The 72,089-nt window shown below is 42.4% G+C and overlaps 1 protein-coding gene and 2 pseudogenes across 3 annotated transcripts; 2 read left to right on the forward strand and 1 right to left on the reverse strand.

Moving 5' to 3' along the window:
• The first annotated feature begins 1,280 nt into the window (after positions 1-1,280).
• On the forward strand, positions 1,281-19,040 carry LOC143581484 (alpha/beta hydrolase domain-containing protein WAV2-like; annotated as a pseudogene). Its single transcript, XR_013143829.1, has 8 exons — positions 1,281-1,502; positions 16,813-16,848; positions 17,012-17,090; positions 17,176-17,230; positions 17,306-17,422; positions 17,487-17,651; positions 18,533-18,760; positions 18,876-19,040. The product of XR_013143829.1 is annotated as an alpha/beta hydrolase domain-containing protein WAV2-like (transcript).
• Positions 19,041-22,599: 3,559 nt separating this feature from the next.
• Positions 22,600-29,081, forward strand: LOC143581478 (protein PLASTID MOVEMENT IMPAIRED 1-RELATED 1-like; annotated as a pseudogene). The gene is made up of 4 exons (XR_013143828.1): positions 22,600-22,608; positions 23,246-23,353; positions 25,817-27,379; positions 27,911-29,081. The product of XR_013143828.1 is annotated as a protein PLASTID MOVEMENT IMPAIRED 1-RELATED 1-like (transcript).
• A 653-nt stretch (positions 29,082-29,734) lies between these two features.
• LOC143581485 (PHD finger protein ALFIN-LIKE 5-like) lies at positions 29,735-44,027 on the reverse strand. Its single transcript, XM_077064260.1, has 4 exons — positions 44,010-44,027; positions 42,897-43,125; positions 30,455-30,590; positions 29,735-30,084 (listed from the first exon to the last, which is right to left on the reverse strand). Exons 2-4 carry the CDS (start codon positions 43,001-43,003, stop codon positions 29,860-29,862), a joined length of 468 nt encoding a protein of 155 aa, XP_076920375.1. The 5' UTR covers positions 43,004-43,125; positions 44,010-44,027; the 3' UTR covers positions 29,735-29,859.
• Positions 44,028-72,089: the final 28,062 nt, after the last annotated feature.

Below are 72,089 nucleotides of genomic sequence, written 5' to 3' on the forward strand. Positions count from 1 at the left end.
GGGCTTGAGCCCATGGTCTTTCCTTTAATAACCCAAGTCCGTCATCCATATTACTTAACCCAACACAAGCCCATCTCATAACATCAAGTATTATCATATATGTCTTACCAAACTCTAATAGCCCTCAAATGGGTTATAAGATCTCATTTATTGATAAACACTTCCATTATCAAACTCTAATTTAATTTATCTTCTTTACATGTTCTTTGTTGTTGGTCTATCATCTCCATCGTCGGCTAACTTCCGATACTACCCACCATCGTCAACTACATCAACGCCTCTTTTTTCATTAGACAAGTGTTTGTGTTCATGTTTGTACATTTAAAAAAAATCAAGATGCTTGTGTTCGTTTATATTTGTTCGTTAAAAATCTAAAAAACCTAAACATCTCAACTGATAAAACCCAAACGTTAAAAAATATAATAAGAAACTAATATATATGTATTAAATTAAAACAAAACTACGTTAAAAAATAAAATAAATTATCATAAAATAGCAAAACGATCAAAATCAAAATTTTAAATAAACTCCCCCGTAACACGGGAGGATCAAACTAGTTATATATAAAATTGAATCTATAATATATATAAACGAAGACATAAAAATACTACGTGTCACGATAAGACATAAAAATATCTTATTTATTTTAAAAAAGATATATATATTATTTAAATTAAAAAACCAATTTTATAGTAAAAAAAATAAACGGGTCTTAGTCTCATCAAACCATAAATATATTATTAACTTTCATAAATATTATTTATAATTAAAAAAACCAATTTTATAGTAAAAAAAAATAAACGAGTCTTGGGTCTCATCAAACCATAAGTATATTATTAACTTTCATACATATTATTTATAATTAAAAAAACCAATTTTATAGTGAAAAAAATAAACGGGTCTTGGGTATTATCAAAACCATATAGCTTTTAAATTGGGTTATAATATCTCATTTATTTGTGAAACAATTTATGATCAAACCATAAGTATATGATTAACTTTTATACAATAAAAATATATAAATTCAAAAAAGTAAATAAATATTAAAACAAATAATATAAAACAACCCCCGTAATACGGGAGATAAAAACTAGTTAACATGTAAAACTAAATTAACCAATATTAAACGAGCCGATCCGGAGCCAAACTCAACTTCACAAATAAAGATGGAGTCGCGTAATTGAATAATAATAAGAAGAAATGAAGTGACAGCGAGTGGTCCAAACTCTCAACCATTAAAACGAATCCATCCACTCCACTGGTGTGTGTGAGAAGAAATAGAAAGAATAAGAATGGTGTACTCGAACATGAGCTTGGTGATCTACGGCGTAGGCGGCATAGTGGTTGCCGGAATGGCCTTGCTGGTGGCCTTCCAGGAGAAGCTCGTCTACGTCCCTGTCTTACCCGATCACTCCGGCTCATCTTCGAAGACGTCTGGCTGACGTCATCCGACGGCGTTCGCCTTCACTCGTGGCTTATCAAGTTCTCCCCTCAATGCACCGGTATCTCTGATTGTTTCACCGATTTAGTTTTTGAAGAAACGTGGATCTACTCACTGGTAGCAGATCTACTTTCCTCGGGTATGATTAAACTGTTTCACCGATGGTTCCTTTGAATCCGTGTTCTTCCACCTACAAAATGAACAGCGCCGTTACTTACCCCTCAGAAAGGGACAGAGGGGTCCTCTTTGGGGTAACCCTCCGGCGTGAGAATCAGTATCTTTGTGGAGAAGATAATAAAGTGTGAGTCAGTGAAATCTCAAGAGTATTGCTGAATCGCTGAATACTCTTGATTGTGTGACTGTGTGTTTTTCTGTAACTGACTGTGAGTGAATATAATTCAATATGATTGAATGTGATATCACTGCTTGTAACTGTCAATGATTGAGTGTGAATGAATGTGTCATCAAAGTGGAGTTGATGCTGTATTTATAGTGCTAGGGTTTCCACTGGCTGGGCTCAGCCTCGTTGGCCTCCTCCAATCGCACTGCGCCACGTGTCCTCTGGGACACCTGGCGCTTTCTCGTTGGTTGAAATCATGTGGTAGCACATGTGTCATGCTGAGTTGTCGACCTTTCATTTGGCAGCTGTCAACATCAGCATATTCTTACTCCTTAAAAAGATGCCTTCTAGAAGAGTGTCTGACGTGCACAATCAAGGTTGCCCTGATCCTGATTTGGATAAGGACGAGGTTGATTATGTGCACGTGTGATATGCGCCCATCCTGAGGATGCGCGAAGTCTTCTTTTTATTCTCACGCGCAGATATTTCATGCGCAGGTGTGATATGCACGAGCGTGTGATATGCGCCGCGCGCTGGTGCGCCACGCGCATATGTGACACGCGAGCATATGTGATGTGCAAGAGCATGCGATATGCGCCGCGCGCATATGTGATGCGCGAGCATATGATGCCTGAGCATGTTTTGTATGCGCGATGCGCCTGGGTTTTGGCTTTGTGCCTTCATAATGTCTTTATCTTGTGGGTTGACCCGCCTTGCTTGGTGTTGAGGCGGGTACATACCTCTTCAAGCCCCCCCAGTCTAATGTGTGTCTTATCTTGCGCGAGCGTGGTAAGATAGATATTAGACTCACTGAATTGTCCTTTTATAGGGGGTTTTGTCGTTTTCTTTGTTGTTTCCATCGTCGCGCGAAGTTCTATCCATTTGGTTGAAAACGAAAGGTCCAAACACGTGGTTGGTTGGTGATGACGTGCGCCGTAAACGTGTCAGACGTTTCGTGTGCTCGAGGTGCTACAGTTGCCTTTCACGTCCCCTCACACAGCTGTCTTGAACACGTGTCGCACTCGCATTGGTTAGTACCTGTGAGTGGGGGCGCGTCTCTGTTCCGTGGCAGGTCGGTTACATCTTTTTGTCCCCTCACACAGCTGTTAGGGACACGTGTCGCGCCGTCGTTGGGTTGCCCCTGCGAGTGGGGGCGCGTGAAACCCGATCAGCTGCCACATTTCTCTCTCCTGGGCCTATAAAAGCAGGCCCTTAGGAAATTTTTATCTTCATCTTCATTGTTGCTAAAATTCAAATTTCTGCTTTCACATTCTGATTTGAGTGTTTACATCGATTCGAATCCTCGATTATCGGCTATTACAGTTGTATGTCTGATAGTTCATACTCGTCTAGCCCTTCAATCACCTCCGTTGCCTCTCGAAGACGCCGTGTGAAATCTGTGGTGATGTCGACATTGAAGCAAAAGGGGAAGGGGAAGAAGGTTGTTGAGACCACATCGGAGGAAGTAGGGAGGACCAAGGCCACCAAAAGGTGGAATGAAATCCCCTGCAAATTGAAGCAGGCAGATCTCGACAACCTGATCACCTCTCAGGGCTTTCCCACCCTGTTTGGCTGCATGTTGCCTAGGTCCGGGCAAACGGCGGCGGACCCGCCTGCCGGCTATATATCCCTATATAGCCACTTTTTCTCCCACTGCAACCTTCGTCTCCCGATGACAAGGTTTGTGGGTGCACTGTTGAAGTTCTATGGGATTCACATATCCCAAGTCCATCCGTTTGGACTCGTGCGCGTGACTCACTTTGAGTTCATGTGCAAATCCCAGCGCGAGGAACCCACTCCTCGGCGCTTTCAATATTTTTATAAGGCCAAGATCCAAGACAATTGGATCTCTTTTATTCCTCGCAGTCAGAAAGTGAAGTGCTCCACTGTTTCATTCAAGAGCCTTCATGACTGGTCTGAGAGGTTTTTTTACATTAAGGCCGGTGTGATCCCCATCCGTATGACCATGCGCTCTATTACTTCTGCGCCTGCGGATGAGGGTGTCCTCAAGAACCCAACTGGCGCATGGGTTAAGAAACTGACCGCCGAACCATCCCCCGCGAAGAAAATTTGCGAGGAGGCGCTGGTTGGGGTCGGCATGAGCAGGCTCTGGGCCGACAGCGCGCTTGAGCCCGTTATCCAAGTCGACGGGTTGTGTAAGTTTTTTTTTTTTTTTTTTTTTTTTTTGTTTTTATATTTCCGCGAGCATCGTTCTTTTGCTGATATCATTTAACTTGGCTTTGCGCAGTCACCAAGGATTACATCCTTGCCGCTTATGATGAACATGTGGAGGGCGGCTCCGTCGAACTTGGCGCTGGGGAGGTTGGTTTCCCGGATCGCTTCGATGACCTGTTCATCCCAGTAGATCTGGATTTTGACTTTGACGGTGACGCGCCTGGTAAGTCTTCGCACTGCTGCTCATTCCTTTAGAATACCCAAGTTTATTAACATTTCTGTCGCTTGTTTTTGTAGATGCGCTTGAAAACTACGAGCTAGAGCTCGCGGAAGAGGAGGAGGAGGAAGAGGAGGCGCCTCTACTAAAGCGCAAAGCTAAGGGGAAATCTGGCGCAGGGGCCAGTAAGAAACAGAAGAAAGAGGACACCCCTGTCGCTCATCCCCATGCTCAAACGAAGGGACCTAAGGAAACCCAGGTGTTTACCACAAAGGTTTCTTTAGCTTCTCTGCCTGTGAGAGTGGGCAGACCTCCTGTCCACTTGAGGTATGGTGGCGTCGCCTCCTCCTTTCGCGCGGCTGAAGAGAGAAGCAGTGCCGCGCCTGCAACAGGTATACTTTATTTATCTTCATCTGGCTGATTTGTTATTAAACCTTTGCTCCTTTAAATGTTTGCAGAGGCAGCGACGGTAACAGATCAGCCGCAGGCGCCACAAGGTGCCACGGCTGCGCCGGGGACTCCATCGAAGTCCCCTGTTCTACCCTCTGAAAAGGGTAGAATGGATTTTATGGCGATGTTCGATGCGCGAACAGAATTGCGCCAAGGTAAGTTTTGCACATATGTCTTCTAAATTTTTCCCTTTGGAGTCAGTCATAAACAATTTTTCCTTGTTTATTTGTTCATAGGAGTTGTAGCTGGCGCAACAGTTGCTGGTGATACTCCCGGCGGCACTTCCGGCGCCGCTGGTTCTGGTCCTGCTCCTGCTAGTGCTGAATCTCCCCTTATTGGGATTACCAAGGAGCAGGAAACCGTATTGCGCGCCGAACTGGCGGCGTCGAGACCTCCCTCGCCTCCTCCTGCACGCAGCCCTCCCCGCGAGGCTGGTTTGGAGCCTTCCAGGTCGCAGGAGAAGAGGCCTGTTGAAGAAGACGAGGAGGACGAGGGGGTTCAAGTTGAAGACTCCTTGGGAGACCGCGCCAGCCCTGCGATGCCGCAAGTGTTCGCAGCGCAGACCTCTGGTGGGGCTGGCGCTGACTTTCCTGCTTCATCCCCGCAGGTATGTATTGATTTGTTGGTCCGCTGCGCGTATCTCCATATAAGTATGTTTTATGACTTAGAACTTTTCCTGTGTTTTGCAGGAAGGTGTCCCCGTTTACCGCCCGAGATGGAATATTAATGAAGAGAGTTCCTTTCAATCCATGGGCGTATGCGAGGACTTCTGGGCTCATGCCGTGCCTCCTACTGAAAGGAGGTATCAGGAGGAGCGCACCCGCGCGGACTTGCTGAACGACCATGTTTTCGCTGGGTCGGCTTTCTTCGCTGCTTCCCAAGAGCTTCGTCGTGATTATGTTAAAGTACGCGACGCTCTTGTGGAAGCCCAGCGAGAGGCTAAGGTGGCCGCCTGGAACCTGTCTGATGCTCGCGCGCGAGCTGAGAAACTCCAGGCGGAGCTCAGTGAAAACAGAGCAAGTGCCAACACCGCATACATCAAGCGCGGGCATGAGCTCCAAGCTGCGCGGGAGAAGCAGCAGTTGGCGGAGGCCGAAGTTGCCAAGTACGCGCGCAGAGTGCGTGTCTTGGAACAGCAGGCCGAGGCGCGTGACCAAGCTATCGTCCAGAGTATCACTGAGAAATCATCACTGGAGAGCGAGGTTGCGCGCCTGAAAAGGGATTTGGCGGCCGCGCAGGCCGATAGAGATGAGGCCTTAGCGACGGCGGCGTCTAGCCAGGAAGCACTTGGTGCTGCGCAGGCGGAGAAAGAAAAAATTTTGGCGGCAGCAGCGTCTGATAAGGAGGAACTAAAAAAGACTAAGGAAACTGTTGAGTTATTAAACTCTCAGGTTCCTGCCCTCGAGACGTCTGTTGCTGGCCTCGCGCAGGATCGCCAATGGCTGGTGTCACAGGGCATGGCTCGGTGCGCTTTGGCGATGAAATATTCCGCCGAGTTTCAAGCCCTTGTGATGGACTGCAATGCCGCCGCGCGTTTGGTGGGCCGAGCTGAAGGGTTTACGGATGGGTATGAATATGGCATGTTGAGGAAGAACCCATCCGAGTACCCTTACAAGAGCGATGCGGCCTGCGCGGACATGGCCGCGGTGGGGGAAAAGTATATGAATACTCCCATCCCCATCCTTATGCAGGTACCTTGATCATAATGAGTTTTTCTTGACTAACTTTTCTAAGTGTTTTGTACTCATTACTTTTCTAATGATTTACAGATAGCTGCGCTTGCTGACCAGCCCGACCTCGGCGCGCTAAAGAAGTTGCTTGATGATTGCGAGAGGGCTGGTGGCGATGATGGTGGCGCGGGGGATGTTGCCCCTGCCAGCGGCTCTGGCGCGGCGAAAGAATCTGCTCGTGACACCGTTGTGATCGAAGACTCCAATGAGGAGGAAGAACTTGACTATGGTCAGTTCGGGGATGAGGAGCAGACCGCGCCAGATGCTGCGGGAGATGATGAGGGTGATGAAGCGGCTGACGTCGACGTGGAGACTTGAGAAGCCCTTCATCAAATTTTGTATATTTATTTTTTATACTTGTAATTTATAACTCATCATACTTGTAAATTTCGATCCAATGGAATGAAACTTGTTCTCTCGTTTTCATATCTTGCGCATTTCCATTCATCTCTTCATGTTTGGTTGTATAGATATAAGATATGCTTGCACGTTAAAATAAGAACAAGGTTGTATGGAAATTATTCACTTAACCTCTGTTCTATTTTGTTTGTGGTTCTCGCAGTATGTTGCTCATGCTGACCTGCGCGCTAACTTGTCGTTATTTTCTTTTTCGCGCGTCGTTGTCGCGCGGGCTGGAAGTATGAGTTTAGCCATTACATGTCAGCTTGTGTTACTCAGATATCCACTATGATTCCGCGCGCGGCCTCGACCTGAGACCTTAACATGATATGGCATGTACTTTGCCTTAGTTGTGTTTAAGGATTTTTATGATCAGGCTGCGCGGGATGTAAGATGGATGTTTGTGAGTGTTTTGAGCTAAGGCTCTTTGTTTTGGGCTAAGGCCCTGACGTTTTTAGAGTTAAGACTCATTAACGTGTTTGAGCTAAGGCTCGTAAGTTTGGGCTAAGGCCCTGACGTTTTAGAGTTAAGACTCGTTAACGCGTTTGAGCTAAGGCTCGCGCATGTATGTTTTACTTCGCTTTATTTTGTTTTGAAGTCAATATAGTGTTGTCATATTGTTCCAATTTAATAAAGGAAGTGTGAAACATGTATGCAAAGGTAATAGAACAAATATTGAAAGATAGCGCGAATCATCATTCATGATGGCTTAAAAGCCTTCATTACAAATTTGAACTTTTACATGAAGCATTTTCTAAGTTGTGCCGCGTTCCACGAGCGCGGTATCTTTTTTCCATTCAAATCTTTTAAAGCGTACGCGCCTTTCCCCAAATCTTCTGAAATTTGATAAGGTCCCTCCCAATTGGGGGACATTTTTCCTGGGGGTATTGCGCGACTAGCTTCATTGTTTCGAAGGACAAAATCATTTTTCTTGAAGTGGCATTCTTTAACGCGCTGATTATAATATTTTTCCAGCTTTTTCTTGTATCTGGCTTCATTAATGATAGCCGCTTCTCTGCGCCCTTCAAGCAAGTTAAGGTCCAATCTTCTTTCGCGCTCGTTATCAGTTTTGCTCATCATGAGTACCCTATGGGATGGGCATCCAATTTCTGCTGGGATCATAGCCTCTGTCCCATAGGTTAGGCTGAACGGGGATTCGCCATTGCTAGTTTTGCTTAATGTCCTGTGCGCCCACAGGACATTAGGTAACTCTTCGACCCAAGAATGGGATTCTCCCTCCAACCTTTTCTTCAGCCCATTTAGCAAACTTTGATTCGCGCGCTCCACTTGACCATTCCCCTGAGGGTGGTAGACGGATGTGAAGATTTGGTTGATGTGCAATTCTCTGAGCCAGCTTGATATCTTCCTGTCAGTGAATTGTTTGCCATTGTCGCTCACAATTTCCATTGGAAGGCCAAAACGGCAAATGATGTGGCTCCAGATAAATTGCTTCATCGCCTCAGCTGTGATTTTTGCTAGTGGCTTGGCCTCAACCCATTTTGTGAAATAGTCTATCGCCACTACCAAAAATTTCACTCGCCCTTGCGCTTGCGGCAGGGGCCCTACAATATCAATGGCCCATTTGTGGAAAGGCCATGCGGAGGTGACTGGAATCAAGTTGTTCTTTGGACGCATGGTGTTTGGCGCGTAGCTCTGACATGCCTTGCATTTTTGGATTTCTTTTAGCGCATCCAAGTACATGCCTGGCCAATAGTAGCCTGAGCTCATCGCCTTGGCAACCACCATGCGCGGGCCAGCGTGAATTCCACAGATTCCTTCATGAATCTCCCTAATCACATAGGTTGCTTCTTCAGCATCCAGGCACTTCATGAGCGGTCCAAGATAAGAGCGCCGATATAATGTACCATCAAGTAATTCATAGTTCTATGCCTTGTGTCTTATCTTTCTCGCCTGTGCGCGATCGTCCGGTAACTTCCCCTTCATCAGGAATTCTGTTATTGGAGTTATCCAGGATGAAGGGGTTGTATGAATTACAAGGACCGATTGCGTTTGCACTGACGGGCTGCTCATTACCTCCACCCTGACATCTTTGCCAAAGTGATCAAAATTAGTTGATGCCATTTTACTCAACGCGTCAGCGGACTTGTTTTCGCTGCGCGAGATGTGTATTATTCTGAAGAAGTCAAACTGCTCAACGAGCTTTTTTGCCTGCTCTAGATACAGAGGCATTGTGTTCTCCTTGGCGTCATATAGGCCGTTGACCTGAGCAGCTACCAAGTAAGAATCAACATGCGCCTCTAGTCTTTTAACCCCAAACTTGCGCGCGATGCGCAGACCAGCCAGCAGGGCTTCATACTCAGCCTCATTGTTGGTACTCTTGAAGTCCAACCTGATAGCATAAGTATATTCACGATTATCAGGGTCCATCAGTTTGAGGCCTGCGCCGGACCCTTCGCTGTTGGAGGCTCCATCAGTGAATAGCCTCCAAACATCTTCTTCATCATTTGCTCGCGGAGGATCTACCTCGCGCTGAGCTTCTTCAATCTTTCCGTCTGGGATTTCCGTGATGAAATCCGCCAAAACTTGACCCTTTATCGCTGGACGGGGCTTATAAGTGATCGTGTGTTCACCTAATTCCAGCGCCCACTTTGTCAGCCTTCCGGAGAGCGCGGGGCGTCGCAAAACTTGCTGGATGTTGTAACCAGTCAGAACTTCAATAGGATGACCATTGAAGTATCTATGGAGCTTGCGCGACGCGTGTGTTAGTGACAAAACTAACTTTTCCATTATGGAATAGCGCGTCTCAGGGTCTGTGAGCACCCGACTCACATAGTATATCGGCGTTTGTATCCCCTTGCGATCCACCAATAATACTGCGCCGATCGCGCGGTCTCCTGCTGACAGGTACAATGTAAGGGTCTCGCCAGGAAGTGGAGCTGTGAGCGCTGGCAATTTAATGAGACATTCTTTTATCTCAGTGAAAGCTTGCTCAGCCTCAGGCGTCCACTTGAATTGGCTCTTCTTCAAACAGTTCCTCAAGGTGTTAACGAATGGAGTAGATTTGCTGGCGTGGTTCGCTAGGAACCTGTTGATTGACACCAATCTACCATTCAGCTTCTGAACCTCTTTCATGGTGGATGGTGAAGGCATGTCAAGGATGGCTTCCACCTTTTCAGGGTTCACCTTGAAACCATCCTTAGTGACCATTACACCAAGAAATTTCCCCTCTTCTGCGCCGAAAGTACATTTGCTCGGGTTGAGCTTCATGTTAACCTCCGTTAGGCGCTGAAGGGTTTCCTCGATGTCTTTGAGCATTTGTCTCTCCTCCCTGCTCTTGATCACCAAATCATCGACGTAGACTTCTAGATTTCTTCCGATTTGTTCACTGAAAACCGAATCCATAAGTCTCTGATAGGTTGCGCCCGCATTTTTTAAACCAAAGGGCATTTTTGTGTAACAAAAAACACCCTTGTCGGTTCTGAAGGCCGTCTTGTCTTCATCCTGTGGTGCCATTTGAATCTGGTGATAGCCTTTATAGGCATCCAGGAAACATTTGAGCTTGAATGGCGCCACGGAGTCCACCTTTGCGTCGATGTTTGGGAGGGGGTAACAATCTTTCGGACATGCTTTGTTGAGGTCCTTGAAGTCAATACACATTCTCCATGACCCGTTGCTTTTCTTTACCATCACAGGATTGGCTACCCATGTCTGGTATCGAATTGGGCGGATGATGTTTGCGCGCAACAGGTCCTCCACTTGCTCATTCATGGCCTTCGCCTTTTCATCCCCCATGATTCTCTTTTTCTGTGCAATTGGCTCCACCGACTTAAACGTGTTAAGAGAATGTTGCGCCAAGTCTCGCGGGACCCCCGTCATATCGGAGTGTTGCCACGCGAAAACCGACGTGTATTTTGTAAGCAACTTTTTCATTCTCAATCTCGTTTCGTCTGAAATGGTTGCGCCAATTGTGACCGTTTGCTCTGGGAATTTTGGGTTTAAAATCCACTTCTCTGGCGCATTGTCGGCCATTGTAAGTTTCATTCTCCCTTCCCGCGGCGTGCTTGTCACTGCGCACAAATGATCGCGGTAAACAAATGCTACGCCTGTTGGTGTAGGGATCCCCAATGCGCCGTGCGCTGGCGACGGTACAGCATTAAATTGGGCAATCGTTCCCCTACCCAGGATCATATTGTGGCATGACGTGGTGGGCAAGACCAAGAAGTTGACAACTTCGGCTCGCTTGTGCTCATCATCCCCCATAGTTAGTTCAAACTGAATCTGGCCTAGGGGATGTATGATTTCATTTGAGACACCACAGATCGGTGCGTTCACAATTTCGAGCCGCGCTTGGTCTGCCGGGTCTAACTTTCTGAAACACTGCTCATACATAATGTCAGATTCGCTTCCAGTGTCCACCAGGACCTTTGACACTTCGTAATGAGCAATGTGTGTGGTAATGACTAGAGGACTGCTTATTGAAGGGCCTCCCCTGATTCTTGGGAAGATGACTTGCTGCTCGCGCCAATCTCCGTGAATTTGCGCGCTTCTCTTTCTTGACGTCTGCCCTTGTCGTCCCCCCTCAGCCACACAGATTCTTTTGTACTTCTTGCTGGCAGAGGCTCCCTCCGGTTGCTCATCTTCTATTCTTTGGTTTTTTACCAAGTGAGCCAGCCTGCCCGACTTTACATCCTTCTCGATCGCATCCTTTAAATGATGGCATGCGTCGGTGTTGTGGCCCGGGGACCTGTGAAATTCACAATATTTGCCACTGTTTTGCGGTCCCTTGTAGTGTAGTTGTTTGGGAGGCTTGAATTGGACATTCTCAGTACTTAACACCTGTGAAGGTGTTTTAGTGAGGGGAGTCCATATTCTTGGCAGAGGTCTGCTGGGATCTCTGCCGCCCTCCCTCTTGTCACCCTCCCCGTGTTTACGAGCATCCTTTTGGGGCTGGGGTGAGCTTGGTTGCGCTTGTTTTTCCGCGGAAGAAAAACTTGTTGGCTGCAACCTGGACCATACAGAGTTCTGTTTGGGCCTCTTCTCTTTGCTGCGCGGTGATTCAGCCTGATGCGCTCTTTCTCTTGCCCTATCTTGGCCAATCTGTTTCTCATTTCTCGCGAAAACTCGCGATGCCTCCATTAACTTGGCCCACGTGGTGGGCATACCATCTTTGCTTACGAGAGCTCGTCGTAACTGATCACTGCGCGCGCCTTGTATAAAGGCCACGCGCAGGAGCTGCTCAGTTATGCCCCCGATTGCCAGGGACTCCTGATTGAAACGAGTGATGTAATCTTCAATCGTTTCATCATTCCTGCGTATGCAGTGCATGATGTCATCAGGATCGCGCGTGTGCCTGCGCTGCTGTACGAAGTGGGCTTGGAACTTTTCTAATAGTTCCTCGAACCCATCAATTTGCCCTGTCGGCAAGCTTTCGAACCATACCCGCGCAGCACCCGTGAGGCAGCGAGCAAACATATGACACCATGTTGGCATCGTCCAGCTCTCTAGGTTTCCCGTGTTATAGAAACCCTGCAAAAAGTCATCTGGATCTGTTGTGCCATCATATTTGCCCAGACCACTTGGCATCTTGGTCTTGTGCTGGATGGGAGCCTGCGCGATGCGCGCAGTAAACTTTGAGTGTTTTACCAGGATGGCTGGTCTGTAGGGTGTGGTTACGTCAACTTGCCCTCTGACCGGTGGGCTGTATGGCATGTGCAGATCCAGATCTGCTCTGGCCCCAGGCGCCATGTTCACAGGCGCGCGGAGCTGCGAGCCTCCTGCATGAGTATCCCTTGTCTTCCTCATGCTATGCACTTCTTCATCACTGAACTCAGTGTGTGCAGTGTGAACAGAATGCCCTTCTTCCGGCGCGCGCGGCCTTTTTGTAGGCTGCTTATCAATCGCTTGCCTTTGTGTTTGGTCGGCTAGCTTCTTCTGTTTGATCATTTCAGTGTACTTTTCCATCAGACGCCGCTGCTCATTTATGAGCCATTCATTCGGATCGTTTGCTTCATCTTCTGGACCCATTGGTCCTTTCAGCTTCGCGCCGGCCATATTTTGTAACGTGTGATCGTCTGGAGGAGTTTCAGTCTGGCCGTGAGGGGTTGTGACGAAGGGACGATTGCTGGTGGTACGCGTAGAATCACGCGGAACCCTCAGAACCTGCTGTCCGTCGTTAACACCCTCACGTTCAATATCCTCCAGAGCTTGATCAACGTTACGAACTCCAGAAACCATGGTGATTGATTTTTTTTCGTAGATCTGGATGAGATCTGATTGCCGTTTGTAACAGTGGATGGCGCCAATGAAGAAACGTGGATCTACTCACTGGTAGCAGATCTACTTTCCTCGGGTATGATTAAACTGTTTCACCGATGGTTCCTTTGAATCCGTGTTCTTCCACCTACAAAATGAACAGCGCCGTTACTTACCCCTCAGAAAGGGACAGAGGGGTCCTCTTTGGGGTAACCCTCCGGCGTTAGAATCAGTATCTTTGTGGAGAAGATAATAAAGTGTGAGTCAGTGAAATCTCAAGAGTATTGCTGAATCGCTGAATACTCTTGATTGTGTGACTGTGTGTTTTTCTGTAACTGACTGTGAGTGAATATAATTCAATATGATTGAATGTGATATCACTGCTTGTAACTGTCAATGATTGAGTGTGAATGAATGTGTCATCAAAGTGGAGTTGATGCTGTATTTATAGTGCTAGGGTTTCCACTGGCTGGGCTCAGCCTCGTTGGCCTCCTCCAATCGCACTGCGCCACGTGTCCTCTGGGACACCTGGCGCTTTCTCGTTGGTTGAAATCATGTGGTAGCACATGTGTCATGCTGAGTTGTCGACCTTTCATTTGGCAGCTGTCAACATCAGCATATTCTTACTCCTTAAAAAGATGCCTTCTAGAAGAGTGTCTGACGTGCACAATCAAGGTTGCCCTGATCCTGATTTGGATAAGGACGAGGTTGATTATGTGCACGTGTGATATGCGCCCATCCTGAGGATGCGCGAAGTCTTCTTTTTATTCTCACGCGCAGATATTTCATGCGCAGGTGTGATATGCACGAGCGTGTGATATGCGCCGCGCGCTGGTGCGCCACGCGCATATGTGACACGCGAGCATATGTGATGTGCAAGAGCATGCGATATGCGCCGCGCGCATATGTGATGCGCGAGCATATGATGCCTGAGCATGTTTTGTATGCGCGATGCGCCTGGGTTTTGGCTTTGTGCCTTCATAATGTCTTTATCTTGTGGGTTGACCCGCCTTGCTTGGTGTTGAGGCGGGTACATACCTCTTCAGTTTTGTTAGGGTTTGTATGTGTCTGATTTAGGTGTATTGCTGAATTAGGGTTCGGTTAATAACCAAAATTAAGTTTAGACAACTTGAGAATACATGAAATGGATGTATTCATACATGAAATGGATATATAAATACATGAAATGATGGTATAAATGCATGAAATGGTGGTATAAATGCGTGAAATACATGAAATCGAAGTATAAAAGCTAGAAATATGTGAAAATATGAATTGCTCGGTTCGGTTTATTTGGTTATTGGTTAATTTTGGTTCGTTTTCGCCAGTTTTTTGGTTCAGTTAACGGTTTGTGGGTTCAGTTATTGCTCGCCACTTGAATTAGGGCTTATTTGTGTTTGAACTGTGTGTAATTTAGGTATGTTGATGAATTAGGGCTTATTTGTGTTTGAACCGTCTGTGATTTAGGTATGTTGTTGAATTAGGGCTTATTTGTGTTTGAACTGTGTGTGATTTAGGTATGTTGTTGAACTAGGGTTTATATGTGTTTTGTTGATGATGAACTTGTACAGATGATACTGATTACAATTTGTTGACCTGATCAGTGGCCAGACCTCAGTAAACCTAGATAGTTTTTGATTTGAATCAGATCATATGAAGATGCTTATGATATAGGATCAAAATTAGTTCTCACCATGTGTAGCTGAGTACAAGATCAAGATGTAGGTTATGATAGAACTTTGTTTGCAAGGATAGAAGTTTTAGTTCTCGCATAGCAATTTTCATATTCAGTGTTTAATTGTGTCCCCAAGCCCAAGTTTGACTAGGCTCAAGCTCAGCTCGTTTGGACTTACAAGAGCTCAAACTCGGCTTGTTCCGAGCTCTGTTTCTAAATTTCGAGCTCGAATTATTAGATTGAATATGAACAGGCTTGGAATATGAGCAGACATGGGATATGAATAGGTTACAGGGTTTCATGATTATGTTACCTATATATATCCCTGTAACTTTTAAGATTAAGAAAATACAAAAAATTACAATTACTAAGTTTAACTTGGATCGTGAGTCATTTTTTCAAGTTTGGGCTCGGCTTGTTTATTCTTTGGTAATTAATTTATATATATTTTTTATGTTATATTGTTTGAGAAAAATTTTAATGAACCTAAGCTAGGCTCAAGCTCGTGTGCAGGATCTTAAACGAGCCAAAGCTTGGCTTGAGCTAGGCTGTCTAGTGTATATGCTTTATTTGTGTTAAAGCAAATAGGTAATATATATAGGTAATATAATGCTAGAAGTCCAAAAGTGTTAAAAACTTAAAAATATATTAAGCTCGACGAGCCTAAACGATCCTTCCATACAAGGCTCAAGCTCGGTAACTAAACCAGCAATATTTGAGACTCGAGCTTAATAATTATGCTTTATTTGGGTTTTTTATGATGATGACCTATTAGGGATGATACTGATTATAGTTGATTGACTTAAATTGAATCAGATCATATCAAGACGTCTATAATACAGGAAAGAAATTAGTTCAGTATGTGTAGCTGAGTACAAGATCAAGATTGGGTTTTTGACAGAACTTCGTTTGCATAGGGGTGACCAAATATTGGTTCGGTTTTATACATCACCGAAACCAATAACTGATAATCGATTTTTGGAATATCCATAATCGAAACCGATAACTGAAATCATTTCGGTTAGTATGCCAGTTTTCGGTTTGGTTAATAGATCGGTTAATAACCACATCAAACCTTGGCTAAAATTTTAAACTTAACATAATGAACCAACCAACTTTTTTGCTTAAAATACATGAGATGGAGGTGCAAAATCTTCGAATATGTGGATGTATAACATCTAGAAATATATGAAAATGAGGGCGTAAAAGATAGAAATATATGAAAATATGAGAGGTTCGGCTCGGTTTCGGTTAACCGAGGGTACACAAAAAGAAACCGTAACCGATTTTCGGTTAATTCGGTTTTTGGTTAATCCGTTTTCGGTTAATTCAGTTCCGGTCAATTTCGGTTCGGTTTCGTCAGTTAAACAGTTTGGTTATTCCTCACCCTTTTGCAATGCTTATAATTTAGTATTTAGCAGTTTATTTTGCCAGGAAGTATTGTTTGCTGATAATAATGTGTTTAACTGTTTGTTTATGTTTTTACTTTGGGTTTTCTAGTAACTGAAAGAGTGATTTAGTTGGCATACATCAAAGTCTATTTTAATATCATGTATTCACTATCTTTTTGTATAATTATCCCATTTGCTGACAATGCTTGTTTTCCTAAGTATTGATGTATGCAAGCATAGGGGTATTTGGATTAATCATAATATAATCCTTTTTTGTTGTTTTGTTATGTGGCAGCATACTTATAATTGTCTCATTTGCTAACAAGGCTAGTTTTCCTAAGTATTGAAGTATGTAGGCAACTAGGCATAGGGGTAGTTGGATTAATATAATCCTCTTTTCTTGTTTTGTTATTTGGTAGCATAACTGTGATTTAATCAACTTTATGAATTATTGGTTGTTTTAAATATATGCATGCTACTAATAAATGATACCAGCTAAAATGCTAAGTATGAACTTCAGTGTAACTCAGTAATTGATACTATAACAACTAACAAGTCATATCAAAATTTATTATCTTGTATGTTTATACGTTTTTAGAAGTTATAACTACACTTAGCTTAACAAGTTGTGTTTGGTATTAGTTTTTTTCTCATCTTTGTCTCTACTAATACAAAATCTTAAAATGCATTTGCCTTTCTTTACTAATGTATTAATGATTCTTTAGTTAAGCTTTTTCCATCTTCATTTTCGAGATTAAAAGTATCAGTGTTTGATTTGCAGGCCCAACTATTCTCTTTTTCCAAGAAAATGCCGGAAGTATCCTTATTGCTGTCAGTTGCAAATAATACGTGTTTCCGAGTTTTATTGCAAATGATATGTGTTTTTCCAAGGAAATGCTGGAATTTAATTTTCTTTTCTTGTTATAATAAGCCTGATTCTGATTAAATTGATTATTGGATCCCTGACTGATGATTTATAGATATTGCTCATCGTCTTGAAATGGTGCGCATCATGTTACAAAATTTGCACTGCAACATTTTCATGCTTTCTTACAGAGGGTAGATAACTTTTTCTTGTTTTATACAATATTATCAACATGTTTTCTGTTTCTCTAATCAATGTTTGTGTTTGGACAATGAATAGTTATGGCGCTAGTGATGGTTATCCTTCTCAACAAGGAATCATTAAGGACGCACAGGTTTTCTTTTATAACAATATTATTATATAATTTCTTCTTTTTTTTTTGGTTTATTTAAACTCTTTATCTACGTAGGCTGCACTAGACCATCTGACTCAGAGAACAGACATAGACACATCTCAAATAGTAGTATTTGGAAGGTCTCTCGGTGGTGCTGTCGGTACTGTTGTTGCTAAAAATAATCCAGATAAGGTAAACCTGTTAACATTTGTGTTGAGTTTAAACATTTTGTATCATATGTGTTTCAACATTGCAGGTGGCTGCATTGATATTGGAGAACTCTTTTACTTCAATTCTAGATATGGCTGGTGTTCTGTTACCATTTTTGAAGTATTTTATCAGTGGAAGCACATCTAAAGGCCTTAAAGTTCTTAATTTTGTGGTTCGTTCTCCTTGGAACACCATTGATGCAATTGCAGAGGTAAAGCTATCAGTAATTTTTGGTCACTCTGTGATTGCCTCTAATACTTAATTATGCTTATGTGCTTCTTGTTCGTGTTCGTTTGTTTAACTTTAACTAGACAAACGATCAAACATGAACTGCATGAAAAGGGTTTCTTGTTCGTGCTCACTCATTAAGAAAATGAGCGTGTTCGTGTTCGTCTATGTTTGTTAACAGTATAAACGAACAGTGCACGAACGAACGTAACAGAACATTGAGCGAACATAACTGAGCTAAAACCAATTAAAAGTAAATGTGAACAACAATGTGTTGGGCCTAATAAGTTATTAAAACTAGACTAAATTGCAATGGGCCTATAAACTTTAATTGAATATATTAACGAACCTAAACGCACAACTTGAACAAATGTGAAATAACGAACGTAAATGAATGCACACATACAAATCTAAATGAACAAATGTAAATGAACGTTGATGAACATAAATGAACAAACGAGACGTGTTCATGTGTTCGCTTAACTAAATGAACAAAAAAGTTGTTGATGTTCGTTTTTTATAAAATAAATCAACTTCCAACGAAGGTTCATGAACGGATTCTTGAACGTTTGGTTCCATGTATAGGCCTATTATTTAACTAGCCTTTTCATGGCCTAACAAATATAAGGGGTGTATGTTACTATTAAATTGAAAAATAGATTAAAAAAGTATTTATTATTCTTAAGAATATCTGTTGCTCTTTATGATGAGATTATCATAAAAGTTGAACGCCAATGATATGCCAATAGTTTTAGGCTCATTTTGAAGGTATTGAAGAAAACTTAATGATGTAATTTGTTTAATGAAATATCTGTTGTTTTTTTTTTGGTTATATTCTTAATATGGAAATTATTCGGTACACAGGTTAAACAGCCAATTCTTTTTCTTTCTGGATCAAGAGATGAAATGGTTCCACCATTTCACATGGAGATGTTGTATGCAAAAGCAGCTGCACATAACAAAAAATGCATTTTTGTTGATTTTCCAACCGGCATGCATATGGACACTTGGCTTGCTGGTGGTGATCATTATTGGAAAACCGTTAGGACGTTTATTCAGCGAATGTTTTGGAAAAAGGCGACAAAGGAAATGGTATGTCTTAACTTTGATTAATCTTCATATGATTTGCTAGTAATTAGTACAAAGCATGATGATTTTTGTGTTACTATCACTTAGAATTTGTTTTTTTTTTATTTTAACTCTTCAGATTCCGAATCCAGTGACTACGTGAGATAAAGAGGACTTGTATTTGTCTTGTTTGTTGACATTTGCAGAGATCAAAAGCTCGTTGTGATCGACCGGATGATGCACAAATCAGAATATACATCAGATTTTTGTGCTACTTTTTTTTACCTCACTGAATGAACATGATCTAATTTGTTAACATTTGAATAGTTTCATTTTGTTTGTAGAATTACAAGTATTGTGATCTATAAGTAGAAATCCAGTTGCATATTATTTTTGCATGTTTCTTGAACTGAAAGCTGCCTTTGAAAAAAAGCAGTGGTCTGGTATTGACATTTATTGAATATTTTGCAAAGTGAGGCACATATCCCTACAAATTTCATAATATTACATTTGTTACTTTTTTTTCTTTCTAAATGGTAATAATTGCCGATTTTAATTAAACCTTATTTTAGATCAAAGCCACAATTATTTCTTTGTTGAGAATATGTTTTGCAGTGATTATCAAATCGATTTTTTAGTTCCAAGTAGAGAACTAAGGGACGGCGGGGATGAGCAAATGATACGGGGTATTGATATTGTACCGGTACCAAATCATAAACTTTAGGTCCAATTTTTGAGGTATCAAGATCGTTAGTAATTTACCCGGTTTTTGCCAATATAATTTGTATATCATTTAAATCTACTTTTTAAAGTAAGTAGATAGTGCTATAAACAAGGTTTTATCGGATAAGCTGAATGTGTACAATTTTACCTATGGCTGGCAATTTAGACATGATACATGACGCGAACCTACACGACTTTAAAATGTATCAAGTATGGCGTTAATAGGTTTTGTGTACTAAACAGGTAGACACGAAACGACATGTTAATTTTTGTGTCTAAACATGTAAAGATATATAATATAATATGTTATATGTCCTAAATAGTTAACACTAAATTTTTATACCAGACAATTGAACACGGCGTAAATCATTCCAATCCAATATAAGCAGACGGTATACAAAATCTTCTTTGATTTTCCCTCTCCGGTAGTTCAGTGGTTTCCCTCCACATCTTTGGTAGTCATAGCCCTTCGATTCTTCGGTCTACTTCCCCACATCTTTGATTCTCTGGCAGTTCGGCCTCCTTGCAGTTATAGTGATGCCACCAGTATTAATAGGTTCATGTCTTATCATGTATACATGGTATTAATAGGTTCGTGCTCGGGTTTGGGATGCAAGTACACGATAAGTTTTTGTGTCGTGTACATGTATACATGTTTCGTGTTTGTGTTTTATCGTGTACGGGTATGTCCCAACCCTGATTTTACATACTATAATAAAATAACTTATAAATACCTCTTAAAAAATTAAATTTGACGTGGATAACTGAAATATTATTACGTAATTAAACGGTAAGACCACTTGCTACGGGGCGCCTAAGAGGGTGAAGGCGGGCGCCGTTGGGCGCTGAACACCACCAAGGGGCGCCCTTGGTGGTGGGGTGCGATGGTGCCGATCGTTGGAACGCCCGGCGCGGAAGAAGAAAACAAGTGTCCCCCCTCTCTCCAACAATTCTCTCCATCTTTCACACACACACATATACATACATATGCATATATATATATATACTATATTAAAAAGCATATAGCAAGGACACAATAGTAATTTTACATAAAACTCTTAAAATTAAGAGTTTTACAACTTTTATAGCAAGATGTACAACTCACAAAAGGCAGACTACCTACCACTTGAAACACCAGCTTTAAACCCTAATAACATCCCATTTCAAAATTCCTCTCTGATTCAAATGGCTTCTGAGACTCAGGCTCTCTGATTCATGAAACTCTTCCTTCGTTCTCTCTCTCAGTACCAAAATCAATCATCTTTGCATCTTGCTTCACGCTGATCTAGGGAATGTTTTGTTCGGTTCACGGGTTGATTTATGAGGTTTGAAGATGATGTGAGAAGCTTCATGATGCTCTGTCCACATACACCGTTGAAATTAAAGGTTAATCGTGTTTAATTATTTGAAATTCGTGTTTAATTTACGATTTAAAATCTGGATTTAGAAGGTATGAGAAGCTAGGATGAAGGCTGCATTATTTGGGGACTGGAATGTGTGGTTTTGGTGATAACTGTAAGTATAATCAATCCAATTTAACCTTTATTCACCGACTTTGTAATCAATCCAGCAGCCGCGTTTATGGCATCCGTTGGCTTCATCTTCAGCACACTCATCTAGAAGGATGCTTCTTGACCGTCTGATGTTGACAATTCAAATCTTACGGGTTTTATGTCCCAACCGTGAGCGTGGTCATAATAGCATACGCCCCGTCCCAACCGCTTGGAGAATCTTCCGAGGTGTATTCTGAATGATAATGTGTAGATATCGGGTGGGAGGTGGAACTTTACAGAACCGTCTACTTCAAACCACCATATTTGCTGCAAATAAGCTACAATGTTGAACCTGCAGCAGAATCAGTATGGTCCTCCTTACTGTTAAGACTCATGTGGATTTGGGTTAGATGTTCCCTCTAATTAATAGAAGGCTCCAAGTCAACTAAAAACAGAAACGGGTTAAGCAGGTCAAATGGGTTGATCGTCACCCAAAGTGTTATCTGTTATCAAACATTTTCAGCCTCTTAGATCTGTTTTATCTAAAGAAACTATATTTTTAGTTTTTTTTTGTAAGCATATTTAGCATATTAACTATTTATAAAACATTAAAAAAACATGACTAAAAAAGGTTAAAAGGGTGGACCGAGCGCATTTTGACCCACAGTTAAAAAAATCTATTTTAACCTGTTTCCTAACCCGCCTATTTGGCAATCTCAACTAAATTATGAGATAACAAACACTTTCTGCACCCTTCAGAAGTTAGAACTTAGTATATACCCTATTTATTTAACAAGTTTTAAGGTCTCAATCAAAACTGAAACAGTTTTATGGGAACACTTGTAAAATAACATATAGTCGAAACCTACAAAATCACAGCATAAGAGTAGCTCACAATAGTGTTTCTTTACTTTTTAAAAAACTTTTAGTATGTTTGAAATATTTGAATCACATATTTATAATGTTTGTGAATCAGTAAACAAAGCGTGCATATGCATGTATATATATCATGTTTAAAGCATACATGTGTTTACCATTAAACGTCGTATTTTATGCAAGCCTAGGGTAGCTAACAATCGTTGCTGTAGGGTGGACAATTGAACAATGGGCATGTATTTTGGCAGTTAGTTTTGCGACAACAACGTTTTAGCGGTTTTTCAATCTTATTCATTGAAGATCACCGAATACATCAGGTAGCTGAAAATGGTGTTTTGGGCTTATTGTTGGTCCATTCTTTTTCGTTGCCATCTTCTATATCCACCCCAAACAGAAACAATGAAGTCCTATACTGGGGATCTATCATAGGAGAAAACTAGCCCACTAATAATCCTTAATAACAAAGATACTGATTTTTTCCTCAACAGTCAACATAGTAGATCTAACTTATATAGTTCCATTTTGAACTATGTATGATATGTAGGTATGTAACAAACAATTGAACTTAAAGACAACTACCTTTGTAATGTTGCATAGCAACACAAACATGTCTTTTTTTATCATGTTTATTAGTTCCTTTTTATGTAGACACTAGACATTGGGTCTTAACACAACATGTCAGCTCCTAAATTTCCTGATATAACATTTATGTATTTTACCTTATCAAGATTATAAAGTCAATAGGGTAAACACACCTATAAGCTTTATAATATGAGTCCAGTAAGTTGTTATTTTATATAGTGTACCCTTCTTTGCATAAACCAACTGTTATTTTCCTTTAATAGGTCACCGAGGAGCAACTTGCTGCTTTGCTTACTGCTTTGGACATGTAAGTCAAAATCTTTATAGTCAATTAAGGGGTATTATATTATGACTTTTAATCATCTATTAAAGAGATTGAAACATGGTTAATATTAAGTGTATGGACTGTGCCAGTCTGCATCCATGCCTAGGATTTGCATTTGTTGAGTTTAGTGATGAGAGTTAGATATTGTGTCTTTAAATTACTGTATTACCGTTAGATGATTTATTTTATAAAGATTAAGTACTTTCCCCATTAGATGAATAATTTGCAGATTCTATAAGGTGCGATGTGATTTTCCCCAATTACGGTTTTGCCCTCGAAAAACGCTATCCTTCCTATGAAGTCATTGTTTGGTTTGGGATGGCTTGAAACTCTTTTATTAAAAACTAAATTGTATTCATTCACTGTTGGACATCATTGTCATCTGAAACCTAAGCCAAGTTTACTTGAGCACCGATCAAACTGAATCCAATAAATTTAAATCTTAAATCTTAAATTTAAATCATATTACAGTATAGATTAAGATGATTAAATTTGAGATATTTTTTTCAGCCATTGGATACCGCTGCATCAAGGATGCAAATGAGTGACTTTGGAAGTCATAAGGCATATGGAAGACCCTTTCGGAGGAAACACAGGGAGAAGCGTTTAATTGACTCGGTATATCAATTTTGCTTACAATAAATCCAGTAGTGTGGCTCTACTCTTCATAGAACATTTGCTTCGAGGCAAAGTCAATGATCATGTCTTTGTTTATACTTAGAAATAACATATTTATTCTCAACTTTACTTTATGAGAGGATTAGGCATGATTTGATAGACCTAAACCTTTCCGAGGACATGGTTGAGGATAGGAATTCGTGGAGAAGTAGAATTAAAGTTAAGGATTTTTAGAGAGAATTGAATACCTTAGGGCTTAGACTTAACTTATTTAGGTCACATACCATAATGGTATTTCCCTTACATATATTATTATTATTATAATTATTATTAGCTTTTATATAGCTGTTAAACTGTGATCTTATTATTAATATTATTATAATTAGTAGTAGTTTTTATATAACTGTTAAACTTTGATTTCCTTTATTTTGCTTCATACACATGTACTTAGAGCCGGGGGTCTCTCTGGAAGCCACCTCTTTATTCCTTTGGATAGAGGTACGGTGTGCCTACATCCCACCCTCCCCAGACCCTACTTATAGCTTTGCTGTCGGTGGGATTTTACTGGGCATGATTGATTGATTGATATTCTCAACTTTACTTTATGTACGTGTGTATTGTTAAAGAAGTAAAGTTATTATTACAGAATAAATTGTAGTGTTTAATTGGATGATGGGCTACTCAGAGTCATGTTCACGAATCAAGTAGTCGTTTACCCAGGTTTTGGTTGCTTTTGAGTTGTATTATGGACTTATTGTGTGTTTGGTTGATATGTGTTTATAAAATTTCCTTTTTATAATGAAACCAACCAAGCTAGCTTGGTTTAAAAATTATAATAAATCTTAGATTGAGCTCATATTTTCAGCTTGGTTTCGAAACCGAGTCAAGCTTGCCCTGGTGTGGCAGTTAACTCGTGACACTCATATATTAGGCAGGCAGTAAAAAAAAGCCCAATGTAAAGTGTTGCCGCCGCCGCATCGCGCGGGCACCTACTAGTATATATATATATATATATGGGCGCTCTTGGGGCATTAAACCATAGCGGGGTATTATTGGTTGGGGCTTCGATACCCCCGGTGCTTACGTGGCGATGATGTGACATTATGGAGTGGCTTCAAAACCTCCCATCATAGAAGATGGTCTAAGAAACATTTTGTAAACGTACAAGGGTAAATTTATAATACAAGAAACAACCAGGGGTCACCGAATAACAATGGCGTGCGTTTCAGACATGTTTCATATGTTTTTAAGACTCCAACTCCCATCTATCTTAATTAATCTCAGACAAAGATCTCTCCTCTCTTCTCTTCTCTTCTGTTCCATTCCATCTGTTAATAAAAGAAAAAAGAAAAGAAAAGAAAAGAAAAGAAAAGAAAAGAAAGCTTCTTCAACAATTTAATCTTAATCTAAGGTGGGTTTTCATGTTCTTCATATCCACATATTCATCAAGGCAAGTATTTTTTTTAACTTTGATCGTTAATACTTAATCCATTCCAATCAACAATTTCATATAATCTTGTTTTGTTAAATCAAGATTTTTAATCATGAGTATGAGTATGAGAGGCTTTACCTAATTTTTGTTAAGGCAACAAGTCAAACTAGGGGTGCAAACGACCCGAGCCGGGCTCGGTTTGTTTTGAGCTCCATTTTGACGGCTCTAGCTTGGCTCGTTTACTATTTATTAGCTATTAGTTACTTTATATATATATATATATATACATATATTATTTTTGTGTATATCTATTTAATTTATTTTTAATTTTATATATAACATAATATATATTATTTAGTTATTTTTTTAAATTTTTTATATTATAATAACTATTAAATAAATTATATGAAATGTACTAAATAAAAATGACATAAGCAATAAGCTTGTCTGGGATCGCAAGCTGGCTTGAGCTTGATAAGTGAAGCTCAAGCTTGGGCTAGTTTATTAAACAAGCTTATTTTTAGGCTTGACCTCATTTAAGCTCGGCTCGATTCGTGCTTTTTTGCGAGCCTGTCTCGAGCGGCTTGGCTTGTTTACACCCCTACGGAAAACAAACACACAATGCACACAGAAATTAAACACGCGGAAACGAGAAAATAAAGAAAACGACAATATAATGCTGGTTTGGTGAGGGTGACATACGTCCACGGCTCTCTGTTATTAGCGCAGACCAAGATTACAATTACAACGAGGGTATTTGTAGATTAATAACCCGGGCATATTACTTGGTAACCAAGAAACACGATTAGGCCACTTAAGTACTAATTAAAACCGGTGCATCCCTTTAATTTCCTCCAAGCCCATAAAGACTTCATAATCCTAACAATTTTACCATTGGTTAAATTGTTTAGATCGTGAAAACGATGTCAAGAAACGAGCTCACAAAGCAAAGCGGCGAGAGTTCAAGAAAGGACATATTATTAAACGATATTGAGTAAAGCTCTGTATGATGATAAAACAACTACTAGCAGATCAAAACTGCTTTCAAAACCTCAACTGCCCGAAACAAAGTCAACAGTAACAGTAAGGACAAGAAATCAATATGGGGCTGGAACACATTTAAATCTTTTAACTATATTCGCAACAAAAGATTCAACTGTTGTTTTACACTTCAAGTTCATTCGATCGAAGGACTTCCTACAAGTTTCGATAATGTTATTACGTTAGAGGAGCTCGAGGACGAAAAGAACTCGGGAAAATGGAGTACCGCTTATAGGTTATCGGGAAAGGCGAAAGGTGCGAGTTTGAATGTAAGTTTTGGGTATTCGGTGGTTGGGAATAGTGACGCTGGTCAAATCTCCTGTAAAGACATCTGGTCAAAGTCAAAGTCAAATCAGTCGAGGCGAAAGTCTTCATGTTAGTTCTCGGTCTTTGGAAGATATAAATGAGGTTTTGCCAGTGTCAAAGTCGGATCTTTCTGAATCGGTTAGTGTGTTGTATAAGAAACTCGAAGAAGAAGAAGAGGAAAAGTCAATCATTTCTGTTGACTATGAAACGCCCGAACCCTCCAATCAAGATTCAAACTTTCCCGACGGTACGTTTTCTGTCATCGAGCAGGGAATTGAATATCCCACAAAAGAAAATGTAAAACCGGATACAGAAACTTTAGAATCTTTGATGGTCAAAGAATCCGAAAGTCAAACCGAAAGCAATATTAAAGAACAAGAATTTGGCGATAAAGATTTACTCTTGCAAGAATTGGAGTTGGCCTTAAGTAATGCGGTTGACATGAAAGACGAATCTGATTCTCAAGAAGAAAATGAAAGTATTAAAGAAAGTGGAAATTTGCAGGTTAAGATCGGTTATAACGAGAAACGGAAATCACTCGATTTGGATTATGCTACCGAAAGTGTCACTGTGAGTTTTTAGACATTCTAGGGATAGAGCACGGTCCCTTCGGTTCGACTTCTGAAAGCGAGTCAAACTCGCCACGTGGGCAGTTGCTAAGACAATTCGAGAAAGATTCCATGGCTAACGGTTCTTCTTTATTCAACTTCAATCTTGACGATGACGATGATAATAATTATGATGATGATGATGATAATGTTGATATATTGAGGCGAACACCCTAAGAGCCACAAACCAAAACAAAAGCATCAATCTTGGAAGACATGGAGACGGAGGCTTTGATGCACGAGTGGGGTCTAAACAAGAACATCTTTCAGGGCTCACCGAGTGAGTCGGGTGGTCCGGTTGACCCGTGTCCAGATGAGCCACTTGACCTTCCTCCACTTGGAGAAGGGTTAGGCCCGTTTGTACAGACCGGTAATGGAGGGTTCTTGAGGTCAATGAGCCCCGAGATTTTCAAGAATGCTAAAAGTGGCGGGGAACTTAATTATGCAGGTTTCTAGCCCGGTTGTTGTACCTGCGGATATGGGTTCGGGTGTAATGAATGTATTACAAAGTTTGGCTTCAGTTGGTATCGAAAAGCTTTCAATGCAAGCAAATAAACTCATGCCTTTAGAAGATATATCTGGCAAAACCATGCAACAAATTGTTTCGGATTACACGCCGTCTTTGGAGGCACCACACGGGTATGCGTATTATGTTTCTTGCAACAATTCTTTTAGGATTTTAATTCGGTTGGTTTCGGTTACGTTACTTACGGTACCAAAACTAAAACTTAAAAAAAAACATAAAGTTGTGTGGCCTAATGGTGGTCTGCCACTTGGACCAATGGTAGCTTTGCGGCACCAAGATTCACATTTGATCTAGAGAAATAATAATAATAATTTAAAACCAGAGAAAATTGCATAAGTGGTCCTTGTGATTTGATCATATTTCAAGTTTGGTCCTCAAATATTATATTAAAAAGTGCAAACTTTTCCAAATTTGAAAAGACACAATTGCCCTCACATGAGTAGCACATGACATCACTTTTTCGACAAAAACTCACTTGGATTAACAGTGGGGACTAAACTTGCAACACTCCCACAAATGTTTGGACTAAGTTTGCAATTTATAAAATATGGGGACCAAACTTGCAATATGATCAAATCACAGGGACCATTTGTGCAATTATCTCTTAAAATTATGTTTATAAGTTGTAACCATATTTTGTGCAGGCAACATTCAATGCAGCATGAGCCAGTGGTTGGACAAGTGTCAACGGGTCACGGGTCAAAAGGGTATGAAACGGGTGGGATGGATCAAGAATATGTGTCACTTGTGGATCTTGCTCCGTTGGCAATGAACAAGATCGAAGCTTTATCGATCGAGGGGTTAAGAATACAGTCTGGCATGTCGGATACAAATGCACCTTCAAACATAAGCCCAAAATCCATTGGTGAAATCCCGGCTCTTGAGGGCAAAAGAGTAAATCTAGACGGGTCGTTGGGTTTGGAAGGAATGGGCGGGTTGCAGTTGTTGGATGTCAAGAACAAAAGTGGCGGTGACGGTGATGACGATATTGATGGGATAATGGGTTTATCGGTTACTCTTGATGAATGGATGAGATTGGATTCTGGTGAAATCGACGATGGGGATGAAATCAGCGAAAGAACTTCAAGAATCCTCGCTGCTCATCATGCGAGTGATTTAATGCGTGCAAGACGAGGCAAAGGTTCGAAAAAAGGTGGTCTTTTGGGTAATAATTTCACCGTGGCATTAATGGTTCAGCTTCGTGATCCGTTAAGAAATTTTGAGCCCGTTGGCACTCCTATGCTCGCTCTCGTTCAAGTCGAACGCGTTTTCGTTCCACCAAAACCGAAAATTTACAGCTCCATTTATTCATTGGTTAACAAACCCGAAGAAAAAGATGAGGCCCACAAAGTAAAAGTTGACGAAAAGAAAGTTTTGGTTGAAGAAAGTGAACCGGTTCCGCAGTTCAAGATCACAGAGGTTCATCTTGCGGGTGTGAAAACCGAACCTGAACCTGAACCGGGGTCAAATAAGAAGGGGTTTACGATATGGGGTTCAAACGCGAAACAGCAACAGGCGGGATCGCGATGGTTGGTTGCGAATGGGATGGGTAAAAAGAATGCAAAACATCCACTTCTGAAGTCAAAAGTTGATGATAAGTCAAGTGGTAGTTTGTGGAGTATATCATCAAAGGGTAAAGGTAAGGGGAAGGCGGAGACACCGGTAAGGAACCCGAATGTTATTATCGCTAACGAGACGGTTAAGTTACTTAGTGGTGCAGGTTTTGTATAAAGTTATGTTGATGATGGTACTATAATACATTAAGTTTTTGGTTGTTGTCCAATGGTTGTGTTAGTTGGACATTATTAAGTCATTAACCAAATGTTTTGTTACTTTTAAGTTTTAACCAATGTTTTAAACTAAACCCACTGTAAATGGTGTCCAATTCTAGGAGTGGTGTACTTCCAATTTCTGGTGGTTGTGTGATTTTCTTGTAAATTATATATATACATATTTTTTGTTTCTTAAGTAGTAGATGATTTTCGTATGTTACTTTTATATGTCTGCAATAATTGGTTGACATTTCATAAATTTTGGAGAGAATATATGAAATTTTCTTTAGATATGAGAATATGTTACTAGTTTGTAAACAAACCGAACGTTCGGTAGATCATTCATGAACTCTTCGGAAGGAAATTCGGTTATGTTTGTTTATAACTAGCGAACGAACATGAATAAAAGTTTTTATTCATTTAGTTAAATGAGCAAATAAAATAAATTTCTTGTTTTTTCACTCATTTTGATATGCTTGTCCGTTCATTTACGTTCAATTATGTTTGTTAACATATTCAAGTGTTTTTAGTCTCATTACAATTTATTCTAGTTTTTTTAATTGATTATAGGAAATGAGATAATGTAGCTTGTGTAATTAAGTAAATTAAAAGCAAATCCAAACCATTACAATCAAATGCACATTTAATTGAAATTGTAAAAGAAAAAGACAATAAATTGCATTTTGAATAGTCACTAAATATAGTAAACAAAAAGAGTTGATTAAATTAAAAACAGCAAGACAAAAAAAGATCCAACATTATAAATCAACAACCTTTCCTAGTAAAAACATGATTTAACACCAAAAGTAACCAACAAAGATTCAAGGTCGCGGTCTTTTGTTGGTACAACTCGGGCACTTGTAGTGCTTGATATGTTCGGCTTTTGCAGGCATTATCTTAACACAAGTTCCATGAAACCATCTTTCACACATATCACAACATATCCAAAACTCATCCGAAGCATAATTCTCCCCACACGCCCCGCACAACGTATCACCATGCTCTTCTTCTTCATCGTCAATCTCACCGTGCAACTCAGACCCCCTCTGTTTATTATATACAACATCAATCATAAAATCGAACAAAAAGAGTAAACTGCTAAAATCGTCCCAAAGGTTTGATCACATTTGCCAGTTTTATTCAAAAGTTTATTTTTTAGCCCGTTCATTTTTTACGTTAACTTAGGGGCAATTTTGTCTTTTTAATTTTCTTTTTATTATAATCATTTTTAGCGCCCTTTCAACATCAATTTTAAACGACAATAAACCTAAATCGTCTGCAACCTTTCTCCCTCGTTCAGAGACATCGACTTCATCAGCGTCCATCAACAATGGTTGCAGATATGAACGAGGGAGAACACGGGTTAAAAAAAGATTAAAATAAAAATATCCTTGAAACTTAAAACTAGTCTCTTACCCCTTTAGTATTTGACTTAGATTTGTTGTTACTGTGATGTGTCACCGACGACTTTTCCCTCATCTGTTTCTTATCATTTCCACTCACAATCTCAAAGATCGTCGGGAGCTCGTTTATCATATTAAACAGACGCTTACTGCATCATAACATATGTTAAACACATTATGTTTTAATTAAAATTAATATAAATAATAGTAACTTATTGAAGGGGTAAACACCCGCCTTAACATCGAGCGGGGCGGGTCAACCCACAAGATATAGGCAAGAGGCTTGAAATCAGGATGTCATGAAGACACAAAGCCAAAACCTATGCGCAAGCGCATGAAACATCTGCGCGTGGCGCATATCACATATGCACACAACACACACATTTAGTGTGAGAATAAAGAGAAGACCTTGCGCATTCCCGGGATAGGCGCATAAAGGCCGCGCGTAAACGACACACAACAAATGATTGTACTCATTTGTTGGCGCATAAAGGCGCATAAAGGCCGCGCATCCCCGGGATAGGCGCATATCACATACGCACACAACCAACCACGTCCTTATCCAAATCAGGATAAGGACAACCATGATTGTACTCATCAGACAACCTTCCAGAAGGTATCTTTTAAGGAATAAAGAATGTGCTGATGTTGACCCAATGAAGGGTGGACAACTCAGCAAAGCCCATGTGCCACCGCATGATGGCACATGGGTCAGGTGAAATACCTTGGTCAGAGAATAATCAATGAAAAAGCACCAGGTGTCCTAAGTACACGTGGCGCGAAGCAATAGGAGGAGGCCAAAAAGGCCCTAATTGGGTCTGAGCCCAATCATTGGAAACCCTAATACTATAAATACCACACCACCTCCACAGTTGGAGCCAAGCAAGAAAATATATTCTAAGTCCTTTACTCATTTTCATATCCTGATTATCCTCTCCTACAATATCTGATTCTCACACCGGAGGGTTACCCCAAAGAGGACCCTTCTGTCCCTTTCTGAGGGGTAAGCTCACGGTACTGTTCGTTTTGTAGGTGGAAGAACTCGTATCTCGGAAAACCATCGGTGATATAGCACACTCGTACCCGAGGAACGTTGATCGTATACAAGTAAGTCGATACACGCTTCTTGATTGGCGCCATCACCTGTTACAACGACAACAAAACCACTATTTCATCAATTTTCTCTCTGAAAATCTTCACCATGGTTTCCGGTGTTCGAAACAACGATCAAGTTCTGGAGGATAATGAGCTTGAGGATGTTAATGAGGGACATCAGGTTCTGAGGGCGCCGCGTGACATTGCGCGCACCACCAGTAACCATCCCTTCAACACAACACCTCATAGTCAAACTGAAACTCCCCCAGACGATCTCACGTTCCAAAATCTGACTGGTACAAAACAAAAAGGACCAATGGGCCCGGAAGTTGAAACCAATGACCCTAAAGAATGGCTCATAAACGAACAACGGCGTTTAATGGACAAATACAATGAGTTGGTAAAACACAAAAAGTTAGCCGATTTAACACAAAGGCTCGCATTTGATAAACAAACCATTCAGGGAACAACAAAAAAGACGCGCGCGCTGGAAGACGGTCATTCTTTTCACACCGAACAAGCTGATATTAGTGATGAGGAAGAGGTGCACAGCATGAAGAAGACGCGAGATACTCATGCAGGAGGTTCACAGCTTCGCGCACACATGCACACAGCACCTGGAGCCAAAGCTGATATGGATTTATACACACCATACAACCCACAAGCGAAAGAGCAAGTGGACGTAACCACACCATATAGGCCAGCCATCTTGGTAAAACATTCAAAATTCGCTGAGCGCATTGCGAAGGCTCCCATTCAACACAAAACCAAGATGCCAGGTGGTTTAGGCAAGTACGATGGTACAACAGATCCAGATGATTTCTTACAAGGTTTTTATAACACTGGAAACTTAGAAAGCTGGACGATGCCAACATGGTGTCACATGTTTGCTCGCTGCCTCACGGGTGCAGTGCGTGTCTGGTTCGAAAGCTTGCCGACAGGACAAATCGATGGGTTCGCTATTGGAAAAGTTCCAGGCTCACTTTGTACAGCAGCGCAGACACACGCGCGACCCCGATGACATCATGCACTGCGTACGCAGGAATGATGAAACCATTGAAGACTACATAACTCGTTTCAATCAGGAATCTCTTGCAATTGGAGGCATCACTGAACAACTCTTGCGCGTGGCCTTTATACAAGGTGCGCGCAGTGATCAACTCCGCAGAGCTCTCGTGAGCAGAGAAGGCATGCCAACCACTTGGGCTAAGCTTATGGAAGCATCGCGAGTCTTCGCGTGAAATGAAAAACAAATTGCCCAAGACAGAGCAAGAGATAAAGGGCATCAAACAGAAGCACCACGCAACAATGAATGGAGGGGCAAACAAAACTCCGTATGGTCCAGGTTGCAACAAACCAATTATTCTCCTGCAGAAAAGCAAGCGCAACAAAGTTCACCCAAACCCCAAAAAGACATTCTTAATCGCGGAGAAGGTGACAAGAAGGAAGGCGGCAGAGAGCCTAACAAACCTCTACCAAGAATATGGACTCCCCTCACCAAAACGCCTTCGCAAGTGTTAAGCACAGAGAATATCCAGTTTAAAAACCCCAGGCCATTACTCCATAAGGGACCACCGAACAGTGGCAAATATTGTGAGTTTCACAAATCCACATGGCACAACACCGATGCATGCCATCATTTGAAGGATGCGATTGAAAAAGATGTGAAATCAGGAAAGTTGGCTCACCTGGTAAAAAATCCAAGACCAGAGAACGAACAACCAGACGGAGCCTCAGCCAGTAAAAAATTCAAAAGAATCTGTGTAGCTGAAGGAAGAAGGCGAGGGCAAGGATCGAGGAAGAGAAGCGCGCAAATCCAAGGGGATTGGCGCGAGCAACAAGTAATCTTTCCAAGAATCAGAGGAGACCCGTCTATCAGCAGTCCTCTAGTCATCACTGCACACATCACCCATTATGAGGTGTCAAGAGTCCTGATGGACCCGGTAGTGAGTCAGACATCATGTATGAGCAATGTTTCAGGAAGTTGGATCCAGCAGACCAAGCAAGGCTCGAAGTTGTGAGTGCACCAATCTCGGGTGTCTCAAACGAAATTATTCACCCCCTAGGTCAGATACAATTCGAACTAACTATGGGGGATGAGAAGCACAAGCGAGCTGAAATTGTCAACTTCCTGGTCTTGCCCACCACTTCATGCCATAGTATGATCTTGGGTAGAGGAACGATTGCCCAATTCAACGCCATACCGTCACCAGCGCATGGCGCGTTGGGGTTCCCAACACCAACAGGAGTAACATTTGTGTACCGAGATCATTTATGCGCAGTAATAAGTATACCTCGAGAGGGGAGAATGAAGCTTCCAGTGGCAAACAACGCGCCAGAGGAATGGATTCTCAACCCAAAATTCCCAGAACAAACAATCACAATCGGAGCTACGATATCAGATGACACAAGAGTGAGAATGAAAAGATTGCTCACAACGTATATGTCAGTCTTCGCGTGGCAACATTCTGATATGACCGGGGTTCCGTGAGACCTGGCGCAGCACTCTCTCAACACATTCAAGTCCATGGAGCCAATTGCTCAAAAGAAAAGAGTCATGGGAGGCGAGAAGACAGAGGCCATGAATAAGCAAGTAGAAGACCTACTGCGCGCGAATATCATTCGCCCAATACGATATCAAACATGGGTAGCCAATCCTGTGATGGTAAAGAAGAGCAATGGGTCATGGAGAATGTGCATTGATTTCAAGGACCTCAACAAGGCGTGTCCAAAAGATTGTTACCCCCTCCCAAACATTGACATGAAGGTGGACTCTGTGGTGCCATTTAAGCTCAAATGTTTCCTGGATGCCTATAAGGGCTATCACCAAATTCAAATGGCACCACAGGATGAAGACAAGACTGCTTTCAGAACTGACAAGGGTGTTTTCTGTTACACAAAAATGCCCTTTGGTTTGAAGAATGCAGGAGCCACTTACCAAAGACTCATGGATGCAATTTTCAACGAGCAGATTGGAAAAAACTTAGAAGTCTACGTGGATGATTTGGTGATTAAAAGCAGGGAGGAAAAACAAATGCTCAAAGACATCGAAGAAACCCTTCGGCGCCTAAAGGAAGTAAACATGAAGCTCAACCCGAGCAAATGCACATTCGGCGTGGAAGAAGGGAAATTTCTCGGCGTAATGGTCACCAAGGATGGTTTCAAGGTGAACCCAGAGAAGGTGGAAGCTATCCTCGACATGCCCTCTCCATCCACCATGAAGGAAGTTCAAAAGTTGAATGGTAGATTGGTATCAATTAACAGGTTCCTAGCAAACCATGCAATCAAATCTACCCCATTCATTAACACATTGAGAAATTGTTTAAAGAAAAGCCAATTCAAGTGGACGCCTGAGGCCGAGCAAGCTTTCAGTGAGATAAAAGAATGTCTGATAAATCAGCCTGCGCTCACAGCTCCACTACCTGGTGAAACTTTAACGTTGTACCTGTCAGCAGGAGAGCGCGCCATTGGCGCAGTATTATTGGTGGATCGCAAGGGAATCCAAACACCAATTTATTATGTGAGTCGGGTGCTGACAGATCCTGAGATGCGCTACACCATCATAGAAAAGTTAGTTTTATCACTAACGCATGCGTCGCGCAAGCTTCACAGATATTTCAATGGTCATCCTATTGAAGTCCTGACTGATTACAACATCCAGCAAGTCTTGCGACGTCCCGCGCTCTCAGGAAGGCTGGCAAAATGGGCGCTGGAATTAGGGGAGCACACGATCACCTATAAGCCTCGTCCAGCAATCAAGGGACAAGTCTTAGCTGATTTCATCGCAGAAATCCCTGAAGGAAAAGTCGAAGAGGCTCAGCGCGAAGTAGACCATTCGCAAGCCAATAATGAAGAAAACGTTTGGAGATTATTCACTGATGGAGCTTCAAACAACGAAGGGTCCGGCGCAGGCCTCAAACTGGTGGATCCAGAAAATCATGAGTATACTTACGCAATCAGGTTGGATTTCAAGAGCATCAACAATGAAGCTGAGTATGAAGCCCTGCTGGCTGGTTTGCGCATCGCGCACAAGTTCGGAGTTAAAAAGCTAGAGGCTCATGTAGATTCATACCTGGTAGCAGCACAAGTCAATGGCCTTTATGATGCCAAGGAGAACACCATGCCTCTGTATCTAGAGCAGGCGAAGAAACTCACCGAACAATTTGACTTTTTCAGAATCATACACATTCCGCGCAGTGAAAATAAGTCCGCCGACGCGCTAAGCAAGATGGCATCAACAAGTTTCGATCATTTTGGCAAAGATGTCAGGGTGGAAGTAATGAGCAACCCGTCAGTGGGAGCGAAGTCTGTTCTTGTAATTCATACAACACCTTCATCATGGATAACTCCAATAATGGAATTCTTGAATGAGGGAAAGGTACCAGACGATCGCACACAGGCGAGGAAGATAAGACATAAGTCGCAGAACTACGAAATGCTCGATGGTACGTTATATCGACGCTCTTATCTTTGACCACTCATGAAATGCCTAGACGCTGAGGAAGCAAGCTATGTGATCAGAGAGATACACGAAGGAATCTGTGGAATACATGCTGGCCCGCGCATGGTGACCGCCAAGGCAATGAACGCAGGTTACTATTGGCCAGGCATGTACTTGGACGTGTTAAAAGAGATCCAAAAATGCAAAGCGTGTCAGAGCTATGCGCCAAATACCATGCGGCCAAAGAACAACTTGATTCCGGTGACCTCTGCATGGCCTTTCCACAAGTGGGCAATCGATATTGTGGGTCCCTTACCACAAGCGCCAGGGCAAGTAAAGTTATTGGTAGTGGCAGTAGACTATTTCACAAAATGGGTTGAAGCCAAGCCACTGGCAAAAATCACAGCCGAGGCAATGAAACAATTTATTTGGAGCCACATCGTATGCCGTTTTGGCCTGCCCATGGAAATCGTGAGCGACAATGGCAAACAATTCACTGACAGTAAGATATCCAGTTGGTTCAAGGAATTGCACATCAATCAGGTCTTCACTTCAGTATACCACCCTCAAGGGAATGGCCAAGTGGAACGCGCGAACCAAAGCTTGCTGAATGGGCTGAAGAAAAGGTTGGAAGGAGAGTCCCATGCATGGGTCGAGGAGTTACCTAATGTCCTGTGGGCGCACAGGACATTAAGCAAAACCAGCAATGGCGAGTCCTCGTTCAGCCTAACCTATGGAACGGAGGCTATGATTCCAGCAGAGATTGGATGCCCATCCTATAGAGTGCTCATGATGAGTAAGACGGATAACGAGCAAGAAAGAAGGTTGGATCTCAATTTACTTGAGGGACGCAGAGAGGCGGCTATCATCAGTGAAGTCAAATACAAGAAAAAGCTAGAAAAATACTACAAGCAGCGCGTGAAAGAATGCCACTTCAAGAAGAATGATTTTGTCCTTCGGAACAATGAAGCTAGTCGCGCAATTCCCCCGGGAAAGATGTCTCCCAACTGGGAGGGACCTTATCAAGTCTCGGAAGAATTGGGAAAAGGCGCATACGCTTTAAAAGATTTAAATGGAAAGAAGATCCCGCGCACATGGAACGCAACACAACTTAGAAAATGTTTCATGTAAAAGTTGTCAAGTTTGTAATCAAGGCTTTTTAAGCCATTATGAATAATGATACGCTCTATATGCGTTCTATTACCTTTTGCATACATGTTTCACACTTCCCTTTATTAATTTTGAGTAATATGACAACATTGTATTGACATCAAACTAAAAATAAAACGAAGTAAAACATACATGCGCGAGCTTCAAGCTCAGACGCGTTAACGAGTTTTAACTCTAAAACGTCAGGGCCTTAGCCCAATAATATGAGCCTTAGCTCAAATTACTCATACCATCCATCCTACGTATTGCGCAGCTGGACCAAAAAAATACCTAAGCACAACTAAGGCAAAGCACATGCCAAAGCATAGTTGTTAAGGTCTCAGGTCGGGGCCGCGCATGGGATTATAACGGATATAGGCAGAGTAACACATACTGACACGTAAAGGCTAAAAAACTCATTCATAATTCCCTATAATAAATGCACGATAACGTCGCGCAAAAGAGAAATAATGAAATGCCAAGGCACGCGTCAGCATATTCAGAATATCGCAAAAAAAAACTTGAAATATGACAACTGTTAAGGATTAAGTAAAAATAATTTCCTTACAACCTTGTTCAAGTTTCAATGTGTAAGCATACCTTATATTCAACAAGCACACACATGCAATATAAAGAGATGAATTGGGAATGCGCAAGATGCGAATAAAGGAAAAACAAAATTTCATTCCGAAACATAGAAGTTTACAAATTTACAAATGATGAGGTAAAAACTACAAACACAAAAAAAAAAAAAAAAAAAAAAACAAGAAGGGCTTTTCAAGTCTCTATGTTAATATCAGCCTCTTCATCTTCCTCATCATTATTTCCTCCCTCAGCATCTGGCGCAGCCCGCTCCTCGTCATCTCCAAACTTACCATAATCAAGCTGTTCGTCTTGAATATAGTCGTCTTCTGTCATGATAGCGTCAGGAGTAGGTCCTTTGGCCACGCCAGAGCCGCTGGCAGAGGTAGCGTTGCCCGCGCCATCATCATTGCCACCAGTCCCTTCACATTCATCAAGTAATTTCTTTAAAGCGCCAAGATCGGGCTAGTCAGCAAGCGCGGCTATCTGCAAGTCACAAGAAACAGTATAAGTACAAAAGATTAAGAAAATAAGTCAAGTAAACTCATTAAGGTTAAAATACCTGCTCAAGGATGGGAATTGGAGTATTCAAGTACTTCTCCCCCACCTCAGCCATGTCAGCGCAGACAGCGTCGAGCTGATAAGGGTAGTCGGATGGATTCTTCTTTAGCATGCCATATTCATAACCATCCTTAAACCCCTCAGCCCGACCCACCAAGCGCGACGCCGCATTACAGTCCATCACAAGGGTCTGAAACTCGTCTGAGTATTTCATGGCATAAGCACAACGAGTCACACCCTGTGAAATCAGCCATTGATGGTCCTGCGCGAGGGAAGAAACAGACGTCTCAAGAGCAGGGATTTGAGAGTTTAACAACTTAACAGTTTCCTTGGCTTGTTTTAGCTCTTCTTTGTCAGACGCTGCTGCCGCCAAGGCTTCATTCTTTTCCGCTCGTGCAGCATCGAGCTCTTTCTTCAAGTGCACAACCTCACTCTCCAATAAAGATTTTTCAGTATTAACCTGCGCAATAGTTTGGTCATGCGCCTCCACTGCCAACTCCAGGTCACGAGCTCGACGCGCGTACTTGGCCGCATCTGCCTCTGCCACTTGCAGTTTCTCCCGCCCAGCTTGCAGCTCAAGCCCGCGCTTCACAAAAGCAGCGTTGGAACTTGCCCGGTTCTCGCTAAGTTCTGCTTGGAGTTTCTCAGCTTTCTCTCGGGCATCTAAAAGATTCCAAGCAGAAATCTTAGCCTCTTGCTTGGCCTCCGCAAGGGCATCACGCACCTTTATATAATCATTGCGAAGCTCTTGGGAGGCAGCAAAAAACGCAGACCCAGCAAAAAGGTGGTCATTAAGCAAATCCATGCGAGCGCGGTCCTCTTGAAACCTCCTTTCAGCTGGAGGAACAGAGTGAGCCCAAAAGTCTTCACATACGCCCAAGGATTGGAATGAGCTCTCTTCAGTGATACTCCAGCTCGGGCGGTATATGTGATCGGCTCCCTACAAACACAAAGCAACGCAAAGAAACGTTTTAGTTATCTAAACACTAATTCGGAAGTCTGCACAGCGGAGCAAAATAAACTTATACCAGAGGAGAACCGGCAGAAAGATTAGCGCCAGCTGATGAGCTCCTGCCTGCCTCATGAGAAGAAGGCTGCACCATGAAATATCGTGGCCCTATAGGGCATACGCGGCCACCATCAGAATCTTCAAAATTAACCTCCTCATCATCCTCTATAACAGGTCTCTTCTCCTGCGACTTGGAAGAATCAAAAATAGTCTCACGAGGAGGGCTGCGCGCAGGAGGAGGTGAGGGAGGTCTTGACGCTGTTAGAGCAGCGCGAAAAATAGTCTCCTGCTCCTTAGTGATCCCAATGAGGGGAGATTCAGTACTTGTTGGAGCAGGAGCAGAACTAACGGCGCCAGCGCTAGCAGTGCCACCAGCAGCTTGTGTGCCAGCTATAATTCCTATGAAAAAACCAACAAGGAGAAATGATTCATGACTTGAACTAAAGGAAAAAATCAGACAATCAAAGCGCAATAAATACCTTGGCGCACCGCAGTCCGCGAATTAAGCATCGCCATGAAGTCCATTTTCCCCCTTTTTGAGGGCAAAACAGAGGACTTCAAAACAACCTTCGGCATAGCCTTGGCACCTTGCTGCGCCTGAGGTTGAGCCACCAACGTGGCCGGCTCTACAAACATTTGAGTGAACAAAGCTTCATTAATAACTCTATCGAAATCACGCTCATAAAACCACAAAATATAAACAAAGTATACCTGTTGGAGAAGACGAAACAGCTGGCGCAGCACCGCTTCCCTTGTCCGCCGCGCGTAGAGATGAGGTGGCAGCACCATACCTCGTGTGGACTGGAGGATTGCCCACACCTTGAGGCAAAGAAGACGAGGAAAACTTGGAAGTAAAACCCTTGGTTTTCTCAAGTCCCTTCACTTGAGTAGGAGGAAGATTCTGGGCAACAGAGGCATCATCTTTTTTCTGTTTTTTACTGGCCCCTGCGCCAGTTTTGCCTTTAGCCTTGCGCTTGAGTTTTTGCGCTTCAGCTCCTTCCTCCTCCCCTTCCTCTTCCACAGGCTCCAACTCATAATTAGCGAGCGCATCTACAATACGCGCAACAGAAATGTTAAAACCAAATTTGGTTTTCTAAGAGCCTAAATACAAGGGCTTACCAGGCGCATCGCTGTCAAAGCAAAATTCTAAGTCGACAGGGATGAACATATCATCGAAGCGATCAGGGAAAGCAATTTCCCCAGCGTTCAGGGCGACAGAGCCACCTTCTGTATGCTAGTCATAGGCGGCGTGGATGTATTCCTTGCTTTCTGCATAAAACAAGACAAGTGATATCAGCAAAACGAATTATACTCGCGCAAAATTAATGCAATGAACAAACAACCCACCTGAGCCATCAACATGGATGACAGACTCAGTCTCGCTGTTAGTCCACCTCTTTCTCATACCAACCCCCACCAACGCTTCCTCGCAAATATTCTTGGCGGGGGATGGTTCAGCAGTTAATTTTTTAACCCACGCGCCAGATGGATTCTTAAGAACGTCATCATCCGCGGGCGCGGAAGTAATCGCGCGCATGGTCATACGAATGGGAATAACACCAGCCTTGATATAAAAGAATTTTTCAGCCCAGTCATGAAGGCTTCTGAAGGTAACAGTGCAGCACTTAACCTTCTGACTGCGCGGTGTGAATGAGAACCAAGAATCTTGGATTTTTGGCTTATAAAAATATTGAAAGCGCCGAGGGGTGGGCTCCTCGCGCTGAGCTTTGCACATGAACTCAAAATGAGTCATGCGCACTAATCCACAGGGATGGACTTGAGATATATGAATCACGTAAAATTGGAGGAGCGCACCTATAAACCTCGTCATCGGAAGACGAAGATTACAGCGGGTGAAAAAGTGAGAATATAAAGAGATATAACCGGCGGGAGGATCCGCCGCCGTTTGCCCGGTCGCCGGGAGCAGACAACCATACTCAGGGAGAAAACCCTGAGAAGCGACGAGATTATCAAAATCAGGTTGTTTCAACTTGCAGGGAATCTCATCCCATCTCTTCACCGCCTTGTTTTTCCCTCCCTCCTCCGACGAGGCCTCGGCAACCCGAGTACCCTTGCCGGTTTTCTTCAAAGTAGACATAACCACTGATTTTACACGGCCTTTACTAGGGGAAATTGTGGTGTTTGGGTTATCAGACATACAATTGCGAATCGAACAATATGGTCACTTTAAGCACGGAATTCTGGGACAAAGACGAAAGCTCTTAATCGGAATGTAAATGATAGGCAAAAGCTCTGAAAATGACAGTGGAGATGAAGAAAAAACCGTTCAAAAGGTTTGGTTTTATAGGCCCAGGAGAGAGAGAGAGAGAAACAAGTAATAATCAGATCTACGCTCACGCGCCCCCACTCGCAGGCGTAGGTCAACATAAGCGCGACACGTGTTCCTGACACTGTATGAGGAGACGTGAAAAGCCACTGTAACACCTCGAGCACACGAAAGGTCTAACACATAACGTCTCCATCTCTGATGCATGTCAACACCAACCAACCACGTGCATTGACGATTCGTTTTAACCAAAGGGATGGAATTTCGCGCAATGCGCGTACAAGAAAAGAAAAAGAAAAAACAAGCCCTATTGAAAAAGCAAACTATTAAGTCTAATATCTATCTTACCTCGCTCGCGCGAGACAAGACACACATTAGACTGGGGGGGCTTGAAGGGGTATACACCCGCCTTAACATCGAGCGGGGCGGGTCAACCCACAAGATATAGACAAGAGGCTTGAAATCAGGATGTCATGAAGACACAAAGCCAAAACCTATGCGCAAGCGCAAGAAACATTTGCGCGTGGCGCATATCACATATGCACACAACACACACATTTAGTGTGAGAATAAAGAGAAGACCTTGCGCATCCCCGGGATAGGCGCATAAAGGCCGCGCGTAAACGACACACAACAAATGATTGTACTCATTTGTTGGCGCATAAAGGCGCATAAAGGCCGCGCATCCCCGGGATAGGCGCATATCACATACGCACACAACCAACCACGTCCTTATCCAAATCAGGATAAGGACAACCATGATTGTACTCATCAGACAACCTTCCAGAAGGTATCTTTTAAGGAATAAAGAATGTGCTGATGTTGACCCAATGAAGGGTGGACAACTCAGCAAAGCCCATGTGCCACCTTGTGATGGCACATGGGTCAGGTGAAATACCTTGGTCAGAGAATAATCAATGAAAAAGCACCAGGTGTCCTAAGTACACGTGGCGCGAAGCAATAGGAGGAGGCCAAAAAGGCCCTAATTGGGTCTGAGCCCAATCATTGGAAACCCTAATACTATAAATACCACACCACCTCCACAGTTGGAGCCAAGCAAGAAAATATATGCTAAGTTCTTTACTCATTTTCATATCCTGATTATCTTCTCCTACAATATCTGATTCTCACACCGGAGGGTTACCCCAAAGAGGACCCCTCTGTCCCTTTCTGAGGGGTAAGCTCACGGTACTGTTCGTTTTGTAGGTGGAAGAACTCATATCTCGGAAAACCATCGGTGATATAGCACACTCGTACCCGAGGAACGTTGATCGTATACAAGTAAGTCGATACACGCTTCTTCACTTATGAACTAAACAATATCAAAAAACCTGTCTGTTTTATCAAAACCGAATCTGGCACCAAAATAAAACGCGACAGAAAGTAGCCACGCGTCACTGTGAACCGCAACCAGTGACAACCAGTCATTTTCTTGCATTCCGTCTCGTGCAAAGTTGATTCCTAATGCAGGCTCTGGGAGCTCCGGTGGGACCTCCTCTGCAGGTAAGTTAACCTCCCATTGCTCGCGAGGAAATCCATATAAGCAAAGATTTTCTTTTTCTGAAATAAATTAACATATATAACTTGTTATAATATCAAGTATTAAAAAACCGTGACTTGATATAAACAAAAGTCATTAGTCATATGATTTTGATACTTGAAATATAGAATCATTCACACTACGTTAAAAGACCATATGAATGTATCCTACTTAGGCCTAAAAACGAACCGAACGTTCATGAACATATGCCTTGTTCATGTTACTAAACGAACAAACATTAACACGTGTCACTTTTTGTTCATTTATGATCGTTTAAATTTTAATAAATACGTATAAGTAGTTAAATTTATAATTCAAGTATCAAGGTCTTATCCATTGAAAAGATGTGACTTATCAATTAACATATAGACACACATCCTTTACTTAATATAATATACTTCAAATTTATAATTAAAAAACAAACAAAAACACCAAGTAAACGAATCGAACCGAACCGAACCGAACCAAACAAGGCCTTGTTCATGTTCATCTGTTAAGCTTTTACTGAGCAAGTGTACGGTTCACGAACAGCAAACCAAACGAAATTTCTTGTGTGTGTTCCTTCATTAAGGATATAAAACTTGTTGGTGAACAGTTCAGGAACACAAACTGTGTTTTATTGGATTTGGCTTACCGAGGATGGTCAGTGTCAATGATTCAGTCCGGCTACCAAGTTTATGTTGGTGAATTTTTTTAACATTCATATTCATACATTAATTTTACATATAAATTAATCATATAATACCCGCATGTGTGTGTGTATATATATATATATTTATATATATTTGTATTATTGTTAATATACATTTTGCTTAAATCTAAAAACACAAACAAACATTAACGAACACATTATCCAAGGTTCACGAACAACATGTTTGTTTATTTATCAAACGAATGCGCTTACCAGGATCGCACTGCTGAAAAAATGTAAGGCCCCGTTACCGGAAGCCCTACTTTCGCGTTGGATTTACTCATAAACACAGTTCTAAATATCAGAGTTAATTTAAACATTTACGCGGAATATGAAACTTTCATAAAACATTACATAATTCATAACTTGTCTCAAAACATCCTTTGTTTTTCACATTAAACTATTAAAATTAAAACGTCATAAGTCTTCAGATGCCAGACTCTCGTTCAGTGCCATGTGTCCCCTCAAGCGAGCTGCCTCATTCTACTCACCTGCGTGCATACTAAAAGTCAGCTACGCTGAGTGAGTTCTAGATAATCACATAATCATACCCTTCACATAACAATATATTCATCCTTTCATTCATACTTTTATACTTTCATACTTTCTTACTTTCTTACATTCATACTTTCTTACTTTCTTTTGTATTAACTTACTTTCATATCTTATGTTATAAAGAGCATTACGCCCTACATTCCTCGAGTATTATTAGGGCTCGGTACCCTCCTTCCTCGAGTATTATTAGGGCTCGGTACCCTCTTTCCTCGAGTATTATTAGGGCTCGGTACCCTCCTTCCTCGAGTATTATTAGGGCTCGGTACCCTCCTTCCTCGAGTATTATTAGGGCTCGGTACCCTCTTTCCTCGAGTATTATTAGGGCTCGGTACCCTCTTTCCTCGAACATTAGTAGGGTTCGGTTCCCTAGTTCTCGAATATTAGTAGGGTTCGATTCCCTCTTCGTTACCATACAACCATACATTATCATTTCTTTCTTTTATTATCTTTATCACGTTCATACACGTAAACATACATATCATACTTACCTTACACATAGCGTTACAACCTGACAGTACGTGCAATATCCGAAGATCGTTCACGTAACATCAAGCAATCATTCATACATATCATATCATTCACATAAGGCATACACTTATCTCTTAGGATAAGCGTATTAACAACATATTGAGTATGCACACAGCCCCGAAAACATAACACATAAGGGGGCTAGAAACTCACCTGAACACGGTTACGTTCTCCGTTGATTGTAATTCCTTTCTTTAACTGGGCTCGGCTAACTGTATAATATTTACACATATCAATTAACTACTACTACTCGTTTTCGATAACTGCCTTAACACATTTTCCATTAGGTTTTTAATTCATTTTATAAACGAACTTCACTTCAGGCGAAGTTAAACCTTAGGCGAACTTGGAAACAACTTGGTTCTGGCTTGATTCGGTCGAATAGGGACATATTCGATCGAATCTGAGGCACACTCGATCGAACTAGACACACACTCGATCGAACCAGCTGGGAAAACTCGTTCGATCGAACATGGCACTCGTTCGATCGGATAGATACTCGTTCGATCGAATACGGATCTCATTCGGTCGAATGAGGCGGAGACCATTCGGTTGCTTTCTTATTCGATCGAATGGACTGGTTCGATTGACTCATTCGATCGAATGGACTGATTCGATTGACTCATTCGATCGAATGGACTGATTCGACGCCTTCAAGCTGGGCGACGGAGAAACCTACGGGTTTTTCCGGATTTTCCAGATTTTGACCCAAAATCGAAGTTTTTGACATGGAAATGTTCGGGATTGAAAGGGCTATCGATTCCCAGTGATTTTAAACATCAAAAGTTGCATTTTGACACCAAAACAAGACGGTTTTTGACCCGAAAACTCAAGTTACGAAAATGGGAGTTTTTGCTCGATTTGAGGCCGAAAATGGTTATGAAAACGGATGATTTTCGAGAGGGACTTACCAAAAACGATTAGGAACAAGATTGTGGACTCGGATTTGTGACTCGAGAACTTTCTCTCTCTAGTTTCTCTCTCTAGAATTGAGAGTGTTTGGGTGTGGGAGTGGAAGGGAGTTAGTGACAAATTGGAGGTAGGGACTTGGTAGTAACTCTCGAGCCCACGGGCCCAAGGCCCATTCTCATTTAACCCATCTTACGTAATCTAAGCCCATGACCCGTTCCTTACTCGACATTAAATAACTAAAACGTGAAATCACTAAACATAACTTTCTTTTATTTATCATTATAAAAATTTTAGGATGTTACAAGTCTTCCTCCCTTAAAGAGGTTTCGTCCCCGAAACCTAACTATTACATAAACAAACTAGGGTAAAACTTGCGCATCTCATCCTCAACTTCCCAAGTAGCATCTGATCCCTTGCGGTGTTTCCATATCACTTTGACCAAGGGTATGACCTTATGACGAAGCTGCTTCTCCTTGCGATCAACGATCTTTATCGGTTGCTCGATGTAGTTCAATTGTTCATCAACCTCGATGTCCATTAATGGCACGTGAGACGTGTCATCAGCTAGACACTTCCTCAGATGAGAAACATGGAAGGTTGAATGAATTCCATCTAACTCATCGGGTAAATCCAGTTTGTAAGCTACTTCACCCACACGTTTTACAATCTTGAACGGTCCAATGTACCTCGGACTCAACTTTCCTCTTTTCCTAAAACGGATAATCCCCTTCCAAGGCGAGACCTTAAGCATCACATTGTCACCAACGTTAAACTCAATTGGTCGTCGCCGCTTATCTGCATAAGACTTTTGTCTGTCTTGAGCGGCTTTCATTCTTGTTTTGATCTGATCGAACTTTGAAGACGTTTCTTGAACCACTTCTAGGCTTCCCATTTCTTTCTGACCAATCTCACCCCAACACACCGGGGTTCTACATCGTCTACCGTACAACATCTCAAACGGTGGCATACCGATACTTGAATGGTAACTGTTGTTATAGGAGAACTCTGCCAGATGCAGATGATCATCCCAACTTCCACCAAAATCTAAAACACAAGCACGTAGCATATCCTCAAGGGTTTGGATCGTCCGTTCGGACTGTCCATCAGTTTGAGGATGATACGCCGTACCGATGTTCAACCTCGTCCCCATAGCTTCATGAAATTTCTTCCAGAACCTCGAAGTAAACCGTGTATCCCTATCAGACACGATCGATAACGGTACTCCATGCTTGGTTACCACTTCCTTGATGAACAAGTTTGCTAACGTTTCTGACGAGATGGCCTCTCGTATGGGCAGAAAGTGAGCACTCTTGGTCAAACGGTCCACAATCACCCAGATGGTATCATGTTGCTTAGCCGTACGAGGTAGCTTAGTTATGAAATCCATGGTGATGTGTTCCCATTTCCACTCAGGTATCTCTAGCGGTTGCATCTTCCCATAAGGCTTTTGATGTTCGGCTTTGACTTGTAAGCAAGTTAAGCACTTACCAACATAATCTACTACATCATTCTTCATTCCTGGCCACCAGTAATCTCTTTTCAAGTCTTGATACATCTTTGTAGCTCCAGGATGGATTGAATACCTTGACTTATGAGCTTCATCTAAGATTCGACTTCTAAGATCACCATGGCGTGGGATCCACATACGGTCGAACCTAGTTTTAACTCCATGAGTGTTTTCCACCAACTCATCTTGCTGGCCATAAATCCTTTCTTTCTTTACTAACCCTTCATCTACTAACACCTCTGACTGCACTTCGATGATTTCTTCAAAAAGACTTGAGTTCACAATCAGCTTGTATGACTTTACGGTTGCAAGAACTTCCTCATTCTTACGACTTAGCGCATCAGCGACCACGTTAGCTTTACCGGGGTAATACTTAATCTCACAGTCGTAATCCTTTATCAATTCTAACCATCTTCTCTGCCTCATGTTCAATTCTTTCTGCTCGAAGAAGTACTTTAAACTCTTATGATCGGTATAGATAGTACACTTAGTGCCGTACAGATAATGCCTCCATATCTTAAGAGCATGCACTACAGCTGCTAACTCCAAATCATGCGTCGGATAAGTACTTTCATGGACCTTCAACTGTCTGGACGCGTATGCTATCACCTTCCCTCGTTGCATCAACACGCAACCTAATCCTTGATGCGAAGCATCAGCACAAACAACGAAATCCTCGTCACCATCGGGTAGAGTAAGGATTGGAGCTTGCGTGAGTCTCTTCTTCAATTCTTCAAAGGCTTCTTCTTGAAATTTTCCCCAGCTGAATACTATCGACCTTCGGGTCATACCGGTCAGCGGTGCGGCTATCTTGGAGAAACCTTCGATGAATCTCCTATAGTAGCCAGCTAACCCTAGGAAGCTTCGTATATCCGTCGGATTCTGCGGAGTCTTCCAATTCGTTATCGCTTCAATCTTAGCTGGGTCCACGGTAATCCCCTCCGGATTAACCACATGACCTAAAAATTGCACTTCTCTTAACCAGAACGCGCACTTCGAAAACTTGGCGTACAACTTCTCTTTCTTCAGAACTTCCAATACTTCTCTCAGATGCTCGGCATGGTCAGACTCACACTTTGAATAAATCAATATATCGTCAATGAAGACGATAACCGACTTATCCAACATCGGCCGACACACCCTATTCATCATGTCCATAAATGCTGCAGGAGCATTGGTTAGACCGAATGACATTACGAGGAACTCGTAGTGTCCATACCGCGTTCGGAACGCTGTCTTAGGGATGTCTGCCTCTTTCACCCTCAGCTGATGGTAGCCTGATCTGAGATCTATTCGTGAGAACCAACTTGAACCTTGCAGCTGGTCAAACAGATCATCAATCCTTGGCAACGGATATCTATTCTTTACCGTAAGCTTATTCAACTCACGATAGTCTATGCACATTCTCATACTTCCATCCTTCTTTTTCACGAACAATACTGGTGCGCCCCACGGGGAAACACTCGGTCTGATAAAACCCTTGTCGAGGAGTTCTTGCAGTTGGGACATCAATTCCTTCATCTCGGACGGTGCTAGACGGTAAGGCGCTTTCGCGACGGGCTGGGCTCCTGGTACTAGATCTATCTGAAATTCTATCTCTCGCTCAGGTGGCAACCCCGGAAGATCCTCAGGGAATACTTCTGGGTAGTCCCGCACAATAGGAACATTCTTCATTTCTTTCGTCTCGGCCGTAGCGTTGACAACATACGCCAGGTAGGCACCACACCCTCGCCTTAGCAAACCCTCAGCTTTTATCATCGAAATGACATTAAGCCCAGAACTTTCCTTATCACCATAAACCGTTACCGCGCTACCATCCGATGACTTTAACCTTATAATCCTACTCTTACATACTATCTGAGCCTCAAACTCAGACAACCAATCCATACCCAAAACCACATCGAACCCTCCCAAGGTCATAACGTACAAGGTAATCGGGAACTCATGCCCTTCCAATTCTATCGTACAGTTCTTAACCATCTTCGTTATTTTAACCGAAGTGTCACTAGCGGTTTCTACTACAAAAGTTTCGGACACTCGGCAGCCTTTCATTTTAGCGAGTTTACTAAATGTCGTAGCTACAAAACTTCTATTCGCACCAGAATCAAATAATACTAAAGCAGAAATGCCGTTTACTAGGAACGTACCGGTCACAACATCAGGAATCTGCTTGGCTTGTTCTTGGGTCAGCATGTAGGCTCTAGTTCTTGGCCTAGCTTGATCGGCATCCTTCTTTCTACTACCTCCAGCTTCACTTTCGGTACACTCCCTAGCAAAATGACCCGTCTTACCACACTTGTAGCATGCAGGCTTAGAACTGCACTCATGAGCATAATGACCTGCCTTCCCACACTTGTAGCAAACATTCGACCCAAATTTACATTCTCCGGCATGTATCTTTCCACACTTATGACATGTATCCGAACCCTTTCCCCACCTACACTCACCACTGTGCGCCTTGCCACAAGTCTTGCACGACCTGTTCTCCCAAACTCTCGGCTGTTTGTTCTTAGGGTTCCACATCTGGGTACCGGGTCGTTTAGCAGGAGCGACCCATTTCTTCTCTTTCTTCTCATCTCCCACCACCACATCATCCGCAACCAAGTCTGCATAAACCATTTCTGCGAGTTCGACAGCAGAATCGAAAGTAGTAGGTTTACTTGTTCTGACTAACATGCGAACTCTCTGCGGTAATCCCCTCACATAACACTTGATCCTTTTTGCCTCAGTGTCGACCATATCGGGCACCAACCTAGACATTCGATTGAACTCGGTGGTGTACTCACGATGTGTCATTGTCCCAGATTTCAAGTTTAAGAATTTCATCTCCGCCCTTTCAACCTCGGCGTCAGCACAGAACTTCATCATCACTAACTCTTTCAGATCATCCCACCTCATCTCTTTGAGCTCTTCACGGGTCTTCCTCTGCTCCACACTCTCCCACCAATACATAGCCTCGTCTACGAATGACTGAGTAGCATAACCCACAGCTTGGTCGGGGCGGCATTCGCTAATGCGGATAACCTTGTCCATAGCGGTTATCCATTGGAGAGTAGCGATTGCGTCTCCCAACCCGGTCAGCTTTGGCGGGTCGCATCCTTTGAAGGACTTATAGCTGCACCCACCTTGTCCTCTTCTCCCATCATCGACTTTCACAGACTTATCCCCACTCGAGGCCCCTCTTTCACCTTCCCCATCCTTCCTACCATTACCACCCGCCCCTTCAGCAGTTCGTTCACGGCTTCCAGCAGATCCTTCGGGATTCAGGTTCTTCACAGCAGCAACCACAGCCTGAACAATGGCTGCTTGAACTGCAGGGCTAAGTTGAACTTCTTCGTTGTTGTTCTGGTCTCCTCCAGCTGCGCTTCCTTCATCTTCGGTGTGGGAAGCTTCTTCTACCGAGGGTTGCCGGACAAGACGAGGCCTGCCACGACGTCCAGTGCGACCCCCAGTTCCAACAAATTCTCCAGCTCCCGCCATTAGTATTCTAAAAGGGAAAACACAAACATCATCACTCAAGGAACTATTTAGTACAAGGATAGTAAGGCTAACAGGTAATAACAGTGGCCAGTTGTGATTAGCTGATCACGTTACCTTCCGTGTCCTATACACTTCCCTTTATGAGTCTATTTGTGCTGGTTCTACTTAAGCAGTTTGTCAAATCAAACAATCAATTATTCCTATCCCTGACGTTCACATATCTTTCCTTTCTCATTAACATATATCATTTAATCATACACCTTACCTTTACCATTCTCGCTTGAGCAACACATGGCATTCTTGAACTGGCATCTTCTTTCCTTTCTTATTTATATCCCATACTCCGTTCGAGTCTAAGCATGTAGGATGCTTAAATCTCTCGAACTTTGCTCTGATACCAACTTGTAAGGCCCCGTTACCGGAAGCCCTACTTTCGCGTTGGATTTACTCATAAACACAGTTCTAAATATCAGAGTTAATTTAAACATTTACGCGGAATATGAAACTTTCATAAAACATTACATAATTCATAACTTGTCTCAAAACATCCTTTGTTTTTCACATTAAACTATTAAAATTAAAACGTCATAAGTCTTCAGATGCCAGACTCTCGTTCAGTGCCATGTGTCCCCTCAAGCGAGCTGCCTCATTCTACTCACCTGCGTGCATACTAAAAGTCAGCTACGCTGAGTGAGTTCTAGATAATCACATAATCATACCCTTCACATAACAATATATTCATCCTTTCATTCATACTTTTATACTTTCTTACTTTCTTACATTCATACTTTCTTACTTTCATACTTTCTTACTTTCTTACATTCATACTTTCTTACTTTCTTTTGTATTAACTTACTTTCATATCTTATGTTATAAAGAGCATTACGCCCTACATTCCTCGAGTATTATTAGGGCTCGGTACCCTCCTTCCTCGAGTATTATTAGGGCTCGGTACCCTCTTTCCTCGAGTATTATTAGGGCTCGGTACCCTCCTTCCTCGAGTATTATTAGGGCTCGGTACCCTCCTTCCTCGAGTATTATTAGGGCTCGGTACCCTCTTTCCTCGAGTATTATTAGGGCTCGGTACCCTCTTTCCTCGAACATTAGTAGGGTTCGGTTCCCTAGTTCTCGAATATTAGTAGGGTTCGATTCCCTCTTCGTTACCATACAACCATACATTATCATTTCTTTCTTTTATTATCTTTATCACGTTCATACACGTAAACATACATATCATACTTACCTTACACATAGCGTTACAACCTGACAGTACGTGCAATATCCGAAGATCGTTCACGTAACATCAAGCAATCATTCATACATATCATATCATTCACATAAGGCATACACTTATCTCTTAGGATAAGCGTATTAACAACATATTGAGTATGCACACAGCCCCGAAAACATAACACATAAGGGGGCTAGAAACTCACCTGAACACGGTTACGTTCTCCGTTGATTGTAATTCCTTTCTTTAACTGGGCTCGGCTAACTGTATAATATTTACACATATCAATTAACTACTACTACTCGTTTTCGATAACTGCCTTAACACATTTTCCATTAGGTTTTTAATTCATTTTATAAACGAACTTCACTTCAGGCGAAGTTAAACCTTAGGCGAACTTGGAAACAACTTGGTTCTGGCTTGATTCGGTCGAATAGGGACATATTCGATCGAATCTGAGGCACACTCGATCGAACTAGACACACACTCGATCGAACCAGCTGGGAAAACTCGTTCGATCGAACATGGCACTCGTTCGATCGGATAGATACTCGTTCGATCGAATACGGATCTCATTCGGTCGAATGAGGCGGAGACCATTCGGTTGCTTTCTTATTCGATCGAATGGACTGGTTCGATTGACTCATTCGATCGAATGGACTGATTCGATTGACTCATTCGATCGAATGGACTGATTCGACGCCTTCAAGCTGGGCGACGGAGAAACCTACGGGTTTTTCCGGATTTTCCAGATTTTGACCCAAAATCGAAGTTTTTGACATGGAAATGTTCGGGATTGAAAGGGCTATCGATTCCCAGTGATTTTAAACATCAAAAGTTGCATTTTGACACCAAAACAAGACGGTTTTTGACCTGAAAACTCAAGTTACGAAAATGGGAGTTTTTGCTCGATTTGAGGCCGAAAATGGTTATGAAAACGGATGATTTTCGAGAGGGACTTACCAAAAACGATTAGGAACAAGATTGTGGACTCGGATTTGTGACTCGAGAACTTTCTCTCTCTAGTTTCTCTCTCTAGAATTGAGAGTGTTTGGGTGTGGGAGTGGAAGGGAGTTAGTGACAAATTGGAGGTAGGGACTTGGTAGTAACTCTCGAGCCCACGGGCCCAAGGCCCATTCTCATTTAACCCATCTTACGTAATCTAAGCCCATGACCCGTTCCTTACTCGACATTAAATAACTAAAACGTGAAATCACTAAACATAACTTTCTTTTATTTATCATTATAAAAATTTTAGGATGTTACAAAAAATGCTTCAACATCTACAATAAAAAATAAAATAAAATGTATTAAAATGAAAGGTGAAACAGAAACCCTATATTATAAGTTAAAAGTGAAGTATAATAATAATAATAATAATAATAATAATAATAATAATAATAATAATAATAATAATTGTAGTACCGATTGTTAGGGCTTTAATCATGCCATTACGACGGCCTTTGAAATCACGAAACACTTCTTCCACGGTACGAGGATTGTACGCTGTTTCCATTGCCAACCGAACAAACCAACTGTTTGATTAATTGATGATAATAATAATTTTAATAATTTTAATAATTTTTACAAAATCAACCAATAAATGATTAGTTTTATTTTATTTTTATTAATTTAAATAAATAAATGAATGAAAGCAAATGGAGAGAAAGATGCGGTGAATTTGGGGTTTTCTCGGAGGAGGAGAACATATTTGTATCTTTTTTCCTTTTTTGTGTAAATAATAATAAATAAATGATAACTTTATAAAATAAATTTATTGTAGTAATGTTAAATAAATAATTAAATAATATTAGTGGAGGCATGTCCTCTCTTAGTGGAGAAGCAAGTAGAGTGTAAAAAAACAGTTAGCCGAAACCCGAACTAAACCACCAGTTTGTATAGTAGTTTCAGTATTTTTCATTAAAACCGGTTTTAAAACCAGCTTGAACTGGTTTGGATCAGTTTGGCTACTTCTATGCTTAAACCAGTTTAAACCGAACCGGTTTGGCATATGCAAAAACTAAACCGGTTCGGTTTGTAAAAAAAACGACTCTGTACACCTCTAGTTCGATTCTCACTTGGGCTAGTTCGAAGGACATCTAGGTAAAGGGACAAATCAGGGCTTTAATCTTGGGTTGGAACTTGGAACCCAACAGGGGGCTAGAGTTTACGGATTCCATCTTGTTCCTGCGCATCAGGGGGTACGGACTCACGGCTGTCGGGGGGTCGACTTTGGACATAGCCCGAAAGAGTAGGTTTACACGGGAGATTATTTACCGTTCCAAAAAAAGTTAGAAAACTAATAGTAATAGTGATATTTCATAAAACTAAGCTATCTTTCTATTTATTTATATACTAGGTTACTAACCCGTGTAATACACGGGTGGAAAAGAGGAAATCCGTCACGTAAAGAAATTTGATTATATATTTGAATATTATATTATTCGTCTAATAAACACAAATAATTTTAACCGACAATATCGCCCGTTCTTGAAAGTAAGTTAATTGAAATTGTCTAAAATCGAAGGATATACAAAGTCTATTAAATCATATACTGGATATAATGAATTGTTAATTAGAAGATCATCGGGAATTTGTACATTCATTTGTCGTCATTTGGACCCCCATCCCCAACATTCCCTTCACCTATATCCAATAATTAATTCGCAAATTATTTTATCTCTTCAACATGTAAGGATTGGCATCCAACTGTGAGCCTCGTGTTTTTTTGAAAGTTTAAGTACCTTTCACTTTGACAAGATGTAGGAAGAACTTATTGAAGTGTAATTTAAAATAAACACGAACAAAAGTCTATTCAATATAACTATTTATTTAACAAAAGTATCATAAATTTAATATTTACAACTCCCTAAATGCTTCCTTTTATACAAGGTTTATACTTTAACTAGTTTAAGGCCCGTGTATTACACGGGTAATTGATGAAAATTTTGTACTTTAATTATTAAGTGAAATATACTTAACAAAATGATCATATATTTTATACAATTACAATTTACATTAAAGTTACAGAAATTACATAAGTAAGATTATACAAATATGTTACAAATGAGTAAAACAGTCTTTGTACGCTACATTTGTGATTTTATTGGTTGATATACATTATTTATCACAAATCAAATCTTTAATCCATGTCTGCTTATAACTTTTGATAAGGTAACATATAGGTATATTTATAATCCATGTCTATGTGATAAATAAGATTATTCAAGTACATACCAACCCTCGATAAATGATAATATATCTATGAAACTAACAAAAAAATATTTTAACACATAGAATATCATGCTTATTAATCAATTAATATATATAATGTCATTTGAGATCATGTGCTCATGTTTATCCCAAAACATGATTATCTAAAAACCAGATTACCTGAACTTTGATGATATAGTCATCCTTATAATTTTTAGAAATTTAAAATTGATTGATCATGATAAATCCGTTCTGTGTATGACAAATATTTACTTTATTTTATATTTTACAATTAAAAATTGTATAATTTAGCAACATATAAAACCAAAAATTAAAATATAACAATTTTTTTTTCATTTCATATTAATGGAAAATGACAAAGACATACTAACCTTAAAGTCATGTTCGAAGAAAAAATGATTATTCTTAGTTAGTAGAATAATAAAAGATTTAAAGATGCATAAAGTGAAGGTAGTGATTCTTATTTATGAGAGATGAAAATATTTGATAAGGAATGTTTAAATTTTAATACTAATCCTCTGTTATTTGTTAATATTATGAGAGTTGTTTGAATATTTAATTAATTGATATATATATTTTAGAAAATTATAGAAAAAAAAGCAAAGATTTCGGATTTGTTGGAAGCATGGTAAATGACTTCTAACCGGATTAATTATTTTTTTGTAAATTAATATATGTTCTAAAACATTTTGGTCTGAATTATAAAAAAATATTGAAAATTAAATATTGATTTTTTACTGCTAAAACTCTTTATACTACACAAAAAAATCATATAAATAAATGGCATATACTTCATATAGTAAATCGGTATACATATAGATTATAAATATATAATTCAACTTCAATAATTTAATGCTAAACACCAAGATATATAATAGGTATTCTCTATGTTTGCAATAGTTATACAAAACGTTTGGAGAAAATTTAGAAAATACATTACCGAGTTTAAATGCATATGAGAAGATTTTAAATCCAAATTTGAAACCAATCTTATATAAAAAATTATGCACTGTTGCTCGAATCTCAGTTTAAAAAACAATTTGTGGTTTAACATACAAATCCAAATTCTTTGACAATAATGAAGCTTTATTTGCTTTAATTTGCAATTACGTGTGACTTTAAAATTATATTCTAGCAAACATGTAACGTCAATTTTAATATTTCTTTATTTCACCATTAATGTTAATGAATGAATTGATTAGGATTTACATATAATAAAAACAAACTTGAATTCATATATTGACATGACTTAAAAGATAAAAACCATATATTGAAATAAATGAAAAAAATGTGAGGATGACAAGTGGCAAAAATATGTAGTTTTTTATTATAATAGATAGATGCTCGTCGTATAGAACTAGAGTTGAACAAAATAGGTTTTGGGTCCATACCAGATCGGTCTGGATGCCAAATTGGATATATAAATGAGAAACAAAGAAAAAAAATGTAAAATCATCGGGAATCAAAGGCAAGCACGAGCTATGCATTGGTTGAACCATCTTGGGGCAAAACAAGACCATATCAACCACGGCCGTGTCAAAAGTTTTCATGCAATATCTTAAACAAGCCAAAGACGACAATGATTATGGAAGAGTGAGAAGCACAAACAAGAGTGATTAGTGAAGAGGTAGGTCCCAGCAGAGCACAGTTGGACCCGCATGACTCACCTTGAAGAGGGACGTTTGCGCAAGGACCAACTGGTTCCGCAGGACCCACCATGCTCAGAGATAAAGACCTTATGCGCAGTACGCCAGCTGTTCCCGCAGGGAAAGCCTCCCAATGGTGAAGTATCCCGCCTGTCCCCGCAGCTGCGGATACAAGCCATCAGGGAAGGCTACCCGCACTAATAGCAAGGCTACACGCACAAGACACTCAATAATTCAGTGTCACCTGAAGGAATGAGCAACGCGGGAATACTCCCGCCCAAATGAGCCAGTCCGTATGCTTCTGGAAGATCTTTTGTACTATACCTGCCAAGGTATGGACAAAATAGACAAGATCTGACCAAAGCAGCCCATGAACCAATCACAGGGTGACAGCTCACCAACAACAGTACGAGGAGGAGCATGCTCTAGTACTGTTTGTCACTATTAGCCGCTGCCTACTCACCAACCCTTGTCGTGGCACGCACATAGCCTGCAGTTGGTGGAAAGGGAACAGTATACAGCCGGCCTTGTCACTATCAGCCGCTGCCTACCCACCAACCAGCATGGCACGTGCGTAGCCCATAGTTGGTAGAACAGGAATATTATACAGCTGGCTGTACCTGCTTGGAAACCTACCTTCGGCTGTAAATACTCCAACACCTTGGAACGGTAGGATCATCTGGTATTTTACCTTCACTAGCTATTTCTCTTAATATACACTTATATTCAGAGCAATCTAGTCTGATTCTCACGCCGGAGGGTGGTCACAAGGAGGAACCCCCCATTCTCAGTGACGAGCTCACGGTGTTTGTTTTGCAGGTCATCTGAAGAACATCCTTCTCTGCCGGACCTAACCCTCGTGGGAAACATCTATTTTACCCCCAGATTATCCATAATCTGCCCGGGGTCGATTAGTGTTTCTTTATTGGCGCCATCCGTGCATAAAAGCTAGAACTAATTCTGAGTTTTTTCAAAATTTCTGAAGAAATGGTTAACGTTACTCCGGTCCCAAGGCCAGTAAGTGACCAGGAAACCCCGGTAACCACAACCGCAGCCACTGGGAGGAACACCGGCGGTTATACAAATTTTACGAACACTTCCCCGGTTACCCAAGCCAGGACAAGTGCAGTAAACAATATTTCACTGGGGTTCACTGATGCCCAGTTGGATAAACAGACGACGCTCCCTCGCCAAACACTCGATCAAGTTAAGGCATGGGCCGAAGCACGTCAGAAAGAGTTCCAAGCTGAGTTGGATGAACGTTTGCGTTCACTCCAACAGGCTGACGAATTCGGAAGTACTCGACAACAGCTCAACATGAACAGTGAGTGCGAGTACTCGGACGATGATCGGAAGGAATCCGACACCGACGCAAACCCTCGCCACAGGGCGAAAGGGAAGCGTAAGGAAACGGACTTCCAACCAAGAAGGAATTTTGGAGAAACCTTCAAACCAAGGAACGCGGGAGGAAACCCACGTGACTTCTCCAAAACCTTTAGACCAACTGCCGCAAATGCGGGAAAGTCCAAGTTTGCAAGGGACATTGCGGAAGCAATCGCCCCGAAAAGTGCCAAACAGATGTCCAACATCGGCACCTATGATGGTATGTCCGACCCTGACGATCATTTGAACAGGTTCATAGCGGGGGCAACCGTCAGTAGTTGGACGGAACCCACGTGGTGTTATATGTTCCAGATGACGCTGGTTGGAGCATCCAGGGCGTGGTTCGATCGTTTACCGCTCCACCACATCTATGATTGGGCGGACTTTCAGCACAAGTTCAGCCAACACTTTAGTCAACAGAGGAAATATACTGAAGAACAGTGGACGATCCTCAACTGCGTGAGAGAAGAGGATGAATCTTTACTAGACTTCATCACTCGCTTCAACTCCAAAAAGCTAAGTCTAGGCGACATAAGTGAAGATCTTGTTCGCGCCGCTTTCATCCAGGGCGCCGAATACCCAGAGCTTATCCGCACGTTGACGGGTAAGGACGGCATGCCATCAACATGGGATGCCATCATGACGGCGGCTAAGCGCTTTTCCGAGACGGAGAAGCAACTGGGTAGGGACCTTCCCCAGAGTACACATCTCTACACGCAGAGGACCAGAGAAAACAATGTTCAGATCGCCCGACAGAACAAAAAGAGGAAGCTAGGTATTTGGCAGTCAAGGGTAAACTTTGACACCTCATCCAGCTCTCGCCCTCTTGTTGGCGGAAGGGATAACACGCACCCTTCAAGCTGAAAACACCGGTGGACGCCACTCACCAAAAGCGTCACGGAGATATTTGCTACCGAAAAACTCCCATGGCCAAAAGCTCCAATGATCCGGCAACGACCTAATGCGGATCAGAGCAAATTCTGTGACTTCCACGGGACAAAGGGTCACAGTACAGAGGAGTGTACATCCTTGAAGGATGTAGTTGAAACATTCGTCAAGGATGGAAGACTTGCACACCTTGTGGCATCAATCAAGAATGGAGGGAGGAATGAGAAACGGTACAAAGGCAATGGACGAAAGCCCGTTGACATCAGCATCCACATGGTTCATACTAACATCACAGGAAGAAAAAGACGAGCGATAGAACCATGCGCGTGGAAGGAAGCTGAAGTGCGCTTCCCGCGAGTGCCAGGAGGACCCAGCAAAGAAGGCCCTATCATCATCAAAAGCCAGCTGGGGCACTACATCACTTCACGCACTCTTGCTGACAATGGCGCCTCGTCAACGGTGATGTACAGGCAGTTCTTCGACAAGCTAGATGACGAAGACAAGGAACGCCTGGAAACGGTCTGCGCCTCGATGGAAGGGTTCAACGGCAGCACAAACACCCCCTGGGTATCCTATCTTTCCCCGTCACTCTCTCGGACGGGAAACACTCCCGCACAGAAGATGTGGACTTTGTCGTAATGAGGAAGCCACACCACACATACGACATTCTCTTTGGGAGAGACGGGATGGCAAGATTCAACGCCGTGGTATCTTCAGTCCACGGCATGATGGGATGGCCAACAGCTGAGGGTGTAGCGATGATCACCGGCATTCCCCAGGTATGCATCGCATCTGTCTCATCTAAACCTAAACCAAAGATGGCTAAACCAACCATCACCGAACCGGAAGAATGGGCCTTCAATGGCAAATACCCTGACCAGGCCGTTACCATTGGCCCAACAGTCATTGATCCCACGCGCACCTTACTCAAACGCTTACTACTGAAAAACGCTGACATCTTCGCATGGACACCAGCTGACATGACTGGTGTACCTCGAAGTAAGGCAAAGCATAAGCTGAAGTGTGACCCAGCTTTTACGCCAGTCATACAAAAGCGCAGAGTAATGGGGGCGGAACAAGCTAACGCGTGTAGAACCCAAGTCAAGGAACTCCTTGACGCGGGCATCGTACGCGTTAGCAGATATCAAACATGGGTTGCAAATCCCGTTATGGTACCGAAGAATAACAAACAATGGCGCATGTGCATAGATTTCAAAGACTTAAACAAAGCATGCCCCAAAGATTGTTATCCGTTACCCGAAATTGATCTTAAGGTAGATTCGTTAGCACCGTTTCGCCTTAAATGCTTCCTGGATGCGTATAAGGGATATCATCAAATCCACATGGCCGTTGATGATCAGGACAAAACCGCTTTTCGGACGCCCGATGGCACATTTTGTTATCAAATGATGCCATTCGGACTTAAGAATGCCGGGTCCACATATCAACGACTGATGGACAAAGAGTTCATTGCCCAAATTGGGAGGAACTTGGAAGTCTACATGGATGACTTGGTCATCAAAAGCCCTGACGCAGAAGCGATGTTGAAAGACATCGAAGAAACTTTCGACACGCTCAGGAAGATAAACATGAAGCTCAACCCGAGCAAGTATTCCTTTGGGATGGAAGAAGGGAAGTTCTTAGGGGTCATCGTCACTAAAGATGGCTTCAGAGCGAACCCTGAAAAGGTCGAGGCCATTATCAAAATGGAATCACCTACTACCATCAAGCAAGCTCAGACACTGAATGGACGACTAGTTGCACTTAACCGCTTTTTGGCAAACCATGCGGACAAGTCGTTTCCTTTCGTGTCAACATTAAGGAACTGTTTGAAGAAAACGCACTTCCGCTGGACACCAGAAGCGGAAGCAGCTTTTCAGGAGATTCGGTCACGCTTGATTGAACTCCCAACGCTCACAGCACCAGAAGCGGGGGAAGAATTAATCCTATACCTTTCCGCCACAGATAGAGCAACCGGAGCAGTCCTGCTAGCAGAGCGGAAAGGCATCCAGATGCCAATCTACTATGTTAGCCGTGTCCTGACAGACGTAGAAACCCGGTACTCCACCCTGGAAAAATTAGTCTTAGCACTTGTACAAGCTTCACGCAGGCTGAGACGATATTTCCAGGGTCACCCAATCACCATTCTCACCAACTTCAAACTCGCAAACGTTCTAGGCAAACCCGAATTATCGGGACGTCTAGCAAAATGGGCATTTGAGTTGGGGGAATATGCGATAAAGTACAAGCCAAGACCAGCTATGAAAGGCCAGGTCCTGGCCGACTTTATTGCAGAAGTCCCCGCTTCACGGGAGAAAGAGTGCCAGGAGGAGGCTCAACCCTCCCCAGCACAGGACATCAATGATATCTGGCGACTCTACACTGATGGAGCAGCCAGCAACGAGGGTTCAGGCGCAGGTTTGAAATTAACCAACCCAGCAGGCCAAGAATACACTTACTCTATTCGATGGACTTTCCAAGTACGAATAACGAAGCCGAGTACGAAGCATTCTTGGCAGGGCTGAGAATTGCGCGTAAAATGGGAGTGAAAAACTTGGAAGCCCACGTAGATTCCATGTTAGTAGCCAATCAGATAAACGGAACGTACACGGCCGTGAACGAAACAATGGCCCTATACCTCGCACAAGCAAAAACCCTTATGCGCGATTTTAATGATTGTAAAGTCATACACGTCAAGCGTAGCGAAAACAAATCTGCGGATGCGTTAAGCAAGCTTGCGTCATTAGCCTTCACCCATTTGGGAAAGGACATCCGTATTGAACTCCTTGAAGCACCATCAGTCCCGCACAAGGAAATTTGTGTCATCCAAACCGGTACAGAAACGTGGATGACACCAATAATAAATTACCTTGCAGCGGGTATACTACCAGAGTCAAAAACACAGGCAAGAAAAATACGTTGTAAAGCATTAAACTATCAACTCATTGATGACATCCTTTACAGACGTAACTTTCTTGGCCCACTCTTAAGATGCGTGGACAACCAAGATGCTGACTACCTCCTAAGGGAAGTACACGAAGGCATCTGTGGAGTGCACGCAGGTCCACGCGCTGTTGTAGCTAAGCTAAACAACGCGGGATACTTTTGGCCGGGGATGCATATGGATGCGCTGGCATACATCAGAAAGTGTAGGTCTTGCCAGCTCTACGCACCCAACACGCATCGCCCGAAGAATGAACTCGTTCCAGTCACCTCTTCATGGCCATTTCAGAAGTGGGCCATCGATGTGACAGGCCCATTTCCTACAGCAGCAGGAAACGTTCAGTTCCTAGTGGTAGCCATCGACTACTTCACCAAGTGGATAGAAGCAAAACCCTTAGCCCAAACAACCGCAAAACATATTAAAAAATTTATTTGGGAATTTATTATTTGTCGTTTTGGACTTCCACAGACTTTGGTGAGTGATAACGGCACCAACTTTGCTGACAAGAAGCTACAAAAGTGGCTAGAAGAACTTCAAATCACCCACACCTTTACCTCAGTGGCACACCCGCAAGGTAACGGTGAGGTGGAAAGAGCGAACAAAAGCATCGTCGAAGGCATAAAGAAAAGGCTCCTGGAACACAGATCCGGTTAGGTAGACGAAGTTCCACACGTCCTTTGGGCAAACAGAACGCTGAAAAAGGCCAGTACGGGAGAAACCCCGTTCAGCCTCACTTATGGCACTGAAGCCATGGTCCCAGTCGAAATTGGTTTGCCCTCACCAAGGGTCTTGATTCAGCCAGATGACAATGATGCGGAAAGACGGTTAGACCTTATGCTAACCGAGGAACGTAGAGACTTAGCCGCAGCGCGTGAAGAAAACTACAAGCGATAAATGCAAAAGTACTACAACACGCGGGTAAAACTCTGCAACTTCAACGTAGGAGACTACATATTGCGTAACAACGAGGCTTCAAACCAAGAGCGCCCAGGAAAACTGGCACCGGTCTGGGAAGGACCATACATTATCAAAGAAGTTTTGGGAAAAGGCGCATACCGGCTCGAAAGGCTCGATGGCACTCCTATCCCAAGAACATGGAACGGAGCTCAATTACGCAAATGTTACATGTAGATCAATTCCAAATTTGTAAAGAAAAGGCCTAGAGCCACTTCTAATGGAAATGATTCTCCTTTCACATTGTGTTGATAGCCTTACCTTTATACTTATGAACTTCCCACGCTGATATGCCGGTATTCACCGCATAAATATGGGAAGAAGTAAATCGTTGCGTGTGGAAGGCGGAAAAACCCGCATAAACACAAAACGGTAAAAATTTCTAAGGAAAACCTTCACGCAGGTCAGCCATAGGTGAAGTCTGGTCATCCCAATAAATGAAAGTGACGGTCTTACCCGCACAATCATGAAAGGAAACTGAACATTGACCTATTGGCAACCGCGCGTCGAAAGGTTAACTTATTTAAAACACTTAGAAAATTTCAAAGGAAAAGATGAGGAAAACTTCCACGCAGGTCAGATATAGGTGAAGTTTAGCCATCCTACTAAGTGCAAGTGACGGTCTTATCCGCACAATCACGAAAGAGGACGCAAAACTTTAAGTTATTATCTGCCACGTTGAAAAGTTAACTTATCTAAGTACTAAAGAAATTGCTAAGTTAAATCAAAATATGCGTGAAATAAACAAGGCAAGGCATTAGCAAATAATCTTTATTCCATCAAAATTCAAATATTATAAAGATTGCTGGGTACATACCCGCATACAAAAGAAGCTATACAAAAATAAAAATCTACTCTAATGGTGGAAAGGGATCTTAAGAATCAAGCTTCAGGACCACTTCCACTTGGACCCGCACCATCAGTAGAGTGTGGCGGTTCAAGGAAAGCCTTAAGGATAGCTAGCCCATCATCAGCAGCAGCAATCTCGTTCACCTTCTCCACCACCGGATGCGGGAAGGCAGCATACTGATTCACTGCTTGGTCATACGCAGCTTCAGTATCCACATTGTAAAGAGGGAAGTTGGAAGGCGGGATGCCTTGTTCAACAAACCCTAGACCAAGCAGGAAGCCAGCCTTTTCCCCATCCTCATGAGAAGCGTTGAGGGCTGCGCTCATCGCATCGTCATATGATGTGTTCGTAAACACCCGATGCACAACCTACAAAACAGAAGTTTGTCAAACTCAAGAGTATGGAAAAGCGTAAAGAAGTTAGAAGTTTGGAAGCTGCGCATACCTGCGACAACGCTTCTCGAAGAAGCCATTCCTTGGCAACCAGAGCCTCCTGTAGGGCAGCTTGAGCTTCATTACGGGCACGTTCGGCTTCGTTCTTTGTGAGGTTGGCAAGCAACACATCTTTGGCTGCAGCCTCTTCGACGCCCTTTAGCTTACGCTCAGTGTGGTCAAGCACCCCCCTCTGGTCCAAGATCTCTTGGAGCTTCTTGGCATCTTCCATGGACAAGGCATCATGAGCCTGCTGGAGCCACTCTAATTTCGCTTTAAGTTCCTCATTTTCGATGCGTAGAGGCTCAGCAGCAGCTTCAGCCTTGGTGGCCCTCTCGGTTGCGTTCCTAGCAGTTTCCTTGGCCAGCCGAAGCTGTTCGTTAACAGCTTGGGCAGCCTTGGAACGGGCCTCCAGACGAGCCTGAACGTCAACCTCAAGGGCCTTGAAGGCCTTCTCCTTTTCCGCAGCAACGGCTGCAAGCTTCACATTCTCCTCCCGGATGGCCCGCGCCTGAGCCACTTCAAGGCTACGCGCCGTCTTTAACTTGTCGTTTTCACGACAAAGTAGCTCGACGCGCGGCTGCATCAGGGCGAGAAGGATTCTGAGCCCGTTGGACAGCCTACCTTCCTGGTAGCTGGCCATGGCCTCCCCCAGCGCACCGCTTGGGGCGGCGTGACGCGCCCATTCCACGCAGTCCTCAGCAGTACGGAGGGTCGTTCCCCGGCGGATCTTCCACCGAGGAGCGTACACCTCGTTGGAATCACGAACTGCAATAAAACAAAAAACGGTTAGAGAAAGAAAGGATGAAAGGGATATAGGCCAAAATAACCCTACGCACCTGTAGGGTCGACAACAGGCCGATAGCCACCACAACCATCACCTGAACCTAAGGGATATCCATCCAAAAGGTCAAGGAGACGGGAAGGAGGCAAGGATTGGCTAGACGCCCCAGCCCCAAACGTACCTGAAGGACCGGCCGTAGTCCCAGGCGCCGGAGGAGACGTGGTGGAGGCTGCCACGGCGGAAACCAACGGAGGTGAACTCACCGGAGGTGAACTCACAACCGTGGCCGCGGCTGCGGAAGAACCCGCAAGAGATATCACCGCCGGCTCAGTGATGGATTCGGTGAAAATGGCACTGACAGCCGGCGGGGATAAGGTTACAGCTGGAACAGTTGGCTCAACGGGATGAGCAACTGAACCAGTACTGCAAGCAGGCGTAGCCGCCTGGGTCATCGCCTCGGGTAGGTTGACCAAACCTACCTTCATGGGTCCAGAGCTGCTCCCTCCCGCTCCACTTTGGAATGCTGTAGCATCCACGCCTGCACGAAGACAAGATATATAAGTATAATGGCGGAAAGATAAGAAGTTAAAATTATGAACACTTACGGGTCTTTTTGAGCCTGAAGGAGCGAACAGGCGGGGACGAACCCGATGGAGCCGGCCTCTTCGTACCGGTTACCGTCGTCGTCCTGGGCTGCTCGGAGGTGACAGCCGTTTCAACCTCCGGAGCAGTGGTCTTAACACCACCGGGGTTCCCCGCCGCCTCTTCACTCTCGGTCTCTGACTCGGACCGATTCACCGGATCGGCAGCGGAGGCAACCTTCGCCTTCCCCTTCCCGCCGGCAGCCTTCTTCTTCCTCGCCAATAAAGGACCATCTGCGGATTCCTCATCAGAAGACGATAAAATTAGAGGAATTCCCGCAGAGGTTTCAGCATTGACAGGGCGAGGGTTAAAAAGTTCTTTACCTGGCCGCCTGGCGCTCAGGATCTCATGGCCTGGCGGGTAGACCTCCACGAACCGATCCGCCGTCTGCTCAAGGATGGGCAACTCGTTCTCGTCCAGAGCACGAGTACCCATCCGAGCGGGACCATCACTCTCCCGCGGCAGCAGGAGAGACTGCAAGTCGTTTCCCTCTGAAATAAAAAAAAAAAAACAGTTAGAAGAAAAACCTATATCAACAAAGAAGACAGAGCATACCATAAGGGACAGAGTTCAAACCGTATTCGAGGACGATGGGAATCTGGGACGCCTCCTTCCACACCCGGCTCATCCCGAGCATCACCATCCCGGACTCCGCAAAGCGGTACACCGGAGTCTGGATCCGGGAGATCTTGGCGAACCACTCCGCCTCCTGGTGGTTGACGGCGTGAAGGGCAGGGAGTGCTCTTCCATTCTTAAACGTCATTGCAAGGGGGACGACGCGAGCGGAGATAAAGAAAAACTCCCGCTTCCACGACCGAAGACTGCGCTCGGTGGCGCAAATCTTCAGACCTTTGATCCGGTTGACCAGGGTGTACCACCCTTGGATGCACCTCCAGGAGTAGAAGGTCATCAGGCGGTCGACATGGGGCTCTACACCCATAATGAGGCACACCCACTCGAAATGGCGGATCTTCGCGATCGCCATTGGGTGTACCTCCGTCAAGTGTACACCGTGTCTCTCCAGAACACGGTACACAAACTTCGTCAATGGGAACCTCAGATTCCCATAGACGAAGAATGCAGCGTACACCCCTATCTTGCCCTTGGGGGCATCGTACACCGTCTGATGAGGCTCCGGAAACTCAGGCTCGAAAGGCTCGAGCATGAACTTCCGGACGATGTACTGGTAGAGGTCGGTAGGAAGAGCGCACTGGCACTCGCCGGCAGTGCTCTTGTCGTCCTTTTCGGACGTCGACGTCGGGTTCTCGACGAACAACTCAGCCTCCTCGGCAGCGGCCTCAAAATCACGGGTAGAAGACATGTTTTGGATGTACAGAACAACGATTTCAGAAGAATGCTCGACGGAACAGTGAGTATTCACCGGAAATCGTTTTAAGAAGATGAAGAGAGAAGTGAAAGTGTGGACTAAGGTGCACCCTCTCGCCCTTTATATACTCATCGCAATTAATGCGATGAATTTAATGCGGAAGAGAGAGAAATCGCAGGTGCAATGAAACTATGACACGTGGCAAAGAGCAAGCTGGCAACAGCTGTTGAAAGGACGCGTGCCATTAATTTCGCGGCCACGCGCCCGAAAAATCGCGCCCACGCGCCTGAAAAAGCGCCTGGAATGACCATATACTGTCACGTCGCCATAACTTCCTGCACGTCCTGACACTGTCAGAAGAAACCGTCGGACGACGTTTCAACAGTTTGGACTGTTCTTATCCTTTCACCAACTCTTCGAATTTCAAAAAGATAAAAAAGTAAGCTGGAAAATACCCCCTACCTTGGCAACCAAGTAATTATAAGACAAGTGCGAGTACAGTGTCAAGGCAAAACCCTTCACATACTTAGCACCCGCAGGGAATGGACGCCAAGAATACCTTGGAAGTAAGATAACTATAAGACGAGTGCGGGTACAGTGTCAAGGCGAAACCCTTCACATACTTAGCACTCGCAGGGAATTGAAACCAAGAAGGATCTTCTGGGCCATGCTTGCGGAAAGGGAAATAACATCCCCGCATAGCGGGAACGTTGAGAACTAGATTGTTTGAAGCTCCAGGATGGAATTGGTTCTTTAACATAATTGATCACTATGTTTAAAACTACCAAAACCTCGTGGAGAATCTACAAGGGAAACTCAACGCTCCTGACTTGCGAGGAGGTTACACACCTACCCGCATCATACCCAAAGATCAAGCAGAAAAGTCGGGAATTTCTGCACATGACATTAGGGAAACCGCGGGAAGAATCCCCACGGACAACTTTAAAACTAAATCCTTTTCAAAACCCCTTGCTTAAGTCCAAAGTTCACCTCACTTATTAACAATTCATGAGAAGAACATTGGACTGGGGGGACTTGAAGAGGTAGGTCCCAGCAGAGCACAGTTGGACCCGCAGGACTCACCTTGAAGAGGGACGTTTGCGCAAGGACCAACTGGTTCCGCAGGACCCACCATGCTCAGAGATAAAGACCTTACGCGCAGTACGCCAGCTGTTCCCGCAGGGAAAGCCTCCCAATGGTGAAGTATCCCGCCTGTCCCCGCAGCTGCGGATACAAGCCATCAGGGAAGGCTACCCGCACTAATAGCAAGGCTACACGCACAAGGCACTCAATAATTCAGTGTCACCTGAAGGAATGAGCAACGCGAGAATACTCCCGCCCAAATGAGCCAGTCCGTATGCTTCTGGAAGATCTTTTATACTATACCTGCCAAGGTATGGACAAAATAGACAAGATCTGACCAAAGCAGCCCATGAACCAATCACAGGGTGACAGCTCACCGACAACAGTACGAGGAGGAGCATGCTCTAGTACTGTTTGTCACTATTAGCCGCTGCCTACTCACCAACCCTTGTCGTGGCACGCACATAGCCTGCAGTTGGTGGAAAGGGAACAGTATACAGCCGGCCTTGTCACTATCAGCCGCTGCCTACCCACCAACCAGCATGGCACGTGCGTAGCCCATAGTTGGTAGAACAGGAATATTATACAGCTGGCTGTACCTGCTTGGAAACCTACCTTCGGCTATAAATACTCCAACACCTTGGAACGGTAGGATCATCTGGTATTTTACCTTCACTAGCTATTTCTCTCAATATACACTTATATTCAGAGCAATCTAGTCTGATTCTCACGCCGGAGGGTGGTCACAAGGAGGAGCCCCCCCCCCCTTCTCAGTGACGAGCTCACGGTGTTTGTTTTGCAGGTCATCTGAAGAACATCCTTCTCTGCCGGACCTAACCCTCGTGGGAAACATCTATTTAACCCCCAGATTATCCATAATCTGCCCGGGGTCGATTAGTGTTTCTTCAATTAGCATGCCACCCAAAAGCACGTCGTGTTCACCCTAATGCAAGACTTTGTCTAACGTCTTCATGACAAGATCTAAAACAAGCCAACGACGACAATGATTACAGATGCAAACTTGATTAACACATTTGATCTTGTAAATGCTTTAACCATGCATATTTTCTTGGAACACGATATGCTAGGCATCTATTCATATATTATGACATGGTTTGCGTTAATCACGTTAGTTATAGATTTGAACTGATAGTTGTGCGTAATAGTTTACTTTGGTTATAGTCTTCTGTTATGTCTTGCTATTTTCAAGCAGATTGTTAAATTGGTTTATGTTTGGTTATTTGCTCCTCATTTGTTTGTTGTGTATCTAAGTAATATAGATTGCTTTTAGTCCCTTTTGTAACTACATTAGAGGATGTATTCTATAGGCTTGTCTTTGTTCAATATTATTTATGACATGCTCGAATAATAAAATACAATTCGGATAGCGTCATGTTAATTTTAAATGATAAATGACCAACAAATAGTAAACTAATAAGTTAGCAGGCAAGTGTACCTATTGTATGTATAGCACATATATTAGTGGTAAGATACCATATATCAATCCATGGACATAATGATATCTATCGCACAAGTTAATGTTTTGACCACACAGTTGTTTTCAAGGACTCGAAGACGCAACAACTTTTAAACACGGTACCCAAAAGCAAATCATTCATTCTTGAAGATGTATATATAGGTAGATGAAAGATAGCTACTAAGTAGTTACATCTAAAAATTGCATGTTCCAAAATTCGATACATATATAGAAATTGGTTCTCTACAACATGCATATGCATAGAGTTACATAAGAAAGAAGGGTCATATCCCAACGATAACACAAAAGTAGATCTACAATAGAATTGTGATATATATATTACTACAAATTGTATAACCTACCAATTTGCAAAATATAAAATATTTCAAATAATAAACAAAATAAAACTAACAACCTTATGAAACTTATTTCTTTAAATTCTTGAGTACCCAGTAATCACTCCAGCTAAACGTTCATGCATCCACCCCACACGGCCTAGCACACTGAAATATATATACAAATAATGGATCACCAACGTCCAACACTAAAACATATATATTTCAGTTACGAGAAAATATAGTTACACTTACAGTATCTTTGCATTTGTATAAGTTTCCGAAGCTCTCTTCTCACAAGTCTGCGTCTCCAACAACACTGAGTTGTTAACGCAGCCTTCTGAAGAAGACAATCGTAGAAAGAATGTGCTTTGAAGTAACGGTGGTGTGCCTGCATTCATTCCATCACGTACAATATCAACATCTATACACACGTCATCTGACATCTAATCCCAGACTGTCTCAACAGCCATCTTACAGGCCAGGCAAAGCAAGCTAACACGCGGTCAAGGTTGAAGGGGTCTTGGGCAACCTTCGGAATGCTGCAAGCGTAACCTTTGACCCCTTCGCAGGCAACCTCTCATTTTGACCAATATTTGTTAATGTTTTACCGTCTATGGCCAGGATGGCCATCCACAGCATATTATTGGTCGGACATCCGTTCTTACCAATGACTTTCAAAGTTTGACCTTTTTTGTCAAAACGACGGTGTAAATGTTTTGTGAACGACTATTTGATGGCGTGAAATCAAATGCGGGTGTAGTTATAGCATGACCCCATCCGACCACTTATTAATATTTAATGTGTATGATTTATTTCACCTGTATACATAATATAGCTTTAGTTTTCTTTCGGCGTGTCGTTAATCCGGATACCCTAAGTGTTTGCTCTTCCATCTGAAATCTTTTAACAGAATTCATCAACTTCAAACAAAATGAAATGATAAGAGAGAATGATGGGGTAACAAATTATTGACTTAATATCATTTACTATATATTTTAAGTTGATATTGAATGGAACGTACATGTTTATGTTCATGACACCACAATTTGCTCTATCTCAAGATGGATATTGTTGAATCAGTATTCCTTATATTGCTCTCTCTCAAGATAGCAATATGATTGTGGCCTAAGCCTAAAAATTTTTGAGGTTCTGTTTGCCAAAAACATGTTGGACCTCTTTTCATAAATAACGGCATTTGAGTGTTAACAACACTTCTACTAGGATAATTAAGATCCAAAGGATTACACCATGAGCAATGTGATACGATCAAATATTATTTAACTTTAATACATTATTGTTTATCTTTTATTCGTTTTCCTCATTATATTATAATTGGGTTTTTTATCGTTTATCTTTTCCTATTTTTTATGTCTTAGTTTTTTTTATATATTGTAATCTTGTTTGAGAAAAAGAATAAAAATAATAATAAAAAAATTGTCTTAAGTTTGGTTTCTCTTTTTCTTTCTTGTTCTTAGAGCATAACCCGACCACTCTACAAGTCTATTGAGAGATTGGTCATCTTGAATCGGTCTTTATCAAAATGACTAGATAAGATGCCAAGACAAATATCGGAAGAAAAATATAAATAAGGGAAACTCCAGCTAATAGTGATTAAGTGTTTCATATATTCCATTAAACTCACCAATCTTATATAACTCTTTTCTCATCAGCATCTTCAAACTTTTTTTATTAAATAAATTGGCACTCCTTGCATCCACCTCTTTTTAACGGTTATTAAAAAGAGTTAGAATCGTCTAGATACCCTGTATTTGGTGACCCAATGGCAAAATATCATCGTCGGCTGGTTAACCAGTCATACGGAGCCTTTAAGTGCCTCCAATTTATCCCCAGTTCCGGAAAAACCCACCCATCCGAAGACTCACCGGTGGTAAAACCCGGACGTCCTCAGGATCGAACCGAAGATTACAAAGATCCCGGTCTTCCTTCATTGAGCCACCCATGTCCTCCTAAAGTGTTCAGGGCCGGCTCCGAGAACGCAAAAAAGTTTAAACAATTTAAGTAGGATTATTGGGCCGAAGGCGAAATTTTTTTTCGGCCTTAAGTAGAAGTATTTTGTTGGGTTTAAACAATTTAATTTT

This window comes from Bidens hawaiensis, unplaced genomic scaffold (genome assembly GCF_021521415.1).
Source record: "Bidens hawaiensis isolate Kalapana, Puna unplaced genomic scaffold, B.hawaiensis_p1.1 tig00031056_1, whole genome shotgun sequence".
Classification (NCBI taxonomy): Eukaryota; Viridiplantae; Streptophyta; class Magnoliopsida; order Asterales; family Asteraceae; genus Bidens; species Bidens hawaiensis.

Coding starts and splice junctions, on each gene's coding strand:
- LOC143581485 (XM_077064260.1), bottom strand. CDS start 43,003: ATGCAAGAAAATGACTGGTTGTCACTGGTTGCGGTTCACAGTGACGCG. Junction 30,591..42,896: donor GGTTTTGATAAAACAGACAG/GTTTTTTGATAT, acceptor GTTATGATGCAG/TAAGCGTCTGTTTAATATGA. Junction 30,085..30,454: donor CTAAGTCAAATACTAAAGGG/GTAAGAGACTAG, acceptor TATAATAAACAG/AGGGGGTCTGAGTTGCACGG.